The sequence below is a fragment of the Pseudophryne corroboree genome, chromosome 6, assembly GCF_028390025.1.
Source record: "Pseudophryne corroboree isolate aPseCor3 chromosome 6, aPseCor3.hap2, whole genome shotgun sequence".
NCBI lineage: Eukaryota > Metazoa > Chordata > Amphibia > Anura > Myobatrachidae > Pseudophryne > Pseudophryne corroboree.
The window spans coordinates 123,436,328-123,497,275 of record NC_086449.1 but is presented as its reverse complement, the minus strand read 5'-3'; the positions used below and the strand labels follow the sequence as shown (position 1 = coordinate 123,497,275).

The 60,948-nt window shown below is 48.3% G+C and overlaps 1 protein-coding gene across 5 annotated transcripts; it reads right to left on the bottom strand.

Annotated features, from left to right (window-relative positions):
• Positions 1 to 1,498: 1,498 nt before the first annotated feature.
• On the bottom strand, positions 1,499 to 34,954 carry PHYHIP (phytanoyl-CoA 2-hydroxylase interacting protein). Of its 5 annotated transcripts, none has more exons than XM_063931808.1 (5): positions 34,866 to 34,954; positions 20,575 to 20,848; positions 19,620 to 19,794; positions 12,206 to 12,323; positions 1,499 to 2,706 (listed from the first exon to the last, which is right to left on the bottom strand). In XM_063931808.1, exons 2-5 carry the CDS (start codon positions 20,740 to 20,742, stop codon positions 2,181 to 2,183), a joined length of 987 nt encoding a protein of 328 aa, XP_063787878.1. In that variant the 5' UTR covers positions 20,743 to 20,848; positions 34,866 to 34,954; the 3' UTR covers positions 1,499 to 2,180. The 5 variants fall into 5 exon arrangements, with proteins under 5 accessions (XP_063787878.1, XP_063787881.1, XP_063787879.1 ...); XM_063931811.1 differs by having other exon boundaries at positions 20,575 to 20,768; positions 34,866 to 34,941; XM_063931809.1 differs by lacking the exon at positions 34,866 to 34,954 and adding an exon at positions 33,826 to 33,904.
• Positions 34,955 to 60,948: the final 25,994 nt, after the last annotated feature.

The following is a 60,948-nucleotide window of genomic DNA, read 5'->3' as shown; positions in this document are numbered from 1 at the left end:
CCAACTTCAGAAGTGGCCCATTTATCAGCATTTACTATAGTTCCATATTAATAATACTGCATTACCAAGGGGTCTATTTACTAAGCCTTCGATGGAGATAAAGTGGACGGAGATAAAGTACCAGCCAACCAGCTCCTGTCATTTTCAAACCCAGCCTGTGACATGGCAGGTAAGCGCTGATTGTCTGGAACTTTATCTCCATCCAAGGCTTAGTAAATAGACCTCCAAGTATGTTGTGAGCAGCATAGACTGAAAACCGGAGGCCAGAGCCTGTATTCTGCCTTCTGACCTTCTGTTCCCAATTCCATCATATACCGTCTCATTATGAGCAGGCACACATTCCTCCAGATATACCTGATAACCAGTAAGGCCCAGAAATAGTGTATAAGGCTTGACAAGAGAAGTCGAACACAAAATGATCTCTATAGCATAAGTCTAGCAGTTTAGGGATCAGGTAGAGAGATCCTGAAATACGCTGAGTAAACAGATTTTTTCAGCATGTGCCACTGACGTTCTACAGCTCATACATTGCTGAGCATTGGATGGGTTGCCTACCGCTTTACACCAGTGCTCAGTGGCTTTGAATGTAAGCCAAGACAATCAGAAAGACCTGTGTACTGCTCACAATATGGCATTAGCAGTCACTGTCACAGGATTATATGTATATATATATATATATATATATATATGTAAAAAAAACTAACACTGTAACCTTTCCCATCTTACTGAATCTAGTTTTGTTTTCAGCCTGTCCATCCAAAAATAAAACTCTGTTTTCTTCACTATTTGGACAAGTGAGAGGTGAGCTCAGAGCCTCTAAGCTGAAAATATTACTGACACCTTCGGGAACCAAGACCCTTACGAGGCTGCCATTTAACATTACGCAACATCCAGCCGGAGTTCTATGGAATTAGCCTGGATTCATGTAGCATGTGGCCTGCAATCTGCATGTGTCCTGCTCCCATGCAGCCTGGTCAATATTTGTCAACATTTAAATGGTTGACTTGGTAACCGTATTCTACACGTAGTGCCTCATAGTAACACACAAGGAAGCTAGTTGTCACAACAGCTGTGTTTACTCAGGAAATCTATTCTGTGCCTGCTGGCCTTATATTGTGCCATATGTGTAGGTGCCCCCACTGAGGTCACGACGTGTTCCCCGCTTTGATAGAAATGCCATGGAAATGACTTTGTAACCATAGGCAGAGCATAATAGACAGTTCAGTGGTAAGCAGAGAATGTGTGACAGATGGAAGTGGGTAATTACTACTAGTTTAGTATGCATAGACTTTTAAATAATCTATTGTACATGTCCTTTAGTCAACTTGCAAAGGGAATAATGACGCTCTCCGTCTTTGCACTGAATGACCTATTTTCAGGTGTTGTCTGCAAGATGATAAATAACATGAAAATGCACCATAGACAGCAATAGGACGCACAGGATGTATGTGTAAACATTATACCGCGTCCATCATGAAAATAAGACCACCGCATCAGGTTTGGTTATATATTGTATTTATGAACAGGTTTTCAAAACTGTACCACTTTAACATGGTGATATAAACAACAACCTTAGTAGAACATATTGTTATAAACCAGTGTATACAACACAGCAGTACATGTCTGAGAATGGGAGTTTGTGTGCGGTAGGTGGGCTGTATCTGGGGACTATTAATAACCATGCTTTACCCAACGCGTCTACAGCGCGGAGTGGACCTGGATTCCCACTTCTATAAATACTTCTCAGATACACTGCCGGCATGTACAAATCGCTGCAATCACTGTCCTCTCCTAGCCACCCACCTTACCACAAGCCATAGCTTCTCTAGGAAACAAGGCCTTTTTCTGAGAGCCCTAATTATGGGTTTCCTGTACTGGAGAACATCTTGGCGCATCAGCCAGGCGTCATGGTCTCACCAGTTAATAGTTTGAGAACCGAGACCCTACAATGCCCACTGTAAACTGCTGGAAAATCTCTCAACACAACTAAACAATCGCTGTGCTGTCTGTCCATCCTCTTTCCATCACTCAGATGTCTGTTCTGCCTGTAAGTAGAGCCCGGTAGACTGGGTGTTCTGTGGGGACTGGTTTTGGAAATGCACTAATCACACTTTCAACACCATAAGCCACACAACAACATCCTTTTTATTTAACAAACATGACTGACAAACTATGCCTCCCTAGCGCCCCCCACTGATGTTGCACACCTTGCAGCTGGGATCCTTCTTGGCATTAGCTGTAGAGAGACTCATCAGCTGATGCCCTCTGATCTCTGACAGTTGCCCTAAGCCCAGGGGAACTGGTTCAGTGTAGAGTATCTCTAATATAAGATCTTGTGCATGCCAGTAACTGCCCTGCTCACCCCGGGTCAGAAAAGGGTTATTCTGAGGGTCCAGCAGTGGCAAACGAGCACTGCAGAAGGCATCTCCTTGTGAGCCTCGTGGGGCCAGCACCAGGACAATATAGTGGTAGGCACTGTACATGCAATAGAAGTCAGCAAAGTAAAGATGTGTGCCTTCATTAAACAGATTCCCAGCTGGCACAGTCAACCTCCATCTCCCATAGGGCGAGTCATTCGGGGGCAAGCCAGTGTTGAACTCTGTGTTGCAGCTAAAGAAGACGCCATGGAGTGTGCCACTGACTGGTGATCCGTGGCTCCCGCTCTGGTCTTTTAAGGATGGGAGCATGAGACTTCCCCATTTGTCCCTGTACAGATATAGAGGGGAAAGGAACGGTAAGGTGTTATGCTTCAATAAGGCTCCAAGTTACTAACTAATGAGTAATAAAACTTAACATTTACAATGGTATTTTTTTAAATGTCCTTTTATTTTCTTAAAATGCATGCATTGTTGTTATTCTGTCCCTTGCTTTGGCAGTATATATATATATATATATATATATATATATATATATATATATTATAAGGGTCGTTTAGGGCGGGCTTTAGAAGTGGAGATGTTGCCCATAGCAACCAATGAGAATCTACTTATTTATCTAGCACCTTCTACAAGATAACAGCTAGAATCTGGTTGCTATGGGCAATATTTCCACTTTAGTGAATATACCCCTATGACTTCAGATGAATGTGCTCTGTACTGTGTGGTGTGTTGCCTATGGACAACAGCTGAGGAGAATATATACACACAGATGAGGTGCCCATTTTATGGAAACAGTCAATGTTTATGTAACTGAAGCCAATTCATTAACCGGAGGGAGAACGGTAACATTGCTGAGGTGCTCCTACACAGTAGGTTGAACTAATATTCATGGGAAGGCAGTTTATCAATTTACTGAGGCATTGAAAACCGAAGGGTTGATTCAAATACAGGTGATGCCTGTGATCCGGTGCGTGTATGTGATGCACTTTTATGGTCACCCTGAGACTGTACATATATACACTATGGGCCTGGGCTATAAACAAAAATGTGCAATTTGTGGGTGGGGAATCAGAGGGATATTGTGGGATTCAAGAATTGTTGAATGGACCCAATTATTTGTAACTAGGTGCTTCATCGCGCCCTACGGGCGCTCTTCACACCGTCGGAAGGGGCTACGCCCCCTTAACCCCTGCACGCCTTTCTGGGGTTCAATATATGGAGTATTACCTGCATTCCTAGTTTTGTTAGTGTTTGAATATTGCACAATGATAGGGCGTCCGATGGTGAAGGGGGCGTTGTCCCTTGCAACAGGAAGGGGTTTGGGGAGTGGGGACCGCGGATGGGGGAGGGGGTATGAAGGCGCTGTGGGTGGGGTAGGAGCAGGGGTGTCGCAGGTGGGGGATGGCAGCTGCAGGGCTGTTGCGGATGGAGGAGGGGTTCCGAAGGCGCTGCAGATGGGGAAGGGGTGGGTGCGGGTGTGCAGTGGATGGGGGAGGTGTCCAGGGGGCGCGGTGGGTGGGGGAGGGGCGGATGCGGGGGTAACGTGGGTGGGGGAGTGGCGGGTGCGGTGCTGTTGCAAATGGTGTAGGCGATGCGGATTGGGAAGGGCCTGCTGCGTGGGTGGGGTAGGGGATCCAAAGGTGCAGCGGGCGGGGGAGAGCCAGATGTGGGGTGTGGCGGATGGGGGAGGGGCTGCTGCAGATGGGGGAGGGGTTTGGAAGACACTGCGGGTGGGGTAGGGGGTCCGAAGGCGCAGTGGGTGGGGGTGCAACGGGTGGTGGAGGGGCAGGTGCGGGGGATGGGGAGGGGTCCAGGGCCGCTGCAGGTGGTGGAGGGGCAGATATCAGTGCACATAGTCTCTGTGGTAGTTAGTGAGGGTTGGTGATGGTGTGAGAGGGGTGAAGGCCAGTACACAGACAGGCAGTAAGAGAGCAGGATGAGGGTGACAGGGCATAGTGACGGGGAGTACTTAGCAGATATAGGGGTGGGCTACAGGTGTGATGTCACAGTGTGTGTACCTTTGCTCTCATGTGTGAGGTATGTGTGAGGTATGTGTGAGGTAAGGATGTGCGGGTCGTGGTGGCCACTAACCTCCAGGCTGCTGCTGTGAGATGGTGACTGCAGAGGGAGGGAGCTCAGACCCAGCAGCAATGGGTCGTGGTCAGCATTCCTTCCTGGCCCCGTTCCGCCGCACACTGTCCGCCCCGTCTGACGGGCGTCATTCCTCCATCCTGCCTGGCAGCGTCAGCTGCTGTGATCGCGGAGCATAGGTAAGCGTCCGGAGCCCTGTGAGAAGGCAGGCATGGTGTTTCCCTGGAGAGGTGCGGCGCGCGTCCTTAGGCTGCAGACGGAGGGAGCTCCGGCCCAGCAGCAATGTTGATTAGTGCGTATCCCGTCCTGGCGCTGTCCCGCTGCACATGCTCTGCACCGCTTGCCGCTGAGCATGGCAGCCCATGTCTGTATACTGCAGATGCTGATCTAGCGGTGCCTGAGCTAGCGCCCTCTCCCTGGGGTGTGGGTGTCAGGCGGCAGGTATGGTGTGTAGGTGGGAGAGGAGCTGCGGGCGGCGACTCGCTGCCTGCAAGTACCCTCCATATCAGCGCTGTTCCCCTCCCTGCAGATAGTGTCAGTGGCCGTGGTGTACTTTTGCTACTGGTGGCCAGGGCCGGTGCTAGGGTGTTCGCCACCCCCCTGCAAACTATGAATTTTGCGCCCTCCCATATTCCTTTGTTGTGCATCGGGAAAAGTGGTGTGGTCTCACAACTAAGGGGCATGGCCACACAATAGTACCCCCATTTAAAATTACGCCACAATGTAGCACAATCTTATTCATCTTATACGTAATGCCCCACCCATAGTAGTAGCGTCCTTATACGTAATGCCTCACCCGTAGTAGTAGCGTCCATATACGTAATACCCCCCCAATAGTAGTAGTGTCATTATACATAATGCCCCCCCAGTAGTAGTAGCAGTTATATGTAATGCTCCCCAACAGTAATAGTAGCGTCCTTATACATAATGCCCCCTAGTAGTAGTATCATCCTTATACATAATGCCCCCCAGTAGTAGTAGCATCCTTATACATAATGCCCCCCCCAGTAGTAGTAGTAGTAGTAGCGTCTTAATAAATAATGCCCCCCCAATAGTAGTAGTGTCCTTATACATAATGCCCCCCCAGTAGTAGTAGCGTCCTTATACATAATGCCCCCCCAGTAGTAGTAGCATCCTTATACATAATGCCCCCCCAGTAGTAGTAGTAGCGTCCTTATACATAATGTCCCCCCAGTAGTAGTAGCATCCTTATACATAATGCCCCCCCCAGTAGTAGTAGCGTCCTTATACATAATGCCCCCCCAATAGTAGTAGCGTCCTAATACATAATGCCCCCCCAATAGTAGTAGTGTCCTTATACATAATGCCCCCCCAGTAGTAGTAGCGTCCTTATACATAATGCCCCCCCAGTAGTAGTAGTAGCATCCTTATACATAATGCCCCCCCAATAGTAGTAGTGTCCTTATACATAATGCCCCCCCAGTAGTAGTAGCAGTTATATGTAATGCCCCACAACAGTAATAATAAGAATTTACTTACCGATAATTCTATTTCTCATAGTCCGTAGTGGATGCTGGGGACTCCGAAAGGACCATGGGGAATAGCGGCTCCGCAGGAGACTGGGCACAAAGTAAAAGCTTTAGGACTAGCTGGTGTGCACTGGCTCCTCCCCCTATGACCCTCCTCCAAGCCTCAGTTAGGATACTGTGCCCGGACGAGCGTACACAATAAGGACTGGGGACTCCGAAAGGACCATGGGGATTATACCAAAGCTCCCAAACGGGCGGGAGAGTGCGGATGACTCTGCAGCACCGAATGAGAGAACTCCAGGTCCTCCTCAGCCAGGGTATCAAATTTGTAGAATTTAGCAAACGTGTTTGCCCCTGACCAAGTAGCTGCTCGGCAAAGTTGTAAAGCCGAGACCCCTCGGGCAGCCGCCCAAGATGAGCCCACTTTCCGTGTGGAATGGGCTTTTACAGATTTTGGCTGTGGCAGGCCTGCCACAGAATGTGCAAGCTGAATTGTACTACAAATCCAACGAGCAATCGTCTGCTTAGAAGCAGGAGCACCCAGCTTGCTGGGTGCATACAGGATAAACAGCGAATCAGATTTTCTGACTCCAGCCGTCCTGGAAACATATATTTTCAGGGCCCTGACTACGTCCAGCAACTTGGAATCCTCCAAGTCCCTAGTAGCCGCAGGCACCACAATAGGCTGGTTTAAGTGAAATGCTGAAACCACCTTAGGAAGAAATTGAGGACGAGTCCTCAATTCTGCCCTGTCCGTATGAAAAATTAGGTAAGGGCTTTTATAGGATAAAGCCGCCAATTCTGAGACACGCCTGGCTGAAGCCAGGGCTAACAGCATTACCACTTTCGATGTGAGATATTTTAAGTCCACAGTGGTGAGTGGTTCAAACCAATGTGACTTTAGGAATCCCAAAACTACATTGAGATCCCAAGGTGCCACTGGAGGCACAAAAGGAGGCTGTATATGCAGTACTCCCTTGACAAACGTCTGAACTTCAGGAACAGAAGCCAGTTCTTTTTTGGAAGAATATTGACAGGGCCGAAATTTGAACCTTAATGGACCCTAATTTGAGGCCCATAGACAGTCCTGTTTGCAGGAAATGTAGGAAACGACCCAGTTGAAATTCCTCTGTAGGGGCCTTCCTGGCCTCGCACCACGCAACATATTAACGCCAAATACGGTGATAATGTTGTATGGTTACATCCTTCCTGGCTTTGATCAGGGTAGGGATGACTTCATCCGGAATGCCTTTTTCCTTCAGGATCCGGCGTTCAACCGCCATGCCGTCAAACGCAGCCGCGGTAAGTCTTGGAACAGACATGGTCCCTGCTGGAGCAGGTCCTTTCTTAGAGGTAGAGGCCACGGGTCTTCCGTGAGCATCTCTTGAATTTCCGGGTACCAAGTCCTTCTTGGCCAATCCGGAGCCACGAGTATAGTCTTTACTCCTCTCCTTCTTATGATTCTCAGTACTTTTGGTATGAGAGGAAGAGGAGGGAACACATACACTGACTGGTACACCCACGGTGTTACCAGAGCGTCCACAGCTATTGCCTGAGGGTCCCTTGACCTGGCGCAATATCTGTCCAGTTTTTTGTTGAGGCGGGACGCCATCATGTCCACCTTTTGGTTTTTCCCAACGGTTCACAATCATGTGGAAGACTTCTGGGTGAAGTCCCCACTCCCCCGGGTGAAGATCGTGTCTGCTGAGGAAGTCTGCTTCCCAGTTGTCCACTCCCAGAATGAACACTGCTGACAGTGCTATCACATGATTCTCCGCCCAGCGAAGAATCCTTGCCACTTCCATCATTGCCCTCCTGCTTCTTGTGCCGCCCTGTCTGTTTACGTGGGCGACTGCCGTGATGTTGTCCGACTGGATCAACACCGGCTGACCCTGAAGCAGAGGTCTTGCCTGACTTAGGGCATTGTAAATGGCCCTTAGTTCCAGGATATTTATGTGAAGTGACGTTTCCATGCTTGACCACAAGCCCTGGAAATTTCTTCCCTGTGTGACTGCTCCCCAGCCTCTCAGGCTGGCATCCGTGGTCACCAGGACCCAATCCTGAATGCCGAATCTGCGGCCCTCTAGGAGATGAGCACTCTGTAACCACCACAGGAGAGACACCCTTGTCCTTGGAGACAGGGTTATCCGCTGATGCATTTGAAGATGCGATCCGGACCATTTGTCCAGCAGATCCCACTGAAAAGTTCTTGCGTGGAATCTGCCGAATGGAATCGCTTCGTAAGAAGCCACCATCTTTCCCAGGACCCTTGTGCATTGATGTACTGACACTTGGCCTGGTCTTAGGAGGTTCCTGACTAGGTCGGATAACTCCCTTGGCTTTCTCCTCCGGGAGAAACACCTTTTTCTGTACTGTGTCCAGAATCATCCCTAGGAACAGCAGACGTGTCGTCGGAATCAGCTGCGATTTTGGAATATTTAGAATCCATCCGTGCTGTCGTAGTACTACTTGAGATAGTGCTACTCCGACCTCTAACTGTTCTCTGGACCTTGCCCTTATCAGGAGATCGTCCAAGTAAGGGATAATTAAGACGCCTTTTCTTCGAAGAAGAATCATCATTTCGGCCATTACCTTGATAAAGACCCGGGGTGCCGTGGACAATCCAAACGGCAGCGTCTGAAACTGATAGTGACAGTTCTGTACCACAAACCTGAGGTACCCTTGGTGAGAAGGGCAAATTGGGACATGGAGGTAAGCATCCTTGATGTCCAGAGACACCATATAGTCCCCTTCTTCCAGGTTCGCTATCACTGCTCTGAGTGACTCCATCTTGAACTTGAACCTTTTTATGTAAGTGTTCAAGGATTTCAGATTTAAAATGGGTCTCACCGAGCCGTCCGGCTTCGGTACCACAAACAGCGTGGAATAATACCCCTTTCCCTGTTGTAGGAGGGGTACCTTGATTATCACCTGCTGGGAATACAGCTTGTGAATGGCTTCCAATACCGCCTCCCTGTCGGGGGGAGACGTTGGTAAAGCAGACTTCAGGAACCGGCGAGGGGGAGACGTCTCGAATTCCAGTTTGTACCCCTGAGATACTACCTGCAGGATCCAGGGGTCCACTTGCGAGTGTGCCCACTGCGCGCTGAAATTCTTGAGACGGGCCCCCACCGTGCCTGAGTCCGCTTGTAAGGCCCCAGCGTCATGCTGAGGACTTGGCAGAAGCGGGGGAGGGCTTCTGTTCGTGGGAAGAGGCTGTTTGCTGCAGTCTTTTTCCCCTTTCTCTGCCCCGGGGCAGATATGAGTGGCCTTTTGCCCGCTTTTACTCTATGCAGCTCAGGAGAGCCACCTAGATTGCACCCTTCTCGTTCGGGCACAAAATCTCAACTGAGGCTTGGAGGAGGGTCATAGGGGGAGGAGCCAGTGCACACCAGCTAGTCCTAAAGCTTTTACTTTGTGCCCAGTCTCCTGCGGAGCCGCTATTCCCCATGGTCCTTTCGGAGTCCCCAGCATCCACTAGGACGTTAGAGAAAGTAGCATCCTTATACGTAATGCCCCACCCGTAGTAGTAGCGTCCTTATACGTAATGCCCCCCAGTAGTAGTAGCAGTTATATGTAATGCCCCCCAGTAGTAGTAGCAGTTATATGTAATGCCCCCCAACAGTAATAGTAGCGTCCTTATACGTAATGCCACCCCTGTAGTAGTAGCATCCTTATACATAATGTGCCCCCAGTAGTAGTACCGTCCTTATACATAATGCCCCCCCAGTAGTAGTAGCATCCTTACATGTAATGCCCTCCCAGTAGTAGTAGCACCGTCCTTATACATAATGCCCCCCAGAAGTAATAGAGTCCTTATACATAATGCCCCCCCCCAGTAGTAGCGTCCTTATCTGTAATGCCCCCCAGTATTAGTAGCCTCCTTATACGTAATGCCCCCCCGTAGTAGTAGCGTCCTTATACGTAATGCCCCCTGTAGTAGTAGCGTCCTTATACGTAATGCCCCCCTATAGTAGTAGCGTCCTTATACGTAATGCCCCCCTATAGTAGTAGCGTCCTTATACGTAATGCCCCCCCTATATTAGTAGCGTCCTTGCATGTAATGGCCCCCCCAGCAGTGGCGTCCATAAAGTGCGCACACAGACATACCTCACACACACACAATTCACACATATATATATACAAACACACACACCCCACCATATATATATACACACACACACACACACACACACACACTATATACACACACACACACACTATATACACACACACACACCCCTCCCCCCTATACACACACACACATTTCTCTCTCACCCTCCACTTACCAAGTCTGGCTGGCCGTCACTGCAATGCTGATTCCACCACTGTTCAGCTGTCTGGTCCCGTGTAGCTCCGCCCCTCTATTCCGTGTAGCTCCGCCCCTCGTGACGCCGTAGCTCCGCCCCCTTTTCGGAACCCGCACTGCACAGCACACAGCCCGCTGTCACAGGTGATTGGGGGGGGGGGGGGGGGCTGGAGGACAGGCACAGCAGCTGGTGGCCATCCTCACCTCCTATACTGTAAGGTAGGGTCTTGCACCTGACTGCTGCTGGCGCTGGGTATGGAGTAGCTCCCTGCAGCAGATGCAGTTGACTCCGCCCAGCTCTGTGACTCCGCCCAGCGTTATGGGCACAGAGTCACAGATTAAGGCAAATATATAGGAGATAGAGGAAATGCTAACTGAACAGGAATAGACCATTCCTTGTAATATTTGAGTGTAACAAAATAAGGACCACTGTGTACAACCAATACTCCATTCTGCTAAAGCTACTGAAAAGACTCTATTAGGAGTTGTAGCCTAAATTCCATGAGTTCAGGAACATGGGGTGGTCAATGTGCAGTAATCCACAGTTTAATTTCATTTTATAAAGTGGAAAATGACAGATTCTGATTGGTTAGTATGGGTTACAGCATATTTGTGCACACACAGCCTGATTCTGAGTGGGACGGGACGTGCGATGTAATGGTGACTGCACCGGATCAGGCGTATGCACAGACCAATTTGTAAGTGCACACATTGATCTGTATGTAAAAAAAATGTGAGTGAAATGGACTTCCACATGCAGGTGTAGGGATATTATGCATACACGGGCAGATTTTTCACATTAGCATAAAGAAACGAGTAGGGCACACGGAAATGTGGCGGCGAATGCGTCTGACTCAGAAACAGGCCCATAGCGCCATTTCATTACACAAGCCTGTGTGTTTCTTCTCTAGTGTGTGAGAAATGGCTGCACAGTGTTACACAGGGGTCTATTCATGAAGCAGTGAAAAGTGTGGAGAAGTGAGCCAATGGAGAAGTTGCCCATGGCAACCAATCAGCAGTGTTGTAACGTTTATAATTTGCATACTATAAAATTATACAGAGCTGCTGATTGGTAGCCATGGGCAACTTCTCCACTGGCTCACTTCTCCACTCTTCACTGCTTCATGGATAGACCCAACAGTCACAACGTTTAGGTATGCAAAACTGGGCCAAAATAAGCCCTGCCCAATCTCCATTCCCATCCACCCAAGCCCGTTCTCTGTCTGCCCAGAAACGCCCACATTATGGGGGAACTCTGCCCCTATGAAGAACATGTGGGAGGTATATGTTCACCCATCTAACCAGGGTAGCCAGTACATCTGCTATAGGGTCCAGCTGTGAGGGGAAATCGGGCAATGCTGATCCGGCCAGCCTCCACAGAGTACAAAATTGTGCTATGCAGCCGGGTGATTGTATGTTAGTCACCAGGGGGAAAGAAGTGTCAAACCTTCAGGAAAGATACAGCTAATTAAATGAGTATGGCTGGGTACACACTAGAACGATAGTTTATTTGAGCGACGAACTATATATCGGTAGCGGCAAAGCAGGTGTGTACACCCAGTATGTCTGTGAACGACATCACAGACATAATGCGACAGCCCTGCAGCACAGCCAATGCCGATATATCTTGCAAATATATGAGCATGTCTGGCTGTGTGTACAGGTGAACTGCCGCTCGCCCGCACACTGGCTGCAGGGCCTGGCATCACGGCTGAGCGGGCAAATTCAAATGCCCGTCCAGTTGTTATATCTGCACAGACATATCGAGCAGCTTACCAAAACGGCCTCTATGTTGAAGGATCCGCCTATCAGCAGATCCAATGCCATAGTGTGTGCCCAGTCTTAGAAGCTGATCGGTGCTATGGGCAACTTCATCTCTCTCAAAGGTTTGACACTTCCTCCCTCCCCCAAAGTTACATAAGGCAGCTAACGGGCACCTGGCATGCTGGAAGTATTCCGCAGTCTGGTTCCTGTAGAAGACGTGGAATGATAACATACGTCCTGCGATTCCTTCTGCCTTCTCCTGCAGCTGCCTCACCTGCTCCACTGCGTAGTCTGTGAGGAGGACAGAGAAATATCGTGTCACATACACGTATGTCTGGCTCCTGCACTACCACCTGTCACTGCATTTAAGGGGGTGTAAGAAGGAGGACCAATCAGATTGGTTAGATTTCTTGTCCTCTACCCCAGTGCATTTATCTGCTTTTTGGGGACCACTTGTGTTTGGTAACACATTAGGATAGATTATCTGTTTATGTGTTTGCTTATTTTTCCCTGTAATATCCAAACAAAAAATGGAAACAAATGCGATGAGCTTCCACCCATTCCATCACTAGGGACCCGAGATATCACTTAGGCGCATAGGGTGTTTCTCAATAAAAGACGCATAACATGAACATGTAATGATGAAATATGGTCAGATATAAAGTATTGTGTCATTAGCTCCATGGGCCTAATTCAGACCTGATCGCAGCAGCAAATTTGTTGGCTAATGGGCAAAACCATGTGCACTGCAGGTGACACAGATGTAATGTGTAGAGAGAGTTAGATTTGAGTGGATTATATTGTTTCTGTGCAGGGTAAATACTGGCTGCTTTATTTTTACACTGCAATTTATGATCCAGTTTGAACACACCCCACCCAAATCTAACTCTCTCTGCACATGTTATATCTGACCCCCTGCAGTGCACCTGATTTTGCCCATTAGCTAACAAATTTGCTGCTGCGATCAGGTCTGAATTAGGCCCTATTTCTCTTACGTCCTAGAGGATGCTGGGGTATTAGTACCATGGGGTATAGACTGGTCCACCAGGAGCCATTGGCACTTTAAGAGTTTGAGAGTGTGGGCTGGCTCCTCCCTCTATGCCCCTTCTACCAGACTCAGTTTAGAAAATGTGCCCGGAGGAGCCGGTCACAGCTAGGGGAGCTCTCCTGAGTTTTCCTGGTAAAAAAAGTTTTTTTTTTAGAGTTTATTATTTTACAGGGAGGCTGCTGGCAACAGCCTCCCTGCAGCGAGGGACTGAGGGGGGAGCAGTGTCCGCTCTGTGGGGTCTGAGCCACTGTCTCCGCTGACTGGACACTGAGCTCCAGAGGGGTCTGATTGTTCTCCGCCACAGGGGACCGCTTTCCCCAGCAGCATGCCGCCACCCTCTTGCAGAGCTGAAGAATCAGTGACGAGTGAGACACCGATCCCACTAGCAAGCGGGGGGACGGTGTGAAGATGGCGGCATCAGGATAGGAGCGCAGTATTAACTGCTCCAGAGATGGCTCAGCGGTACATGGTGCGGCACTATGAGGGGCGCCCTGAGCCAGCGCGACACCCTACACTGGTCCAGAAGCCTGTCTGGGTCCTCGGGTCTCAGCCAGCACTAAATGTTCAAGCTAGTATAATCTGAAGAGCGGGAAGACAGCGCCATTTTGGGGGCGGAGCTTCTCAGAGCGGACCCAGCAGCGTTCAGCGCCATTTTCCTGCCTGCAAAGCGCTGACGAGGAGAATCCGGTCCCTCCACAGCAACTCCAGCTATCTGTAAACGGTACCAGGGGGTTGTAGAGTGTGGGGAGGGGGGGAGGCTGCATTACGACTGTGTATCCTATTAAGGTACACAGTCAGCGCCGAAAAGGGGTCTCCCTTTGGTAAAAAAGCGCTGTGTGTGGGTTGGCTCCAATCTCTGTGTCTCTCGTGCCATTCTTGGGGGGGGGGGGGGGGGGGAACTGCCCTCCCGTGTGTGTGTGTGTGTGTAGTGTTTGGTGGTCTCCTTTAGCTATGTCCAAGGACACTGTGTCTTATGCTGCAGATGATTTGTCCTCCCAGGATGATCCCATTCCATGTAATCAGGATAGCACTGGTTTAGCACAGATACCAGCAAGGGAACCTGAGTGGTTTTCCTCTATCAAATCTTGGATTTCTCAGATTTCTGGCAGGGTTGCAAGTAATGAATCTGCAACCCAGATATTACAGAACTCTATGGCAGTATGGCCTGTTTCTGGTACCTCGGGACGCTCCGCTATATACTTCCACAAACGTGCGCTTCTGACACCACAGACGGTGATGGGGATGTGTTGCGGGGGTCTGCATCTCTTGCAAAGGGGGTGCAATTGTTGATAGAGGCTATCAGGGATGTGTTGAATATTAATGATACCACACCTGAGCAGGTTTAGGAGGTTTTTTTCACTGAAAATAAAAAAGCCTCACTAGCCTTCTCTGTGTCAAAGGAATTGAATGCTATATTTGAGAAAGCATGGGAAAACCCGGAGAAAAAATTCCAGATCCCTAAAAGGGTACAGGTGGCGTTTCCTTTCCCTGAGCAGGATAGAAAAAAAATGTGAAAACCCGCCGATTGTTGACGCTTCTGTGTCCAGACTCTCAAAGAAGGTGGTTTTACCTGTTCCGGGATCTACCTCCTTAAAGGAGCCGGCTGATCGAAAGATTGATAACACACTTAAATCAATGTACACTGCTTCAGGGGCCATATTACGTCCCATTATTGCTAGTGCATGGATTGCAAAGGCTATAGTAAAGTGGTCGGCTACCTTACTAGAGGATTTGGATACGATGGATAAGGATGATGTTGAATTATATTTACGCAACATTCACGATTCAGCAGGTTTTATGGTACAATCCATGAAAGACCTGGGTTCTATGGCTGCGGGAATCTCTTCCATGTCTGTTTCAGCTCGTCGGGGACTGTGGCTGCGCCAGTGGTTGGCCGACGCGGAATCCAGAAAGAGTGTGGAGTCCCTACCCTATACAGGTCAGGCTCTCTTTGGGGAAGCTTTAGATGCGTGGATATCCACGGCTACAGCGGGTAAATCTCAGTTTCTTCCCTCAGCTGCACCTGCTCCGAAGAAATCCATCTCTTCATCTGCAACACAGTCCTTTCGGCCTAACAAGCCTAGAAAGGCCAGACCGTCCAATACCTTCTTTAGGAGAGTTCGAGTTAAGTCCAAGAAACCTGCCGCTGCAGGTTCCCAGGAACAAAAGCCTCCGTCAGGTACGCCAAAGTCCTCCGCATGATGGTGGACCGCGCGGCATGGAGGTGGGGCCAGTGGGAGCGAGACTCAGACAATTCAGTCACGTCTGGGTATCGTCCGGCCTGGATCCCTGGGTGATAGATATTGTATCCCGGGGATACAGGCTGGAATTTCGAAGTCGCCCTCCCCCTACAAAAAGTTGTCCAGAAGTTGGTGGAGGCACAGGTCATTGTGCCAGTTCCTCCTCATTCGCACACCACAGGTTACTGTTCGAACCTTTTCGTGGTACCGAAACCGGATGGTTCGGTCAGGCCCATTCTGAACCTAAAATCATTGAACCACTTTCTAAAGGAGTTCAAGATGGAGTCTCTCAGGGCGGTGATATCAGGTCTTGAAGAGGGGGAATTCCTGGTATCCCTGGATATCAAGGATGCGTACCTCCACATTCCGATCTGGCTGCCGCATCAGACTTATCTCCGTTTCGCATTACTGGACTGTCCTTTCCAGTTCCAGGTTCTGCCATTCTGCCTCTCCACAGCACTGAGGGTGTTTACCAAGGTGATGGCAGAGATGATGGTTCTCCGCAAACAAGGGGTGAACATTATTCCATATCTGGACGATCTGCTGACAAAGGCATCGTCCAAGGAGAAGCTGCTGCAGTCCATATTTCTCACAACCCGCCTCCTCAAAATCCACGGTTGGATTCTGATCCTTCCAAAGTGACATTTGGAACCAACCCAGAGGTTGTCCTTTCTGGGAATGATCCTAGACACAGAAGTGCAGAGGGTGTTTCTTCCGCAGGAAAAGGCATTGGTGATACAAGCTATGGTCCGGGATGTACTGAAGCCAGCCCGGGTGTCGCATCAGTACGGGAGGTTCCACGCTCAGGCTTTCCAACTGGATCTCCTGGACAAGTGGTCAGGATCTCATCTCCACATGCACCAGAGAATACGTCTGTCACCAAAGGCCAGGATTTCGCTCCTCTGGTGGCTGCAATTGGCTCACCTTCTGGAGGGCCGCAGGTTTGGGATTCAGGAATGGGTCCTTCTAACCACGGATGCAAGCCTTCGGGGCTGGGGAGCAGTCACTCAAGGAGTAACATTCCAAGGAAGGTGGTCAAGTCTGGAAGTCGGGCTGCCCATCAACATCCTGGAACTAAGAGCCGTCTACAACGGTCTTCTTCAGGCGGACCATCTTCTAAGAAATCGGGCCATTCAAGTGCAGTCGGACAATGTAACAACAGTAGCCTACATAAACCGACAAGGCGGAACGAAGAGCAGAGCTGCAATGTCGAAGGTGACAAGAATCATCCTCTGGGCAGAAAGACACACGTTGGCGCTCTCAGCAATCTTCATTCCGGGAGTGGACAACTAGGAAGCAGACTTCCTCAGCAGACACAATCTCCATGCAGGGGAGTGGGGTCTCCATCCGGAGTTGTTCAAGGAAATAACAGACCTTTGGGGTTTACCCCAAATAGACATGATGGCCTCTCATCTCAACAAGAAGCTCCAACGCTATTGTTCCAGGTCGAGGGACCCACAAGCTGTGGCTGTGGATGCCCTGGTGTCCACGTGGGTGTTCCAGTCGGTGTACGTGTTCCCACCACTTCCACTCATTTAAGAGTTCTTAAGCTCGTAAGGAGGACAAGAGTTCAAGCGATTCTCATTGCTCCAGACTGGCCAAGGCGGGCTTGGTACGCGGACCTTCTGAATCTCTTGCAGGAAGAACTGAGGCCTCTTCCTCTTTGGTCCCTGCTGCAGCAGGTCCTCCCATTCGCCTACCTAGACTTACCGCGGCTACGTTTGACGGCATGGAAGTTGAGCGCCTGATACTTGCTCGGAAGGGCATTCCGAAGAAGGTCATTCCTACCCTGATACAGGCTAGGAAAGGGGTAACGTCTAACATTACCATCGTATTTGGAAGAAATATGTTTCTTGGTGTGAATCCAAGAAGTTTCCTACGGTGGAGTTTCAACTCGGATGTTTTCTCCTCTTCCTGCAAGCAAGTGTGGATATGGGCCTGAGGTTGGGATCTGTGAAGGTCCAGATTTCGGTCCTATCCATTTTCTTCCAGAAACAATTGGCTGCCCTCCCTGAGGTTCAGACTTTTTTGAAGGGAGTTCTGCACAACCAACCTCCCTTTATACCGCCTACGGCGCCTTGGGACCTTAACGTGGTGTTGCAGTTCCTCCAGTTGGATTAGTTTGTTGGCCTTAGCTTCTGATAGACGTGTGTCCGAATTGGGGGCTTTGTCCTGTAAAAGCCCTTACTTGATCTTCCGCGAAGATAGAGCTGAGCTCTGGACACGTCAGCAGTTTCTTCTGAAGGTTGTGTCGGCATTTCATATCAACCAACCTATTGTGGTGCTACTGACTCCTCAATTACATCAAAGTCCTTGGATATTGTGAGAGCTCTGAAGTTATATGTGAAGAGAACTTCTCGTCACAGAAAATCGGACTCTCTGTTTGTCCTATATGATCCCAAGAAAATTGGGTGTCCTGCTTCTAAGCAGACGATCTCTCACTGGATTAGGTTCACTATCCAGCACACTTATTCTACAGCAGGATTGCCGTGTCCAAAATCTGTTAAGGCCCACTCTACTCGTAAGGTGGGGTCTTCCTGGGCGGTTGCCCGGGGTGTCTCGGCATTGCAACTTTGCCGATCTGCAACTTGGTCTGGGTCGAACACGTTTGCAAAGTTTTACAAGTTTGATACTTTGGCCTCTGATGATCTGAAGTTCAGTAAATCAGTTTTGCAGGAGCTTCCGCACTCTCCCTCCCATTCTGGGAGCTTTGGTACATCCCCATGGTACTAATGTGGACCCCAGCATCCTCTAGGACGTAAGAGAAAATAGGATTTTGGTTACCTACCGGTAAATCCTTTTCTCGTAGTCCGTAGAGGATGCTGGGCGCCTGCCCAGCGCTTCGTTTCCTGCACCTGTTTTATGGTTCAGTACAGCTTAGTTTAGTTATGTACTGTATTGTTACTTGGTAAGTAATGTTTCAGCAGTTGCTGAGGTTTCAAGCTCGTTAGCTTGATGTGCCTTGTACGTGTAAGCTGGTGTGAATCTCGCCACTATCTGTGTGAAATCCTTCTCACGAAGATGTCCGTCTCCTCGGGCACAGTTTGTAGACTGAGTCTGGGAGGAGGGGCATAAAGGGAGGAGCCAGCCCACACTCTCAAACTCTTAAAGTGCCAGTGGTTCCTGGTGGACCTGTTTTTACCCCATGGTACTAATGTGGACCCCAGCATCCTCTACAGACTACGAGAAAAGGATTTACCGGTAGGTAACCAAAATCCTATTATCTCACACAAGACACAGATATATGTCATCTAAGGAAATTCCATTTTTTAGCCTATCTTCGAGGGGGTATGCAATGTCTGAAAGTGGAGACAAATATGGGCCCGAATATAACCGGTAACCATGTTATTTTTACTTTGAAATATATCAGTTATCTCTATGGAATTGCGCCTGTACCAGCAGATCTGATCCTATTACGTTTAGGCCACGGTCAGTTATCACAGTTCCCTAAAATTAGCACCAGATTTTACAAAACAATGTTAATAGGTGAACAATGAATTTTAAAAACACAGGGGCCTATGTGCAAGACACGCCCCCTAGTGATGTGGCCCCTCCCTCCATGTTAGTATGCAATATGTACTCTTTTCAATACATATTAACTATGAAAGCCCAGGGAATAATAATAGATGGTAGGAACTGCAGCTAATAAGCCCAAAATAGCAGGTTCATCATGCAGTTATTCAGTATTGAAAAATAAGGACACAATTTCACGGACAAATCTTTAAATACCGGGACTGCCCTTGGATTTATTGGACTATTGCAAGTACAGATCTGCTCCTAATCCTAGTTATGTCACTGAGGGGTACGTATCAAACCTTGGAGGGAGATAAAGGGGTCTGTTCAGGAAGCAGTGAAAAAAGTGGTGAAGTGAGCCAGTGGAGAAGTTGTCCATGGTAACCAATTAGTGTTGAAGTAACATTTATAAAGTGTGTTCTATAAAATTATATGTAGCAGCTGATTGGTTGCCATGGGCAACTTCTCCACCGGCTCACTTCTCCACACTTGTAACTGAATAGGCCCCAAAGTACCAACCAATAAGCTCCTAACTAATTTTTATAAACACAGTCTGTAAAATGGGAGCTAATTGGTTGGTACTTTATCTTTTTCCACTTTCCAAGGTTTGATAAATCACCCTCTGTGCCAAAACCGCTGTGTGCCATGTACCAGATTGGACAGCTGGCTACTGTAGTTAGGATATAGGATGCAGGTGGTAGCACGATATGTAAATGTATATTGGTATGTAACCAATCTGTAACAGCACCCATACTCCCATCATATCCTGCCCCGGTCAGCTCTCACCCCCTGTACAGAAGTGGAGAGTTTCGCTCCAGCCGGAAACGCTGTACTCCCCGTCACTGCGCTTCACTGCAGTCTGCACAGCCAACGTGTACTCGGTCCGGGGACTCAGGAACCAGTGACCACGCACCGTCATAGGCAGGACCACCGCCTTCGCCACCAGTTTGGTCGGCACATCCTTTGTGAAAAGCGACACCACCGTCATACAGAATAAAACAGTAGTATCTAATAAATGCCTAGACACAGACCATGTACTATAGCAGTGGTTCCCAAACTTGGTCCTTAAGACCATAGACAGTTCACGTTTCCCAGGTTACCTAGCTGGGCACAAGTGTATCATCTACTGTCACATTTCCCAGGTTACCTAGCTGGGCACAAGTGTATCATCTACTGTCACGTTTCCCAGGTTACGTAGCTGGGCACAAGTGTATCATCTACTGTCACGTTTCCCAGGTTACCTAGCTGGGCACAGATGTATGATCTGTCACGTTTCCCAGGTTACCTAGCTGGGCACAAGTGTATCATCTACTGTCACATTTCCCAGGTTACCTAGCTGGGCACAAGTGTATCATCTACTGTCACGTTTCCCAGGTTACCTAGCTGGGCACAGATGTATCATCTGTCACGTTTCCCAGGTTACCTAGCTGGGCACAGATGTATCATCTGTCACGTTTCCCAGGTTACCTAGCTGGGCACAGATGTATCATCTGTCACGTTTCCCAGGTTACCTAGCTGGGCACAAGTGTATCATCTACTGTCACGTTTCCCAAGTTACCTAGCTGGGCACAGGTGTATCATCAACTCACATTTCCCAGGTCACCTACCTGGGCACAGGTGTATCATCAACGGTCACGTTTCCCAGGTCACCCAGGTGACCTGGAAAACGTGATCTCTTTGGGGTCCTAAGGCTCAAGTTTGAGAACCACTGCAGTAGAGCGTTATAAACCCCAACACTCACTCGGTGCTTGAACTTGTTCTCCTTCTGACAGCCTTTCTTGTTCAGGTCTATGAAGTAGTGGGTCACCCGCCTGGTGTCATAGGGTGGCATCTCCCAGGATACACGAAATGAGTCGCATGTTATATCACTGATATGAATATCATGTGGAGCAGTAAGAGGGGGATCCATGGTCTGTACCCGTGGGAGCAAAGTCTCTGGGGGAGATTGGTGATGCCTTCGTTTACCAGGGTTACCAATTGTTCCAGATATATTTATACTGACAAATTTCTAGCAGCTGTATAGATACAAGCACATCATTATTTCTGTCATAAACTGAGCACGAAGCAGAGGGGGAAAAATGCGCGCAACTACTAACCCAAAAACACTGGCGTAGCGCATACTGGGTCTTATTTATAGGTATCAGTACATCCAGCTAGATGGTGCAATATTGTCATGTTAGGCTGCAGTGGGTGGTGGGGTTATTTTTTATTTTATTTTTTTTATTTTGGTGGGGGGGGGCAGAGGTGGTTAAATGTGATGGCAGACCAGTTAGTCTTACATCTGAAGTGGGGAAAGTACTGAAAGGTATTGTAAGGGACAGTATGCAGGAGTTCATTTAAGCCAATAAGGTTATAAATAGGAATCAACATGGATTTGTGAAGGATAGATCATGTCAAACAAACTTACTAGGCTTTTATGTAGCAGGGCCGGATTAAGGTCCACATGGGCCTGGGGCTGAAAATGATCAAGGGCCTTTTGTGAGAAATAGGTTAAATAATAGGGAGCAACGCGTTATAGTAAATGGAACTTTTTCAAATTGGACTGAAGTACTAAGTGCTGTGCCACAAGGGTCTGTTCTCGGACCACTTTTATTCTACATTTCTCTAACGTCCTAAGTGGATGCTGGGGACTCCGTCAGGACCATGGGGAATAGCGGCTCCGCAGGAGACAGGGCACAAAAAAGTAAGCTTTTAGGATCACATGGTGTGTATTGGCTCCTCCCCCTATGACCCTCCTCCAAGCCTCTGTTAGGTTTTTGTGCCCGTCCGAGCAGGGTGCAATCTAGGTGGCTCTCCTAAAGAGCTGCTTAGAAAAAGTTTTTTAGGTTTTTTATTTTCAGTGAGTCCTGCTGGCAACAGGCTCACTGCATCGAGGGACTTAGGGGAGAGAATTTCAACTCACCTGCGTGCAGGATGGATTGGATTCTTAGGCTACTGGACACCATTAGCTCCAGAGGGAGTCGGAACACAGGTCTCACCCTGGGGTTCGTCCCGGAGCCGCGCCGCCGACCCCCCTTACAGATGCTGAAGATTGAAGGTCCGGAAACAGGCGGCAGAAGGCTCTTCAGTCTTCATGAAGGTAGCGCACAGCACTGCAGCTGTGCGCCATTGTTGTCACACACTTCACACCAGACGGTCACGGAGGGTGCAGGGCGCTGCTGGGGGCGCCCTGGGCAGCAATATATAATACCTTTTATGGCAAAAGAATACATCACATATAGCCATTAAGGCTATATGTATGTATTTAACCCATGCCAAATGTCTAAAACTCCGGGAGAAAAGCCCGCCAGAATAGGGGGCGGGGCTTATTCTCCTCAGCACACAGCGCCATTTTCCTGCTCAGCTCCGCTGTGAGGAAGGCTCCCAGGACTCTCCCCTGCACTGCACTACAGAAACAGGGTAAAACAGAGAGGGGGGGGGCATATTTTGGCGATATTTTTATATATTTAAGCGGCTATAAGGAACAACACTTATATAGGGTTGTTCCCATATATATTATAGCGCTTGGGTGTGTGCTGGCAAACTCTCCCTCTGTCTCCCCAAAGGGCTAGTGGGGTCCTGTCTTCGATAAGAGCATTCCCTGTGTGTCTGCACGTGTGTGTCGACATGTATGAGGACGATGTTGGCGTGGAGGCAGAGCAATTGCCGATAATGGTGATGTCACCCCCCAGGGAGTCGACACCGGAATGGATGGCTTTGTTTATGGAATTACGTGATAATGTCAGCACATTACAAAAATCAGTCGACGACATGAGACGGCCGGCAAACCAGTTAGTACCTGCCCAGGCGTCTCAGACACCGTCAGGGGCTGTAAAGCGCCCTTTACCTCAGTCGGTCGACACAGACCCAGACACAGACACTGAATCTAGTGTCGACGGTGATGAAACAAACGTATTTTCAAGTAGGGCCACACGTTATATGATCACGGCAATGAAGGAGGCTTTGCATATCTCTGATACTACAAGTACCACAAAAAGGGGTATTATGTGGGGGGTGAAAAAACTACCTGTAGTTTTTCCTGAATCAGAGGAATTAAATGATGTATGTGATGAAGCGTGGGTTAACCCAGATAGAAAAATGCTAATTTCAAAAAAGTTATTAGCATTATACCCTTTCCCGCCAGAGGTTAGGGCGCGCTGGGAAACACCCCCTAGGGTGGATAAGGCGCTCACACGCTTATCGAAACAAGTGGCGTTACCGTCTCCTGATACGGCCGCTTTCAAGGATCCAGCGGATAGGAGGCTGGAAACTACCCTGAAAAGTATATACACTCATACTGGTGTTATACTGCGACCAGCCATCGCCTCAGCCTGGATGTGCAGTGCTGGGGTCGTCTGGTTGGATTCCCTGACTGAAAATATTGATACCCTGGATAGGGACAGTATTTTATTGACTATAGAGCAATTAAAGGATGCTTTCCTTTATATGCGAGATGCGCAGAGAGATATTTGCACTCTGGCATCGAGAGTAAATGCGATGTCCATATCTGCCAGAAGGAGTTTATGGACGCGACAGTGGTCAGGTGATGCGGATTCCAAACGACATATGGAAGTATTGCCGTATAAAGGGGAGGAATTATTTGGCGTCGGTCTATCGGATCTGGTGGCTACGGCAACTGCCGGAAAATCCACTTTTTTACCTCAGACCCCCTCCCAACAGAAAAAGACACCGTCTTTTCAGCCGCAGTCCTTTCGTTCCTATAAGAACAAGCGGACAAAAGGACAGTCATATCTGCCTCGGGGCAGAGGAAGGGGTAAGAGAGGGCAGCAAGCAGCCCCTGCCCAGGAACAGAAGCCCTCCCAGGGTTCTGCAAAGCCCTCAGCATGACGCTGGGGCCTTACAAGCGGACTCAGGAACGGTGGGGGGTCGACTCAAGAATTTCAGCGCACAGTGGGCTTGCTCACAGGTGGACCCCTGGATTCTACAGGTAGTATCTCAGGGTTACAGGTTGGAATTCGAGAAGTCTCCCCCTCGCCGGTTCCTAAAGTCTGCTTTGCCAACGTCTCCCTCGGACAGGGCGACGGTATTGGAAGCCATTCACAAGCTGTTTGCTCAGCAGGTGATAGTCAAGGTACCCCTCCTACAACAGGGAAAGGGGTATTACTCCACGCTATTTGTGGTACCGAAGCCGGACGGCTCGGTAAGACCTATTCTAAATCTCAAATCTTTGAACCTGTACATACAAAAATTCAAGTTCAAGATGGAGTCACTCAGAGCAGTGATAGCGAATCTGGAAGAAGGGGACTTTATGGTGTCCCTGGACATAAAGGACGCTTACCTGCATGTCCCAATTTGCCCTTCACATCAAGGGTACCTCAGGTTCGTGGTGCAAAACTGTCATTATCAGTTTCAGACGCTGCCGTTTGGATTGTCCACGGCACCTCGGGTCTTTACCAAGGTAATGGCCGAAATGATGATCCTTCTACGAAGAAGAGGCGTATTAATTATCCCTTACTTGGACGATCTCCTGATAAGGGCAAGATCCAGAGAACAGCTGGAAGACGGAGTAGCACTAACCCAACTAGTGCTGCAACAACACGGGTGGATTCTGAATTTTCCAAAATCTCAGTTGACCCCGACGACACGTCTGCTGTTCCTGGGAATGATTCTGGACACGGTTCAGAAAAAGGTGTTTCTTCCGGAGGAGAAAGCCAGGGAGTTATCCGAACTTGTCAGGAACCTCCTAAAACCAGGGACAGTGTCTGTGCATCAATGCACAAGAGTCCTGGGAAAGATGGTGGCTTCTTACGAAGCGATTCCATTCGGCAGATTCCACGCACGAACTTTTCAGTGGGATCTGCTGGACAAATGGTCCGGATCGCATCTGCAGATGCATCAGCGGATAACCTTATCGCCACGGACAAGGGTGTCTCTTCTGTGGTGGTTGCAGAGTGCTCATCTGTTAGAGGGCCGCAGATTCGGCATACAGGACTGGGTCCTGGTGACCACGGATGCCAGTCTGAGAGGCTGGGGAGCGGTCACACAAGGAAGAAACTTCCAGGGAGTATGGTCAAGCCTGGAGATGTCTCTTCACATAAATATACTGGAGCTAAGAGCGATTTACAATGCTCTAAGTCTGGCAAAACCCCTGCTTCAGGGTCAGCCGGTGTTGATCCAGTCGGACGGCAGTCGCCCACGTAAACAGACAGGGCGGCACAAGAAGCAGGACAGCAATGGCAGAAGCTGCAAGGATTCTTCGCTGGGCGGAAGATCATGTGATAGCACTGTCAGCAGTATTCATTCCGGGAGTGGACAACTGGGAAGCAGACTTCCTCAGCAGACACGATCTACACCCGGGGAGTGGGGACTTCATCCAGAAGTCTTCCACATGATTGTGAACCGTTGGGAAAAACCAATGGTGGATATGATGGCGTCCCGCCTCAACAAAAAACTGGACAGGTATTGCGCCAGGTCAAGAGATCCTCAGGCAATAGCTGTGGACGCTCTGGTAACACCGTGGGTGTTCCAGTCAGTGTATGTGTTCCCTCCTCTGCCTCTCATACCAAAAGTACTGAGAATTATACGGCAAAAGGGAGTAAGAACGATACTAGTGGCTCCGGATTGGCCAAGAAGAACTTGGTATCCGGAACTTCAAGAGATGCTCACGGAGGATCCGTGGCCTCTACCTCTAAGACGGGACCTGCTTCAGCAGGGACCGTGTCTATTCCAAGACTTACCGCGGCTGCGTTTGACGGCATGGCGGTTGAACGCCGAATTCTAAAGGAAAAAGGCATTCCGGAAGAGGTCATTCCTACACTGGTAAAGGCCAGGAAGGAGGTGACTGCACAACATTATCACCGCATTTGGAGGAAATATGTTGCGTGGTGTGAGGCCAGGAAGGCCCCCACGGAGGAATTTCAACTGGGTCGATTCCTACATTTCCTGCAAACAGGATTGTCTATGGGCCTCAAATTGGGGTCCATTAAGGTTAAAATTTCGTCCCTGTCGATTTTCTTCCAGAAAGAATTGGCTTCAGTTCCTGAAGTCCAGACTTTTGTAAAAGGAGTACTACATATACAGCCCCCGGTTGTGCCCCCAGTGGCACCGTGGGATCTTAATGTAGTCTTGGATTTTCTAAAATCCCATTGGTTTGAGCCGCTCAAATCGGTGGAGATGAAGTATCTTACATGGAAAGTAACCATGCTACTGGCCCTGGCTTCAGCCAGGAGAGTATCAGAATTGGCGGCTTTATCATATAAGAGCCCATATCTGATTTTCCATACGGACAGGGCAGAACTGCGGACGCGTCCTCATTTTCTGCCTAAGGTGGTGTCAGCGTTTCACCTGAACCAGCCTATTGTGGTGCCTGCGGCTACTAACGAGTTGGAGGATTCCAAGTTGTTGGACGTGGTCCGGGCATTGAAAATATATATTTCAAGAACGGCTGGAGTCAGAAAGTCTGACTCACTGCTTATATTGTATGCACCCAACAAGATGGGTGCTCCTGCTTCTAAGCAGACGATTGCTCGTTGGATTTGTAGCACAATTCAACTTGCACATTCTGTGGCAGGCTTGCCACAACCTAAATCTGTCAAGGCCCATTCCACAAGGAAAGTGGGCTCATCCTGGGCGGCTGCCCGGGGAGTCTCGGCATTACAACTCTGCCGAGCTGCTACTTGGTCAGGGGCAAACACGTTTGCAAAATTCTACAAATTTGATACCCTGGCTGAGGAGGACCTTGAGTTCTCTCATTCGGTGCTGCAGAGTCATCCGCACTCTCCCGTCCGTTTGGGAGCTTTGGTATAATCCCCATGGTCCTGACGGAGTCCCCAGCATCCACTTAGGACGTTAGAGAAAATAAGAATTTACTTACCGATAATTCTATTTCTCGTAGTCCGTAGTGGATGCTGGGCGCCCATCCCAAGTGCGGATTGTCTGCAATACTTGTACATAGTTATTGTTACAAAAAAATCGGGTTGTTATTTGTTGTGAGCCGTCTGTTCAGAGGCTCCTACGTTTGTCATACTGTTAACTGGGTTCAGATCACAAGTTATACGGTGTGATTGGTGTGGCTGGTATGAGTCTTACCCGGGGTTCAATATCCTTCCTTATTGTGTACGCTCGTCCGGGCACAGTACCTAACTGAGGCTTGGAGGAGGGTCATAGGGGGAGGAGCCAGTACACACCATGTGATCCTAAAAGCTTACTTTTTTGTGCCCTGTCTCCTGCGGAGCCGCTATTCCCCATGGTCCTGACGGAGTCCCCAGCATCCACTACGGACTACGAGAAATAGAATTATCGGTAAGTAAATTCTTATTTTTTATTACCGATCTAGCAGTAGGTCTAGAGAGCATAGTGTACATTTTTGCAGACGATACCACATTGTACAAGGTTATAAATATGGAGGGAGATGCTGAGTCTCTTCAAAACGACATAAGAGCCCTACACACTGGCCGATACCAGTGAAAGATATGAACTTTTTCATTCATTAATGAACAAGATACCGTTCATATCTTTCAGTGTGTAGGCACCAGCGATGAACGATGCGCGGCCCCACACTCGTTCATGGCTGGTGCCGGCTCGTTTAAACATGCAGGCCAATATGGACAATCTCGTCCATATTAGCATGCAGTGCTATGGAGCCGGGTGACGGGGGGAGTGAAGAAACTTCACTCCCCCCGTAACCTCCCCCCCCCCCCCCCCCCCCCCCGCCGTCGGGTTGCCCGTCTGCCGTATCGGCCGTCGGGCAGCTCGGCGGCGGGTCGCTATGTGTGTAGGGCCCTTAAGTCAAACTGGAAGCATGGGCAGCAAGATGGAGAATGAGGTTCAATGCAGACAAGTGTAAGGTAATACACTTTGGTAGCAAGAACAAAAAATAACACCTACATACTAGCTGGGGTAATATTAGGGGATTCTACTGGAAAAGGATTTAGGTGTTCACATAGATAGCAAACTAAGCAGCAGTACCCAAAGTAGGATTGCAGCAAAGAAGGCTAACAAGGTATTAGCATGCATAAAGTGGGGAATTGACGCAAGGGATGAGAGAGTGTTATACTCACATTATATAAATCCCTAGTGAGGCCACATCTTGAATACTGTGCACAATTTTGGGCACCATACTACAAAAAGGATATCCTGGAACTAGAAAAGGTTCAGAGGCAGGAGACCAAACTAAGGGGATGGAGACGCTGGAATACGAGGAAAAGCTTGCAAGGCTCGGCATGTTTACAATGGAAAAGACGACACTAAGAGGGGACATGATCAACATTTACAAATATATAAGGGGACAATAAACAGAGCTTGCGAGGGATCTCTTTTTGGTAAAATCAATACAGACACGTGGACACCCGCTTAGGTTAGAGGAGTGGAGATTTTGCACACAAAGATGGGATCCGGGGGGTAATTCCAAGCTGATCGCAGCAGGAAATTTTTTAGCAGTTGGGCAAAACCATGGGGGTAATTCCAAGTTGATCGCAGCAGGAAATTTTTAAGCAGTTGGGCAAAACCATGTGCACTGCAGAGGAGGCACATATAACATGTGCAGAAAGAGTTAGATTTGGGTGGGTTATTTTATTTCTGTGCAGGGTAAATACTGGCTGCTTTATTTTTACACTGCAAATTAGATTGCAGATTGAACACACCACACCCAAATCTAACTCTCTCTGCACATGTTATATCTGCCTCCCCTGCAGTGCACATGGTTTTGCCCAACTGCTAAAAAAAATCCTGCTGCGATCAACTTGGAATTACCCCCTATGTGCAGTGCAGGGGAGGGGCAGATATAACATGTGCAGAGAGAGTTAGATTTGGCTGGGTTATTTCGTTTCTGTGCAGGGTAAATACTGGCTGCTTTATTTTTACACTGCAATTTAGATTGCAGATTGAACACACCCCACCCAAATCTAACGCTCTCTGCACATGTTATATCTGCTCCCCTGCAGTGCACATGGTTTTGCTCAATTGCTAACAAACTTGCTGCTGCGATCAACTCAGAATTACCCCTCCCCCCCCCCCCCCCGGTCTCTAGATTGACAGTGTCTAGGTCGACATGAGTTTTCCATGATTTTTTTCTTTTTTCAACCTTTTCATACTTAACGATCCACGTAGACTACGATTGGAAAGGTAATCTGTGCCGAGCGAAGCGAGGCGCCTTGCCCGAAGCATGGCGAGTGAAGCGAGCCATGTGAGGGGACACGGTGCACTAATTGGGGTTCCCGGTCACTCTACGAAGAAAACTACACAAAAAACCCATAAAAAACTCATGTCAACCTTTTGACCTGTCGACCTAAAAACCTTGTCGACCTAGTTACTGTTGACCGATAGTAGTCGACCTAGTTACTATCTACCTTCCATACCACACTTCACAGAGATGTAAAAGTTTCTTCACAGTAAGGACAATATGTGTTTGGAATTCCCTGCCTGAGAGAGTAGTAATGGCGGACTCGGTCAACACCTTTAAGAATGGGCTAGATAAGTACCTAATGGATAAGGATATACAGGCTTATGGTGTGTAGTCATGCACCATGCACTATAGTTATTAAAAAAAATTTAAAATAAAAGAGGAATAAACACAACGGCCGACATCAGCAACAGACTAAATTAGTCCTAAAAATAATACAGCGTAGGATACCACAAATAGGTTGAACTCGATAGACAAATTGTCTTTTTTTCAACCTCAAAAACTGAGAGCCTAAGAGGGTCATTCCGAGTTGATCGCTCGCTAGCTATTTTTTGCAGCGCTGCGAACAGATAGTTGCCGCCTAAAGGGGAGTGTATGTTTGCTTTGCAAGTGTGCGATCGCATGTGCAGCCGAGCACTACAAAAAAGTTTTGTGCTGTTTCTGAGTACCGCTTTGTACCCGTATGACGCACCTGCGCATTGCGGTGCATACGCATGCGCAGTTCTCACCTAATCACAGCACAGCGAAAAATCCTAGTGTTCGATCAGGTCGGAATGACCCCCTAATTCAGAGTTGATCGCAGCAGCAAATTTGTTAGCAGTTGGGCAAAACCATGGGGGTCATTCCAACCCATTCTCACGTGTGGAATGCGCATGCATGGTGGGCGCAGTGCGCGACGTTGCCCGGCGACAGGAGTCGCCGGGTTACATCGCGGCTACCGACGGAAGCAGTCGCAGCGGCGACCGCTAAGAAGATTGACAGGAAGGAGGCGTGGATGGGTGGATCCAGACGGTTGGAGAGCGTTTTCGGGGAGTGGTGAGTAAAACGCAGGCGTGTCCAGGACGGCGGAGGTTTGACGTTGCTGGATCCATCGCACAGGGTAAGTATGTCCAGGGCTGCTCTACTTCTCCTTGAAATTTTTTTAGCTTAGCAGGGCTGCACAAGCGATTGCAGCCCTGCTGAGCTAAAATACACTCCCCCATATGCAGTGGCGGATCCAGGGCGGGGACACTCAGGACCGTGCCCCCCCCCCCCCCCCTCCCTGTCATTTGATGCAGTTTTTTTTTTTTTTATTGGAGAGCAGCAGCCACAATCTCCACCTGACCAGAGCCGGTGGGCACTAGGGAAGTTGTCCCCAGAGGCCCGACGGCTGCCTGCTACTATACTGTTAATGTAGCAGACTGGGTGCAGCGAAGTGCACCTAGCCTGCTGTGTGCGCAAACTCACTCCTGGAGCCGCGGTAGTCCCAGGAGGCCCGGCGGCTGCCTGCTGCCACAATACAGCGGGGTGCTGTTGTGTGCCCGAAGCCGCAGACTGCCATGCTGGGGACTGCTGGGGAGCATTACTGGAGTCTGCGGGAGTGGGCTCTGTGCTGTGGGAGACCTATCCTCTGTTCACCCCAACCTTCCATCATTATGCATAATAGAACTCCGGCCAGAGGGATCCGCCTGTAATATCCCAGGGAAGGTGAGTGAGTCAGTGTGGTGTGTGTGTTTTTTATGTGAATGTGTTATATCATGCATGATGATGACAGAATTTTTTTGTATAAAAAAATGTAAACTTTTTTTTTAAAGTGTGCTCCTTTCCCTCCCCACTTATACTGTATGTGTGTCATAGGGGCCCACATTACACTGACTCATATGTCACCCTCTCCCTGTCACCCATTGCCAGTCAGTCACCCTCTCCCTGTCACCCACTGCCAGTCAACCTCTCGCTGTCACCCACTGCCACTCTCCCTGTCAACCACTGCCAATCACGCTCTCCCTGTCACCCTCTCTCCCACTGCATGTCACCCTCCCTGTCACCAACTGCCAGTCACTCTCTATCACCCACTGTCAGTCCATCTCCCTGTAAACCCACTGCCAATCACTTTCTCCACCACCCACTCTCTATCACCCATTGTCAGTCACTCTCCCAGTCACCCTCTCTCCCACTGCATGTCACCCACTGCCAGTCACCCTCCCTGTCACCCACTGCCTGTCACTCTCCATCAACCACTAGCTGTCACGCACTGACAGTCACTCTACCTGTCACCTACTGCAAGTCACTCTCTCTCTGTCCTGTGAAGCCACGCCCCTTGTAGTGGAAACATACCCCATGTAGTGGAGACATAAGCCGCACGCAAATGTACTTGCCCCTTCCATGGTGCCCCCCCTGTAATTTTCTTCTGGATCTGCCCCTGCCCATAGGCGTGGACTATTGATCGCAACAGCAGCTAAAAGTTGCTGGCTGCGATCAACTCGGAATGATCACCTATGTGCACTGCAGGGGGGGGGGGGGGCAGATATAACGTGCAGAAAGAGTTAGATTTGGGTGGGGAGAGCTGAAATCTAAATTGCAGCGTACAAATAAAGCAGCCAGTATTTACCCTGCACAGAAACAATATAACCCACCCAAATATATACGGCGGTATGGATAGTGTAATGGTTAGCATTACTGCCTCACAGCACTGAGGTCATGGGTCCAATTCCCACCATGGCCCTAAATGTGTGGAGTTTGTAAATTTTACCCGTACTTGTGTGGGTTTCCTCCGGGTACTCCGGTTTCCTCCCACAATCCAAAAATATACTGGTAGGTTAATTGGCTCCCAACAAAATTAACCCTAGTGTGAATGTGTCTGTGTGTACATGTGATAGGGAATATGGATTGTAAGCTCCACGGGGCAGAGACTGATGTGAATGGGCAAATATTCTCTGTAAAGTGCTGCGGAATATGTGTGCGCTATATAAATAACTGGTAATAAATAAAATAATAATAAATTTTATATATATATATATATATATATATATATATATATATATATATATATATATATATATATATCTCTACCTACCGATATAATAAGGTAGTAGGATAAATCACTTGAATAGCATTACGATTGTTTGATGTGTCCTCCATTGTTGTCAGTAATAGCTTCCATTCATGAAAAAGCGGAATGTGACATGTCGGGGTCTTTTAAATCTGAAAAGTGGGTTTGTCCTGTGATCAGCATAACCAAATTCTGTTCTTCCAATGGAAGTTATTATTGACCAAAATGCTATTCAAGTTATCTGTAATGCAACAGTGCCACCTTGTGTCACAATTTTTAATGCACCATTTATTTTAATTATGGCCCGAGTGTTGTTCTTTCTGGAGTTTATGTGCAAGCATCTACAGGCAGTATGAATCCCGTGCAGAACTGACAGTAGGTGGAATACTGTAAAGGTAAGTGCTCTTCTTGCCCCTGTAGTAGCTCCCACCCCTCAGGAATGGGGAGAGTGACAGGGGCCCTGATTCAGATGCTGTCGCAATGCCGACACCGCAGCAATATCTATGAGTGACGAAAGTGAACAGAGATGCCAGAGCCATGGAATCTTGCTAAGTAACTGCATACTCCATCGCAACCAGGACGCAGATTTCGTATCATCAACTCCCTGAGTGCACCGCCACCCAGAATGGCCATAGGAGCTGCAACGCTGGTGCCATGTTTTATGCGCATGAGGTCACAGTCGCACGCTGAAACACGACCCCAAAAATGGTCACAAAACTCCTGCATCCTTACTGACACTCCCCGTTACCTCCCCTAAACGGCCTCTTCCTGTCAATCATTCTGTGACTGCTCACATACGTAGTCTGTCGATAATTACTTGGTTGCGACACCATCGAATTTGCGACCGCATCTGAATCAGGCCCATACTGTGGACCTGCAGACAGGCATGGTTTATGCTATGTCTGAGCTTCATTGTCCGGGCTGTGGATGGGTTACACTCAGGAGGTGAAGGTGCAGGTAACAGGGAGGAATTCAGATCTGATTCAGCAGCAAATTTGTTAGCTAATGGGCAAAACCATGTGCACTGCAGGTGGGGCAGATATAACATGTGCAGAGAGAGTTAGATTTTGGGTGGGTTATATTGTTTCTGTGCATGGTAAATACTGGCTGCTTTATTTTTACACTGCAATGTAGATTTCAGTTTGAATACACCCCAACCAAATCTAACTCTCTCTGTACATGTTATATCTGCAACCTCCCCCCCCCCCCCCCCCCCCTGCAGTGCACATGGTTTTGCCCATTAGCTAACAAATTTGCCGCTGCGATCAGATCTGAATTAGTCCCAAAGAGCAATAACGGGTGGGCTGCTAGAAAGTGCTATTTAGTGACTCACAAGGTGACTGGAAAAATGTGGTGTTACACAAATACACACATAGGGGGTTATTTAGAGTTTGTCGCAGATTTTACTATTTTAGCAACATCTGCGACAACTAAAATCGCATGCTGTATACCGCCCAGCACAGGGAAGTCCGCCCAGCATGTGGGTCACTGCCCACGATGAGATTGCAATTACCTCAAATAGAGGATGACCCCTGCCTACGCAGCATGATAGGTGCACCACCGCCATGTTTCTGATCTCAGGAATTTCAGGAAACATCAGCCAGCCCCAAAAATGGCTATGACACGCCTGCGTTTTCTAGTGCACTCCCCTTCTTTGCCGCGTCGCTGCCCCGGACACTACCTGCTGCCTGTCAATCATGATGCAAACGCATCCTTCCGGAATGGGAGCGCATAGCGATTGATTGCGTACCCATACTGCAGTCGCTGAGCGTGCGCAGTGTTCCTGATAATCGCCTGTTTGCGTCCACCTCTGAATAGCCTCCACGGGTCATTAATAGTATTACCTGACTCTGAGATTCTCCTGCCACTTGGAAATGCTTCTGTGCTGATATCTGAGGACCTCACTATACGACTAACTACTGCTCTTCGCCTTATTTCTACCTTATCCTCCAATAGAAGCACAGTCTGTGGGAGGATGTTATGTACTAATCTCTCAATATCTCCTTTTACTCCCACACGTGTAAACTACTCACAGCTGGCCTAGATCCCATCATTCAGCCCTTAATGCCCGCAGAACACCTGCATCCCACTACTCCATATAGAAAATAGATATGTGCCCAATTCCACACAGAAAACCTCTCAATATATTACCCAAAGCACTGCAAATCCTTACAGCGTAATCCCAAATTGTTAAGATTAAATCAGAACAAAGTGTCTCAAGAGAGCGGATAAACGTAACACTGACTAAAACCAGTCTAAGCATGAACTCAGGTGCTGGCAGAGAATCAACTCACTGGACAATGCGTCATTAGTTACAGTATGCAGAATGTTACATTCTTTGCAGAGCATTGCACCTATAGCAAATCATCACCTTACATAACAGTATAACACACTCTGCAGAGCTTAACTAACACAAATAAATATATATATATATATGTGTGTGTGTGTGCATGCAGCTTAGAGCGTTGCAGGAACATCTGCAACCTGCAGAGCATTACGGTTCCAAAGGATAAGATGAGAGAGCGTCACAATTTGTGTGCAGAAAATCACACGTGCCAAATCTGTTCCATTGCTGCATCTGTTACCATGTTCTGCCGAGCAATGTTATGCAGAGCATTCTGTATAGTTGTGTAGAACGCCACATTTCATGTTTAGTATTGCTGAACATCTTTCAGAGCAATGTATAACAAACAGTTCAGATCTTAGGTGAAGCCACCAGGCAACATAACTCGCAGGTGTCACCTGCCTGCCGGAGCATTGCACAACCTGCAGAGCATCCTATGAGTGTCCTATACAGGTGAGCGCTCACACTGTGCCAGGGAGAGGAGAGAGGAAAAGGGACATGGGGGTGCACAAAGATAAAACAGGCAGAAATGTGACATACCTTGAAAATATGCAGTTACCTCACTGAGGAATGAGAGGGCGAAGGAATGAGAGGCGAGGAAGAGAGAGAGGAAAATATAGTGAGTAGGAGGGTAACAGCAAGGCAGAGAGAGGGGAAGAGAGAGGGAGGTGAGGAAAAGAGAGAGGAGGCAGCACTGAGAGGACTGAATTAGAAATGCAAAATAAAGATTAAAAGTAGGAAAAGAGATCGAGAAAAGGCACAGAGACAGTCAATGACCAGTGAGTGTGGTCACCAAAGGCACAATAACCTTGTGATGTGGCAATGAAAGGGTTGCATGATCTTCTGACGCAAGTTCCACATCAAACCAGGCTGTTTTTAAGAGGGGGTGCCTGTTACAGCAGGTTTGGGGTTAAGATAAATATGTGTGAGATACACCATCAGATGCTGACGACTGTATTTCAAAGGCAATAATTAATCTCATTAATGTTGCCAATAATAGGACCAATTCTAATCCACTCTATGGCTGAGCAGAGAAAGCCATTATCAGAAAGACAGCATAGAGCTGAGCTGGTGGCACCCCACCCCCCAGCTGTTGTTGACACAAAACTTCCATCCTTCTAACCAAGGCACCACGTTAGCAGCTTCTGTTTCATAACTGTTAGGAAGCTGTGTCTTGTCCCGCCGAGGCCTTGGAAATGCAATAACCTTTTTAACGAGCAGCCGACTGTTCTCTAATTGCAGTGACAATGCCTTCCATTTACTGATGGAGATTGTGCTGCTGCCCACCAGACTGCATGCGTCTGCCATCTGATGAGTTACCTTGGTGTAAATGGCTCACCACTGAAATGGAACCAAGCAGTGACGTGCGGTGGGGTGAGGCAGAGCCCTTCCTGTTATACTATCGTTCGAGCCAGAGTTTTGACTGTATAAAGAATATGAAAAATAAAAAGAATATTAGTGAAATATCTTCTTTGTATTATTCTAATATTTTTTATAGCCAAAACTGTGGAGTAAAAAGTCTATGGCAGTGCCTCACCTGTCTTTCTTTTCCGCACATCTCTGATCAAAACTCAGCAAATTTCTAGGAGTTTATACTGCTGCACCTGTGTATAATGCCCAGATGCTCCCTTTGGCTCATACATTGGCTGTAAATCTGGATCTGGTGCTAGCCAGTGCCTCCTGAGCCATTTAACTCACCGCACGTCTCTGGAACCAAGTACCATCGAAGCAGCTTCTGGTTCAAGAATCTCCCCCTGTGGATTTCCTGTGATTCCTTGCTAGGATAAATATATTCAAGTAAAATAGAGATCAGTCAGCTAGAGGAAGACCTGTGTAGACAAAGAGGAGGTGGATAGTTGTCACAGGGATCACGGCTTGATTTTACTGCTATAAAGATGACATTTCTGTAGGTCATGATATAAAGAACTGGGAGGGAGGCTAAAGAGACCATGGAAAGCAGCATAGGAGTGCATGAGGGATCAGTGAAATATCGTGTTTTGTCCATTCTCTGAAAGCCATGAGATCCAAACCAGGGGGGAAAGAGAGGTTATTCCACAAGAGAGCCATTCTTCTGGGATTGTCTAAAGGATTCTGTGGAAGCATAAAACCGTTCCAGTTTGAAAGTGTGTGTAGGGTAGGAGGCGGCTGCGTCAACAGAGGTCTATCTATCTGGGTTCAGCCAGAGTAGTGTGTATGAAGATAATGTGTCCAGAAGGTCTGCTTAAATGTCTGCTCATAATCTAGTGAAGACACTGAGCTACAGTAGAGCTGGTCACCTTGAATGAGGTACCAAATGTAGGCAAGTATGGCAAAGTGCTACATCTATAGAATGCCATCAAAGTACTTTCTGCCAATCCCTGACCCCCTGCTAAACCATAAACAAAGGGAAATGGTTTTCTGTAATCTCTACAAACATCTGAAATAGACGTAACCTTGGAAAAGTATTACTCTCCACTAGAGATGAGCGGGTTCGGTTCCCCGAGAACTGAACCCCCCCCCCCCGAATTCCACGTGGTTTACACGGGTCCGAGGCAGCCTCGGTTCTTCTGCATGACTCGGAAAACCCAAACGAGGCAAAATGTCATCATCCCGCTGACGGATTCTCGTGAGATTCGGATTCCATATTAAGAGCCGCGCATCGCAGCCATTTTCATTCGTGCATTGTAGAGAGAGCGAGAGGACGTGGCTACGTTCTCTGAGTGGAAAGCTCAATATCAGCTCAATATCAGTGCTCAGTATCTGTGCTGCATTGTGGTGACCAGTATACTACAGTACAATAGTCCAGTTGTTAGGTGCCGCGGTCCGCGGCGCCGCTCGGTCTGCTTCCGGGCGACGCTCACGGCCGCCGCACCTCCCTCGCTGCCCGCCCGGCGCCTAGCAACGCCAGGACGCCGTGCGTACTGTAGCCACCGGGTCCCTGGCAACGCTAGGATGCCGGGCGTCCTAAGCCGCCGGGTCCATGGCAACGGGGACGCCATTGGCGGACCGCGTTCCCCATTGCCAGATAAGACAGATTAGTTGTTCGTGCAGCAGGGCAGCTGCACGACAACTATTAATTAGTGTCTGGGGACTGGTCTTGCTGGCCCTCCTGTCATTGGCCAGCAGGGCCTTTTTATGGGAGCCAGCCACTGCAGCCTCGCCGGTGATAGCTTCCTGTACGCTGTTCCTGCCTTGCTGAGTTTGCTCCTGGTCTGCTGTATCTGGTTGATCCTGTTCCTCATGCTCCTGAGTCCTGGAGTTCTGAAGCCGGTCCTGGGAATCCTTCCAGTCCAAGTGAACCTGTTGCAGTCATCTGGGGGTTCTGGTTGATTGGGGTTCTGTCCCGGTTCCGTGAGTGACGGCTTCTGCCGTGTGTTGCAGCCTAGGCTGTTTAATCCTAGCGTTTGTTTTGTACTGGTGTTTTTGCGGAGGTTTCCGCTTTTCACTGTCCTCCCCGGTACACGGCGGTGCCGTGTGGGGTGTGGACAGTGGTATCTTCTGTTGTTCTTTTCCTTTGGCGGTGTGCTGCACATATATTTAGTTCTAGGGTAGTTAGTAGCCCCTAGCCTTCTGTTGCTTTAGTTAGAGGTCCCCTTGTTATTATCCTGTCTCGGTTCACGCCTTGTCTCACTCTAAAACCTGGGGGCATCGGAGTTGGGCAGACCTAATCCGCCCTTCAAACGCGGCTGCCGTGGACCCAAGAAACCATAGTCACGCAGGCGTGAACTGACCACACGGGTAAAACAATGGAGGTAGGGTGCTAGGGGCTATTTCCACACCACACCTTATTTCAGCGTCACGTCCTGGTGCTCTGGACTCACTACGCAACATCTCTCCTGTTCTGAGCACCAGGAACATAACATTATCACCGGCCCAAAAAAGAATAAAGAGTTATTTGTATTTGGTGGGCCTTGAGATTCGGCCTCATGAATCCGGCAGTATTAGGACCGAATCCCAGCCAGCTTTTGGCCAACCAGATTCAGGAACTAACTCAGATGGTTCAGGATCTTACTCTTCGGGTGAGATCGCAGGAAGATCTTTTGCGAGCCTCCCCGAGTATGATTCCAGAACGAAAGATGCATCTACCTGACCGTTTTTCGGGTAACCGAAAGGATTTTTTTAATTTTAAGGAAGCTTGTAAACTTTATTTTCAGTTAAGGCCCCGATCCTCTCAACGGGTCGGGATTGTAATGTATTTGCTTCAAGGCGACCCGCAAACCTGGGCTTTTGGGTTAAAAGCCGATGACGCAGCCTTGCTATCGGTAGATGCCTTTTTTAAGTCCTTAGGCCTTTTGTATGATGACCCTGATAGAGAAGCTTCGGCTGAAAGCCACCTGCATGCACTAAAGCAAGGGAAAAATCCAGCAGAAGCGTATTGTACCGAGTTTCGCCGTTGGTCGAACGACTGTGGCTGGAATGACCCGGCCCTGCGCAGTCAGTTTCGTCTCGGTTTGTCTGAAGTTATTAAAGACAGTCTCCTTCAGTACCCCGCTCCAGAGACTTTAGACAAACTCATGGAGCTTGCTATTAAAATTGATCGTCGTCTCCGGGAGCGGAGGGCTGAAAGAGGAGCTAGTTTCAGGCCTAGTCCATGTGTGTATACTTTCCCTGAGGACGTCGAGGAGCCCATGCAAATGGGTCTCTCCCGGCTGTCCCCAGAGGAAAGAACCAGAAGGCTAAATTCTGGTCTCTGCTTGTATTGTGGTGGCAAGGGACATGTCGCACGCAATTGCCCGAATAAGCAGGGAAACGCTCTGACCAAGTGAATTGTGAGGGGGTTCACTTGGGTCTACAATTGATCTCTTCTAATGATTCCTTATTAATTCCTGTAAAAATTTCCTTTGGTAGTTTCAGTTCGTTGGTGTCGGCCTTTGTCGACAGTGGAGCTGCGGGAAATTTTATGGATCTTGGTTGGGCTCAGGCATTGGGCGTTCCACAGATACCTTTGGATAAACGTATCACCATGCACGGCTTGGATGGTGGTCCGCTTTCTAATGGGGTAATCACTCACCGCACACCTCCAGTACAACTGACAGTGGGGGCCCTACATTCGGAGAAAATCGAGTTTTACCTTACCCATTGTCCGGCAGTCCCCGTAGTTTTAGGTCACCCCTGGCTTGCCTTTCATAATCCCACCATAGATTGGCGGTCTGGGGAGATTTCCCGATGGGGTCCCTTTTGTGTTAAGGAATGTATTTCCCGTCCAGTCCGGGTTGCGGCAGTCACCCCAGATCTTATTCCTTTGGAATATCAGGACTTTGCCGATGTTTCTCCAAGGGTAATGCGGATATTCTGCCCCCTCATCGGTCCTATGACTGCGCCATTGATTTAGTTCCCGGTGCCTCTTTGCCTAAAGGGAGACTCTATGCCCTGTCTGGGCCGGAAACTACGGCAATGGATGAGTATGTACAGGAGAGTCTGAAGAAGGGCTTTATTAGGCCCTCAAGATCTCCATTGAGTGCAGGATTCTTTTTTGTTGAGAAGAAAGACGGGTCGCTCAGACCATGTATTGATTATCGGGCTCTGAATAAGATCTCTGTTAAAAACACCTACCCCTTGCCACTGATTTCGGTACTATTTGATCAGCTCCGTACTGCCGTTATCTTCTCCAAAATAGATCTTAGATGGGCTTACAACCTCATCCGAATAAAATGTGGGGATGAGTGGAAGACGGCTTTCAGCACACAGTCGGGACATTATGAGTACGTGGTGATGCCGTTTGGGCTTTCTAATGCTCCTGTTGTATTTCAAGATCTTATTAACGACATCCTTCGCGACTTTCTAGGAAAGTTCGTAGTCGTTTATTTAGACGACATTTTGATTTACTCTGAGTCCTTTGAACAACATATTACCCATGTGCGACTGGTCCTTCAGAGGTTACGGGAAAATCATTTGTACGCCAAACTGGAAAAGTGTGATTTCCACATCACAGAAGTGTCCTTCCTGGGGTATATTATTTCTCCAAAGGGGTTTTTCATGGAACCAAAAAAACTCCAGGCAATCCTAAATTGGGCACAACCCACGAACTTAAAAGCAATCCAGCGCTTTTTAGGGTTTGCAAATTATTATAGGCGTTTTATTCATACCTTCTCAGATTTGGTTGCTCCTATTGTGGCATTGACTAAAAAAGGAGCGGACCCTTCCAATTGGTCGCCTAAAGCCAAGTCTGCCTTTCTGGCCTTGAAACAGGCCTTTGTCTCAGCTCCAGTACTCAGACACCCTAACCCGGATCTCCCCTTTATTGTCGAGGTAGATGCCTCAGAGGTTGGAGTGGGTGCTATCCTTTCTCAGGAAGACCCGGAGTCTCGGGAATTACACCCATGTGCCTTCATGTCCAGAAAATTCTCCTCCGCAGAATCCAACTATGATGTTGGTAATCAAGAATTGTTGGCAGTTAAATGGGCTTTCGAGGAGTGGAGGCACTGGTTGGAAGGAGCAAGGCATACCATTACTGTGTTCACTGACCACAAGAACCTGCAGTATATTGAGTCAGCTAAACGGCTTAATGCTCGACAGGCACGTTGGGCGCTGTTTTTTACTTGTTTCAGGTTTATCATTACCTTCAGGCCCGGTTCCAAGAATACGAAAGCTGATGCCCTGTCACGTTGTTTTCTTCCGGTTCACAATAACCATTCGGCTACTACCCCCATAGTCCCATCGTCTGTCATCCGGGCTGACCTCACACAGGATTTATTTACACAGCTAGTCCAGCTTCAGCAGCAGGCTCCCAGTGTCACTCCTGCAGATCATCTCTTCGTCCCTGAATTTCTGAGAGGCACTGTTCTAGCTGAGTTTCATGATAATAAGGTTTCTGGTCATCCGGGTATCTCTAAGACCTTGGAATTAATCTCTCGCTCAGTGTGGTGGCCTAATCTTTCTAAAGATGTGAGGGAATTTGTCCGTTCCTGTCAGGTTTGTGCTCAGTACAAGGTATCTCAATCGTTGCCGGTCGGGCAACTCATGCCTCTAGCCATTCCTCTCAGGCCATGGTCACATATATCCATGGATTTCGTGGTGGACCTTCCGCTTTCAGCTGGGTTCCGAGTCATTTGGGTGGTAGTAGACCGTTTTAGTAAGATGGCCCACTTCATTGCTCTTCCCCGATTACCCTCCGCTCAAGAGTTGGCAGTTTTGTTTCTCCGCCATGTCTTCAGGCTCCATGGTTTACCTATGGATATTGTCTCTGATCGGGGACCACAATTCATTGCCCGTTTCTGGAAACGTTTTTGTGCCTCTTTAAATATGAAACTCTCTTTAACATCTGGGTACCATCCACAGTCTAACGGACAAACTGAACGTGTTAATCAGTCATTAAAACAGTATTTACGACTATACTCGGCAAAACTTCAGAATGATTGGTCTGAATTTCTTCCTTTGGCCGAGTTTGCCTATAATAACTCTTGTCATTCTTCCACCAAGGAGTCGGCATTCTTTTCGGTCCTGGGCTTTCATCCTAGAGCCAATTCTTTTTACCCTCATTTTCCAGTCTCTTCGTTGACCTTAACTTCCTGTCTCAGAATGATTTGGAAAAAGGTGCTCCTTGCCCTTAAGAAGGCTGCCTTCCGAGGAAAGATTTTTTTCAGATAGGTTCCGACGCCCATGCACTTTTAAGGTGGGAGATAAAGTGTGGTTGTCAACCCGCAACATCAAGCTCCGACAACCCTCGGCTAGATTGGGACCCAAATTTATTGGACCGTTCCTTATCGTAAAGAAGGTCAATCCAGTTGCTTTTCGGCTACGCTTGCCTAAATCACTCAAAATTGGCAATACTTTTCATTGTTCCCTTCTGAAGCAATATATTTCTTCCAGGAGATTCCCTCGGAAAACTTCTCAGGGTAGACCTCCGGTGGATGTTCTGGGGCAACAAGAGTTTTTGGTGGAGAAGGTTTTAGATTCCAAAGTTTCTCGAGGCCGGCTGTATTTTTTAGTTCACTGGAAAGACTATGGACCAGAGGAAAGGTCTTGGGTCCTGGATAAGGATCTACATGCCCCTAAACTTAAGAAATTATTCTTTCTGGAATTTCCTCAGAAACCCGGCTTTAGGGGTTCTTTAACCCCTCCTCAAGGGGGGGGGGGGGGTACTGTTAGGTGCCGCTGTCCGCGGCGCCGCTCGGTCTGCTTTTGGGCGATGTTCACGGCCGCCGCACCTCCCTCGCTGCCCGCCCGGTGCCTAGCAACGCCAGGACGCCATGCGTACTGTAGCCGCCGGGTCCCTGGCAACGCTAGGACGCCAGGCGTCCTCAGCCGCCGAGTCCATGGCAACGGGGACGCCATTGGCGTACCGCGTTCTCCGTTGCCAGATAAGACGGATTAGTTGTTCGTGCAGCAGGGCAGCTGCACGACAACTATTAATTAGTGTCTGGGGGCTGGTCTTGCTGGCCCTCCTGTCATTGGCCAGCAGGGCCTTTTTATGGGAGCCAGCACACTGCAGCCTCGCTGGTGATAGCTTCCTGTACGCTGTTCCTGCCTTGCTGAGTTTGCTCCTGGTCTGCTGTATCTGGTCGATCCTGTTCCTCATGCTCCTGAGTCCTGGAGTTCTGAAGCCAGTCCTGGGAATCCTTCCAGTCCAAGTGAACCTGTTGCAGTCATCTGGGGGTTCTGGTTGATTGGGGTTCTCTCCCGGTTCCGTGAGTGGCGGCTTCTGCCGTGTGTTGCGGCCTAGGCCGTTTAATCCTAGTGTTTTGTTTTGTACTGGTGTTTTTGCGGAGGTTTCCGCTTTTCACTGTCCTCCCCGGTACACGGCGGTGCCGTGTGGGGTGTGGACAGTGGTATCTTCTGTTGTTCTTTTCCTTTGGCGGCGTGCCGCACATATATTTAGTTTTAGGGTAGTTAGTAGCCCCTAGCCTTCTGTTGCTTTAGTTAGAGGTCTCCTTGTTATTATCCTGTCTCGGTTCACGCCTTGTCTCACTCTAAGACCTGGGGGCATCGGAGTTGGGCAGACCTAATCTGCCCTTCAAACACGGCTGCCGTGGGCCCAAGAAACCATAGTCACGCAGGCGTGAACTGACCACACGGGTAAAACAATGGAGGTAGGGTGCTAGGGGCTATTTCCACACCACACCTTATTGCAGCGTCACGTCCTGGTGCTCTGGACTCACTACGCAACATCTCTCCTGTTCTGAGCACCAGGAATGTAACACCAGTGCTGCATCTCGCTGCCCAGTGTCAGTTCTAGTATCCTCATCAGTGCTCAGTATCACTGCTCATTGTCTTGTGCTGCATTGTGTGGTGCCCAGTATACTACAGTACATTACTAATAGTCCAGTGTCTTGTGCTGCATCTACTGCTGTAGGGTGCTGTGGTAGTGTCCTGTCACTGTGCATAGGTCATCATCATTCCAGCCACAGTGGTATCTGGGGGGTGACAATTCCAGAGGGCTTTTGTGCTGCTCACTAATACTAGTACAGTGTCTTGTGCTGCATTGTGCTGCTCAGTGTCAGTTCTCCTTAGTATTATCAGTGCTCAGTATAATCAGTGATCAGTATAATCAGTGCGCTGTTAGACGTGCGCCCGTTATCCGCCATTAGTGCATTGGGATTTAGACAATTGATGAAGTTATTGTGTCCCTGGTACCAAATCCCATCTAGATTCAACTTCACTAGGCAGGCGATAGTGAGATTTTGCCAATTAATTCCAGTAATTTGGACGGAGCATTACAGTGATTTTACCAATTAATATCGGTGATTTATAATTATTAATTACAGTGATCTTGCCAAATAATTCCAGTGATTTGGACGTAGCATTACCGTGATTTTACCAATTAATATCAGTGATTTATAATTATTAATTACAGTGATCTTGCCAAATAATTCCAGTGATTTGGACATATAATTCCAGTTGGAATTGTTTTTGTCGCTTGGCTTAGTCATACAGCTACCTCATTGCACCTCTTCGACATCTTTGCATGATGTGCTGTTTGGGGCCTAGTTTTTGAAAAGTGCCATCCTGTGTGTGACACTGCCATATGAGTCCAGGGGTACTGCTGTATTAGTCCTGGGGTACTGCCGTATAAGTCCACCAATTGCATATTTTTTTTACAGTGACTGGAGCGTGCTGGAGATGCTGTCAGTAGACCGAACAATTGCGGCCCACTCTTGACATTCAGCCACTGTGTGAGACCACTAGATGGGCCAGGTGGTTGTGTCACTTAGCTTAGGCCTACAGAAACCTCGGTGCACCTTTTTTTCGTCTTTGCATCATGTTAGGGGCCTTTTTTTTTATATCTGCCCTCCTGTCTGACACTGCAGTGCCACTCCTAGATGGGCCAGGTATTTGTGCTGACCACTTGGGTCGCTTAGCTTAGTCATCCAGTGACCTCGGTGCAACCTTTTGGCCTAAAAACAATATTGTGAGTTGTGAGGTGTTCAGAATAGACTGGAAATGAGTAGAAATTTTGGTTATTGAGGTTAATAATACTATAGGATCAAAATTACCCCCAAATTCTATGATTTAAGCTGTTTTTTAGTTTTTTTTTTTTTTTTTTTTAAACACCCGAATCCGACAAAAATTCTTAAGGGAGGTTTTGCCAAAACGCGTCCGAATCCAAAACACGACGCGGAACCGAATCCAAAACCAAAGCACAAAACCCGAAAAATGCCCGCTGCACATCTCTACTCTCCACCATGCCAGCGCTACCTATCCAGAGATGATGAACTGGTCTAGCCCTGGTAAGTAGATTGCTTTTGGGTGTAGCAATTAGCAGGGGGAAATTAGCAGAGAACAACTGGGCATAATGCTTGGCTAGATAAATGCCCACATTGTTTATCTTCTAATACTGCTCTTTGAAACTGTCATTATCTTTTAGGCATTGTTGCCTATCGGGGATCAATTAAGAATTAGAGTCTCTGTCATGTCGGCATTAATTTTAAAACAGCAGTGTGTATGCCCTAATCTATTTCTAGAGCAACGAAGACATGTGCGGCTTTGCGGGTGGATTCAGCATTAATCGCAATGGTGCTGAAATCGCTATTGAGTGCATGTGCAACATCTTAAACTGCGTTCATTTTAGAACGCAGTCCAAGACCTAGCGGGTGGTGGTGGACGAATTGTCGACACCGCGTCTTGTGGGCGTCAACGCACCATTTGGGTGGCTTGGTCCAGACGTCACGTGCAGCCGATGCGACCCAAAAGATGGCGGGTAGCCATCTACCTTTGCAGCTAGGCTATGCAGGCAGAGGGCTAACCTTATCATGCGAGCTGTTAGCGCGGGGGGGGGGGGGGGGGGGGGGGGGGCGGCTGGCATGCGGAGCGGACTTGCCCTGTGTCACAACTACAACCATTTACACTGACCCTTCATGTCAATGTAAATGGTTGTATTTGTGCTATTTTTCGCACAGCTACAACCCATTCTGAATTAGGCCCTTAGAACGCAACTCCTGTATAGAGAGCAAGCCACAGTCAATCTGCTACTGGTTCTATGGTAAGCGCAAAGAGCAGGAGTGACAAGATGAAGCTGTAGCACCTTGCATTTTTAATCTAAAAGAGGATGCCCAAAAATGTACTACAGCTGCCACAGTGAGGTGGTAAGATAATGCATAGTGTTTCTGCATTGAGGGCCAACAACATGGGACAAAACCTACGTGGTCAGGATGGATACATTGACTGTCGCCAATTTGTTTGCTAACTGTTTAGCAAGTAATCCGCGGTCTATGCTAGTAATAAATGTTGATATGTATGTACTAATTTGTGATGTACACAGGTGATAAATAGTAGATACCAGCGGAAAGAAGTATTTGAGGTACACCAGGCAGATAGACTTAAACATGAGGATGGCTTTATTGCTTTCACACATTGTACAGCCATACGCACAAAAACACCACAACTTGCCTCCTTGTGGTTTTATTCACCAGTGGGCCTATTTTATGAAACCTATTAATATGCCATATAGTAAATGGTTAATAACTCGCCTGTCTTTAAATTCAGGATTGGAAATAAAGGGGGAGATATAATAATTTGACGGCATTCAACCCATTTTGTTCTATTTTTATGACGATATGGGGAAGTACTGACAGGCAACAGAGAAAGAAAAAGTAAAGAAGGGGATAAAGCGGGGAATAAAGCAAGTCTGGGTGACTAGCACAAATAGTAGGAAACTTAAATGGCCGAACAAGTGGATGATGTCACAACTGCACCAGGTGCAAGACCTCAAGGAACCATTCACATATTAACTAATTCTAAACTGAATTAAATAAATATATTCTAGCTGATGTGCCCGATTTCACCCGTTTGCTGGGCGGAACATTTACCCCTTTTCTATACCTCCAAATTGTCCCAATGTTTGCGGGACAGTTCAGTTTTTGGGGGACCCTACTTTCCCATATTGCTGCACCATTTTTAAAACGGACAAACTGGTTCTATGTACCAAATTTTAATAGACCAATAGGCGCTATGAGACGTTATTTTACTTTTTTACAATATTTTATTGAAGAACTGCATTCTGAGTACAAATATACTGCAATACATTAGAAAAAATAAACAGTCGGTAAAAAAGACATTGTAATAAACCGCAATTCAAACATCAGAGATAATAATGGGGAACATAAATCCAGATGTCCAATAAGGGAAGGCATACATGAGACACATGTAAGAGGTGCGGCGGTGCGTGTGGTGGTGCCTGCTGCCATGCAGGTGTAGTTTCGGTACTCACCAGGCGCCGCTCCCTCTCACCTTCAGGTACCGGAACCCAGTGCCGTAACTAGACATTGTAGCGCTGTGTGCAAGAAACAGCATTGGCGACCCCCCCCCCCCCCCCCCCCCCCCCCACATAAAAAAATAGGGCCAGTGTGTGCCTTCCTTGAATGCTCTTGTCAGATCCTTTCTGGTCAGGAGGTGGGTGGGGGAATCAGCAGACTCGTGGATAGGGTTTGCTTCTGGTGTCAAAGTTTATGGTCCAGTCCTCTCGTCCAGGACCCACCCTGACGTATAGGGACTCACACTTCTGCAATCCGGATTCAGGATGGTGCAATTTAATTTGGGGAATTTGATTTTAAAATCTGGGGCAGTGGGAGACTCCACCATGAACTAAGAGTCTGCCCCAGAAGATGGGAGGTAGGCAACTATGGCCCAGCTGTTCATACATATATACACACTGTACACAAATACATATACACTATACACTGTATATACACTATACACTGTACATGCATATACACTGTACATATATATACACTGCACATACATACTGTACACGCATACATATAAACTGTACACACATATTCACTGTACATACATAGACAATGTACTTATACATAAACCCTGTACACGCATACATATAGTATATACTGTATATACACTATGCACACATACAGACTGTACACATACATACATATACACTGTACACAGATACACTGTACTTACATACTTACACACTGTACACACATACACACACACACTGTACACACACACACACACACACACACACTGTACACACATACATACGTATACACTGTACTTGCATACATACACCGTACACACATACATATACACTGCTCTTACACACACAAATACATATACACTGTACTTACATACATACTGTACATACATACGCACACTGTACTTACATACATATTACACTGTACTTACATACATACTGTACATACATACATATGCACACTGTACTTACATACATATTACACTGTACTTACATACATACATACATATGCACACTGTACTTACATACATATTACACTGTACACACATACATACATATACACTGTACTTACACACATACATACACACACTGTACACACATATTTACACACACGGTACACACATACATAAATACACACTGACTGTACACATACATATACACTGTACATACATAGACAATGTACAGTACTTACATACACACATATACAGTACTCTGTACATACATAAATAGCACCATAGAACTGCAGCACCATAGACACATTGCCACTCTCTCCTCCCTGCCTCTTCCCCCGGAGCCCCGAGCAGCCGTGCACCTCAGCCGACAATGAGCCCTGCTGGACATAAATTACCTTACCCTGGGGACCAATCAGAGGATACTCCGGGACCTGCAGCCAGCTAAGGGACAAACATAACTATCCCTTGTAACAAACACTCGCACAGCCCCGTCCCCGGCCTCCTGATGCTGCCTTGCAGGCAAGTTACTGAAGCCGGGAGCAGTGAGCTGAGCACCGCTGGTAACACTCATCTAAGCGGGTGCCGGCAAAGAGACATGGCAGCGGCTGCGCCCTCAGCGCATTTGCGCTGTGTGCAAAGCACCGTTTGCCCATAGGTAGTTACGGCTCTGCCGGAACCTTCAACGGACCTGGCAATCTTCAATCGGATCCGGACACGATGACCTAGGAGGAAGGAGATTGCTAAGTGCCGTCCTCCTGACTGTGGACCGAACCGCCCTCCGGAGCCGAGGAAAATAGTGCTTTCGGGCTAGGTGAGGGTCATCCCAGGCGTCCGCCTCAGAGCCCGAATTTCACCTATTGGCACTCTCGCACCAGGTGGAAATTCTACCTTGCACCGGCGTGCAAGGTTCACCGTTCGCCCTGAAGGAAGGGAGACAGATAGGGACACACAGACAGATGTTACTCACCGTCCTACGTCTTGTACTCCGATCTTCTCCACTTACAGGTCCCTGTAAGGAGGCAAAGAGAGAAACAGCCGTGCAGGGCCTAACTCTAATCTAGTGTGCGTCCGCTACACTAGCTGCATAACAAAGCCCTCAAACTGGCTCAAGTGTAAGTGGTGCAACACAAACTATGCACAAACTCTAAAACAACATTTTGCCCTGCACGGTAACAACACACACATCAGAGTACATCATCAAACGGTGCTGTCCCTTTAAATCCCTACCTACCGCTGGAAGGGGGTGGGCGCCACACAGCCTGCCCACCTCCTGTACACTTCCGGGGGCTCAGGTCAAGCGGACCTGCCTACCTAACACCTCAGGGTGGCCTGGGCCCAGTGCCACCTTTATTCACCTCGGGGCACTTATTCGCTGGGCCTAGCGCCCCCTGACTGCACACAGGCCGGAGGCCTGACTTCACCCACGGGCTTAGTGCCCGCCTAACTCGTCACTCGTGGGTGACCTGGGCCTGGTGCCCAGGGTCATAATTGGCCAAAGTACGCTAGGGCCTAATGCCCTCTAATGTCCCCACAGGCCTATTGCCTGGATTACCCCCGGGCCTAGTGCCCACCTACTAACGCCCAAACCACCGACTCAGATGGTGACCCCCAAACTCCTATGTGCGCAACAGGCCTAGTGCCTGAATTGTGCCCCCGGGCCTAATGCCCGTCCCTGGTGGTCTAGGGAGAAAAAAGGAGGGAGTGAAAGTTGCCTCACCTGATCCAGGGATCTCCGGCGCCCTCTTCTGCCGCTGACCCGTCCTGGCCAGCGGCGCCGCCTCCGCTCCTCAGCGTCCAGCCGCCGCTGGACATCTTCCTCCTGCAGGCCGACGTCTTCTGGCCTCTTCAGCGGCCACCGGAGCTCCTCTTCACACGGACGTCTTCTCCTCCTCGCGGCGTCTTCTCCCGTGCTCTTCCGCGCGCGCGGTCTCTTCGGCTCCCGCCCGGCGTCAGACGCCGGGGGCGGGGCCTATGACGCGGCGAGCGGCGATTGGCTCGCCGCGCCCCTCTCTGATTGGCCGCCGCTCCGGGAGCCGCGATTGGCTCCCGGAGGGCGCCAACATTTAAACTCCTCCGCAGCCTCCGGTCCGGTGCAGGGAAAAGGGTAATCCCTGCACCGGACACCCGCCGCCGCCACCGCCACACACTGACAGGCGCTGGGGACAGACAAGCTGCCCCAGCGCTGCCCACAGCCAGGAACTGCAGGGGATGCAGATCCCCTGCACCCTGCCGGTCCGATGTGCCCTGGGACACGGGGCACATCTCCACACACAGCACCATTAGAATGGGGGATGACCTGTCGTAAGTGCTTCAAGATTGTACCATGAGGTTAGAGACACAGCTGCACTAAGTGAATCCTTAAGGGAGGGGACAAAGATTCTACGTGGAGTAACCAAATATCGAAAAAACTTTTCTGCCTGTTTTTCTTTATTAATGGACATTTATATCCAGTCCATGTGAAACAGGTATGAAATTTGAGGCAACAGTAGAGACAACGTCAAAGTATCTGATGAGATCCATTGGGACAATATGGTCTTCCTCACTGCTGCTGTGATCTTAGCTAATAATAGTCTATGTCCAGCCCAGGGCCTGGTCTGTGTGGGTGACACATATATATCCCAGAGGGCCCACTCCGGAGAAGGGGTGATGGCGATATGGTAGGTGTCTTTTATGTACTTACAGTTAGTCTAAATGTATTGACCTTGGGGCAGCTCAATATACAATGGTAGAAATCCGCATCAGGGACTGCACACTTAAAACACTGTGAGTCTAATGAAGTGCCCATCAGCTGACACAATTTTGGGGTATAATATGCTCTATGCAGCAGTTTGTACTGCTTCCACATAGGAAGCAGACACTAATGTTTTATTGAGGCAAACAAAAGCTGCAAGGAGTGAGGTAAATGAAACACCAGGTAGATCCGTGGTCCACTTAGCCAGACCCGATCGCAAATTGTTTAATCTAATTTGTTTTTTAATATGCGTATATAACAAGGAAATGGAGCAAACCCTATCACCCAAGCTTCTTATCATGGAGTCTAGACCATTGGGAGTGTGAAATTACACTAGAAACATAACTCCGTAGTTGGTAGGAAGCAAACAATGGAATAGTCAACCCAGGATATTTATCTCTTAATTGGGGAAGAGGCAATATTTTCGAGGAGTCAGAATTCAGAGTGTGATGAATCAATCGAAGGCTACACCTGTTCCAAGTGGCATAGATGAAGGAGCTTAGGGTCGGAGGAGTATGAGTGTCAATAGTATGGCGAAGTGGGAGAAACACGCAGTGTTATGTGAGGAAATACCCATTTGTGAACGAGAGAGCGCCAAGCCGTGCAAGTAGTAGTGATTAATAAATTATTAGATATGACTGAGGGGAAATCAGAGGGTCTCATGTGCAATAGACTAGTTAAGGCCCTGTCAGGACAGAAACCCTGTTCCAATTCACTGAGTGCATAATTATTTGTGGCACCAATCCAGTCAACAGCATATCTGTAGTTTGCTGCTAAAGAGTAGTTCTTTATACTAGGTAAATTAATACCACCGGAGTAAGTGGGTTGATGTAATTTGAACATAGAAATCCTATGTTTATCCCCACCTAAATTAATTTGCTAGTGGCCCCATTTAGCAGCTTCAAATCTGATTCCTTCAATAACAATGGTAGCATTTGAATAATATATAACAAACGGGGGAATTAAATCATCTTAATTAGGTGGCACTGCCCAATATAGCACTATGGCAAGTGGCACCAAGATTGGAAATCTGATAAAGTCCAAGCTATCACCCCTATATAGATCGGCCAGGTGTGCCGGAATATTGAGGCCCAAATATTAATATCAAATGAAAGGAAAGGTGTCAGACCAACCCTCCGAAGCTCCTGTATGCAGGGCCAATGCTTTAGGTTTTTATTTGTTTATTAGAAACCCTGAAACACTCTCAAAGTCTTGCAAAAGTCGTGAGAAGCCTGGAAACTCCTCTTGGGGGTTGCCAAAGTAGAGTAATAGATCATCCGCATAAGCAGAGACTTTTCAGAGTGTGAGGGCCCACCATAATACATTACCAGGTAGTGTGCATATCGAATCTTCTAATCCAGGTTCTAGGGCTTTGTTAAAAAGCAAGGGGGATAAAGTGCCTAGTGCCACGATATAATGTAAAACTAGGTGTGTTTAAACCATTAATAGTAAGAAACGCCCGGGGAGAGTTATAAAGTTTACGAAACAGGGTAATGAAACCCGTGCCAAAGTTTTGAATGTGAAATACTCTAAGTAAGTGTGCCCATGACACCCTGTCAAACGCTTTGTCAGCATCACAGCTGAGTAAGAGAAATTTGCCCGAAGGGGTAGTTAAAGATTGTGTCAGAGCGGCCACTTCCTGTCTAATATTGTGCACAAATGATCAGCCTTTCACAAAGCCGGTCTGAGATGGATGTAGCAATTTTGGCAACAACACTTGTAACCTCTCTGCAACAATAGTCGTAAGTATTTTAAGGTCTTGGTTCAATAAGGAGATTGGTCTGTAGGAGTGGACTGAAGTAGGGTCTTTGCCCGGCTTAGGTATTACTATGATCCTAGACTGGTTAAAGTCAGTGGGTGGCTTTCGCCTGACAAAATAGAGTTAAACAGATATTAAAGATGCGGTACTAGATGTGGGCACAGTAATTTATAATACTCCGCTCCCAAACCATCAGGACCTGGAGTTTTACCCTTAGCTAGACGGCCTATGACAGAGCACAACTCCTGCTCTGTGACTGGGTCTACCAGTGTCTCTTTTTCGTCATCTGTTAACCGTGGGTCATCTGATTGTCATATGAAGGCCATGCCTAAAGATGGGTAATTGGGAGAGGCAGCATATAAACCTTTGTAGTAGTCCAAGAAATAAGAAGCTATGTCGGGGTGGAGGTCAGTTGGTTAGTGTCAGAGGTGAGTTTGAGAATAGTCATCGGGGATCGTTGACTACGAACCACGGAGGCTAATTACCAGCTCTGTTGCCCCACTGGAAATATCAATTATTTTGGAAGTCTAGCGAGCACTGAGCTCTTTTCGTGCATACGGAATCAGAGACAGCTATGCTAAGGTCATGTAGTCTCTGATTCAGCTTTTTACGTGTAGCTGCAACATATGCAATGACAAGACCACGAAGCATCGGCTTTGATGCCGCCCAAAATAAATTTATATTGTCTATATGTTGCATATTATCATCTACATAATTTAAAAAAATGTTGTTTCAGTGACAGCTTAAAATCAGGCGATTCAGTGAGATAAGAAGGAAACCGCCAATTAGAGGAGAATTGCCTATGGCTATATTTTCTACCTTCGAACTATGGGGGTCATTCCGAGTTGATCGCTTGCTAGCAGTTTTTAGCAGCCGTGCAAAACGCATTGTCGCTGCCCACAGGGGAGTGTATTTTCGCTTTGCAGAAGTGCGAACGCCTGTGCAGCAGAACGCCTGCAAAAAGATTCTGTGCAAAACAAGACCAGCCCTGGACTTACTCTTAGTGTGCGCTGATTCTAACGTTGGAGGGTTGGCTTTTGACGTCACACACCCGCCCAGCATTCGCCCAGTCACGCCTGCATTTTCTCCGGCACGCCTGTGTTTTTCCAAACACTCCCTGAAAACAGTCAGTTGACACCCAGAAACACCCTCTTTCTGTCAATCACCTTGCGGCCATCTGTGCGATTGGAATCGTCGCTAGAACCAGTGCAAAACCACAATGGACTTTGTACCCGTACGACGCGCGTGCGCATTGCGGTGCTTATGCATGCGCAGATTAGGCATTTTTTCAACTGATCGCTGCGCAGCGAACAACGGCAGCTAGCGATCAACTCGGAATGACTCCCTATCAGTAGCGTAACTAGCAATTTTTCTCCCCCAAGCCAAAAAATTCTTCGGCGCCCCCCCCCCCCCCCCCCCCCCATAATTGGCAGTAGTAAAGGGGAGAAATATGTGTGCGCCGAAGGCGCGCGCCGCCAAAAAGGGTGTGTGGCTTAGTTGAAATGGGCGTGGCTTCGCATAAAGGGGCGTGGCATTGCAGGAAAAGACTACCTTATACCCCAGTTTTGCAACCTGCACGCCCAGACGTTAGCCACCACAGGAAAGAAAAATAATCCTGATTCATGCCCCTTACATTATTTGTCATTTTTCCTCCTTATAGTAATGCCCAGTATACATTATGCCACATACTGCAATGGGCCTTAGACATTATGCCACACACAATAATGCACATGACACAATATGCACACACTGTAATGCCCCCGACACATTATGCCACACACCGTAATGCCTGTGACACATTATGACAGGAATCGCAATGCCCGTTATACATTATGCTACAGACTGCAATGCCCCTGATACATTATAGCACATACAATGTCTGTGACACATTATGACACACCGCAATGACCCTGAGACATTATACCACAATGATCGTGATATAGTATACAACACACCGTAATGCCTGACACATTATGACACACACCGCAATGTCCGTGATACATTATGCCACACACTGTAATGCCCATTACACATTAAGTTCTACAGTAAGGCTTCTAATTACTTTTAAATTACCTGCTCGTTGCCAGGGGTTTCATGCTCTTGGTTCCATGCACGGTGCCAAGGATTTCCATGCTCAGGGTGTCATGCTCGTTGCCAGGGGTTTCATGCACTGGGTGTCATGCTCGTTGCTAGGGGGTAGTGCTTGTTGGTAGGGCCGTGCTCCCAGTGCCACATATGCCCCCAGTGCCAGATATTCCCCCACAGTGCCAGGTACATGCCCCCAGTGCCAAATATACCCCCCCCCCCCAGTGCCACATATGTCAGTGCCAGATATTCCCCCACAGTGCCAGGTATATGCCCCCAGTGCCAGATATTCCCCCACAGTGCCACATATGCCCCCTCAGTGCCTGCTCCCCCCAGTGCCAGATATTCCCCCACAGTGCCAGGTATTTGCCCCCAGTGCCAGATATTCCCCCACAGTGCCACATATGCCCCCTCAGTGCCTGCTCCCCCCAGTGCCAGATATTCCCCCACAGTGCCAGGTATATGCCCCCAGTGCCAGGTATTCCCCCACAGTGCCAGGTATATGCCCCCAGTGCCAGATATTCCCCCACAGTGCCACATAAGCCCCCTCAGTGCCTGCTCCCCCCAGTGCCAGGTATATGCCCCCAGTGCCAGATATTCCCCCACAGTGTCACATAAGCCCCCTCAGTGCCTGCTCCCCCCAGTGCCAGATATTGCCCCACAGTGCCAGGTATATGCCCCCAGTGCAAGATATTCCTCCACACAGTGCCAGGTATATGCCCCCAGTGCCAGATATTCCCCCACAGTGCCGCCAGGTACATGCCCTCAGTGCCAGATATTCCCCCACAGTTCCTGCTCCCCTATTCCCCCACCCCCGCTGCTCCTTTGTGTTGGAGGGACACCGACACTGCGGGTCTAATAAAGGAAGTGCCGGTTCGTGAGCCAATCAGAGCTCACGAACGGCACTTCCTTTATTAGACCGGCCGGAGAGCCAGGAGGGACACTGGAGAGGCGCGCGCGGTGCCCTCCGTGTCCCTCCAACACAGCAGCGGAGGGAAGGAGACCGCAGATTGACATGCGGACGCTCGTCCGCATGTCAATCTGTTCTAAGTCAGTGGCACCCCCGCAGCCCCTTGCCCCTAAGCCACCGCGAGGACTGCGGGGGCAGTAGTTACGCCACTGCCCCCTATATACTCTAGAAAGGAGAGAGACGGGATGAGTCAACAGTCTATTCTAGAGAACGTGTGATGGGGGTGGGAATGGAAGGTGTAATCCCTATCAACTGGATGCTGATACCTCCAGGGATCAGAGAGATTCAATGACGATAGCAATAAGGCAAGGGCAGGTGATGGGGTGGAGCGAGTGGACATACCTGATTTATCCAATAAGGGGTTAAGGGTAGTATTAAAATCGCCTCCCAAAAGTAAATGCCCAGCAGACCAATCTTGTAATCTAACACATAAGTCAGTAAAGAACTCATTGTTGGGCCCCGTAACAGCATATATTGTGGCAATCGTATACATTTCCCCCTCCAAATGTAGCTTTATGAACAAAAATCTACCCTCTGGGTCACATAGCTTATCAATGACTGTGTAGCGAAGAGATTTATGTATAAGTATGAGCACACCCTGTCGTTTAGCATGATATGAGGCTGAAATGTGTTCAGTGAACCACGTGTCCCTCAGAATGTTAGGATCCCCATTCCTCCAGTGCATCTCCTGTAATACAGCTACATCTGGCTTGACTCTTTTCAAATGCTGTAGTACCTTTCTACGTTTTAATGGTGTGTTAAGTCCCTCAACGTTCCAGGTTAAAAACTTAAGACATTCCCTAACCTTAGAAACATACCATCTAGGCCCTCATTCCGAGTTGATCGGTCGCAAGGCGAATTTAGCAGAGTTACACACGCTAAGCCGCCGCCTACTGGGAGTGTATCTTAGCATCTTAAAATTGCGACCGATGTATTCGCAATATTGCGAACAAACTACTTAGCAGTTTTAGAGTAGCTCCACACTTACTCTGCCTGTGCGATCAGTTCAGTGCTTGTCGTTCCTGGTTTGACGTCACAAACACACCCAGCGTTCGCCCAACCACTCCCCCGTTTCTCCGGCCACTCCTGCGTTTTTTCCGGAAACGGTAGCGTTTTCAGCCACACGCCCATAAAACGCCGTGTTTCCGCCCAGTAACACCCATTTCCTGTCAATCACATTACGATCGCCGGAGCGATGAAAAAGCCGTGAGTAAAAATACTATCTTCATTGTTAAATTACTTGGCGCAGTCGCAGTGCGAATATTGCGCATGCGTACTAAGCGGATTTTCATTGCGATGCGATGAAAAATACAGAGCGAACGACTCGGAATGAGGGCCCTAGTGCAGATACATAAACAATGGGCCCCCTTGTCCCAGCCAGCAGGGGTACCTTTGAGGAGTACAACGTGTAGACTCCAGACAATACCAATGCTAATATAAACAATATCAAACAACAGATATAGGAAGCAGTTCTATCAGTTTTTTTGATTTTTCGAACCCAAGTATAAGGCCAAAATAGCCCACTATAAGCGTTAGAAACGTTAGTGGTATGCAAAGGGGGAAGGGGAAACAAACAATGGAACTCAGCATTGCCATTAATAACCTGGAAAAATTAAAGACAGAATAAACAATACTGATCAACCAGTTTCCAGCACATCAAGTAAGGATAAACAGGGAGATTGTTATATTGTGTGTGATGTATACTGCAATTATGCTTGTTTATTGTGTGTTATGTTTTGACCTTGCTCTAGAGTGTAAGAGACGGTTCCTTGCTAGACTTCTTGCAAGCTTATAGGTATATTGCGTGGGGACACACAAGATTTTGGCAGGGGTGAATGTGGCATACTGGAATGTTTACAGATATTAGAAAGTTCCAAAAGCCATTTTATTCTTATCAGTGAGTGGGGGAATTTATGGCCCCAAAACCAGTTCTGGCAGAGCTATGGAACAAGCATGGTACTCCACAGCCCCTGGCATTATGGAGCAGCATGTAGGTGCTGCTAGGAAGAGCAAGAGATATGCAGATTCGCAGTGTGAGAGCAGAAACAGTAGGAGCAATCAGTGGAAGAAGCAAAGGGGCTCCCCACCTTCAGGGGTACCCAAGAAGCAGGACGGGGGGTGTGAATCTTCGGGAGAGAACTACCTGGGTGAGTGGTAGGAAACCACGTGTGGCAGAAGACCCCCAGTGATGAGTCCATGAGAAATCCCATTTATATAGACTGCAGATATCCCCAAGCGAATTGGGGAAAAACGCACCGAAATGAATCTCAGTTTGCGGTTGCTGCACTACTGATTCCCAGAGACTGCGCTGGTATGTACTGTAATGCTGTCCCATCATTGTTTATGCTGTTATTGCCATTGAAGCAAATTAATAGAAATGTAACCTGATGCAACCCATATGAATATTATGCTGGAGAGAGGGAAATAAGAAATCAAATGTTATTGTCGTGATAACCCTGTCTGAACTTTGAATAAACTGCTTGCTTATGTGCTGAGACGGCCTGGCGTGCAATGCTTTAAAATGACTGACGGACCTGGCACTGCCCGGCTAACACACATATGTCAGGACATCACATCCCACCAGACCAGCAACCATCCCTCCCTTGCCACCCCTCCCCTTCCCTCTCACCAACTGTATCACCTTTCTTCCATGTATCTGGTGAGGAAGTCATGGCCCTCATCTGTTCCTCCCGCCCCCCCCCCCCCCTTCCCCACTTGACCCTATCCCCTTCCACCTCCTCCGCTACCTCTTTCCTTCTGCCTGTTCCCATCTTGCCCCCCTTCTCAATCTCTCCCTCTCATCGGGCACTCTCCCCTCTGCCTACAAGCATGCTCTTGTTTCCCCTATTCTTTTTTTTTTTTTTTAAACAGTTTATTGAAGAACTGCACAACATACAAAAAAAAAAAGAATTTACTCACCGTTAATTCTATTTCTCGTAGTCCGTAGTGGATGCTGGGAACTCCGTAAGGACCATGGGGAATAGACGGGCTCCGCAGGAGACTGGGCACTCTAAGAAAGAATTAGGACTACTGGTGTGCACTGGCTCCTCCCTCTATGCCCCTCCTCCAGACCTCAGTTAGAGAAACTGTGCCTGGAAGAGCTGACACAATAAGGAAAGGATTTGAATCCCGGGTAAGACTCATACCAGCCACACCAATCACACCGTACAACTCGTGATACTATACCCAGTTAACAGTATGAATAATAACTGAGCCTCACGAACAGATGGCTCATAACAATAACCCTTTAGTTAGGCAATAACTATATACAAGTATTGCAGACAATCCGCACTTGGGATGGGCGCCCAGCATCCACTACGGACTACGAGAAATAGAATTACCGGTGAGTAAATTCTTATTTTCTCTGACGTCCTAGTGGATGCTGGGAACTCCATAAGGACCATGGGGATTATACCAAAGCTCCCAAACGGGCGGGAGAGTGCGGATGACTCTGCAGCACCGAATGAGCAAACTCAAGGTCCTCCTCAGCCAGGGTATCAAACTTGTAGAATTTTGCAAACGTGTTTGATCCCGACCAGGTAGCAGCTCGGCAAAGTTGTAAAGCCGAAACCCCTCGGGCAGCCGCCCAAGAAGAGCCCACCTTCCTCGTGGAATGGGCCTTTACTGATTTAGGATGCGGCAGTCCAGCCGCAGAATGTGCAAGTTAAATTGTGGAGCAGATCCAGGGAGCAATAGTCTGCTTAGAAGCAGGAGCACCCAGCTTGTTGGGTGCATGCAGGATAAACAGCGAGTCAGTTTTTCTGACTCTAGCCGTCCTGGAAACATAGATTTTCAGGGCCCGGACTACGTCCAGCAACTTGGAGGCCTCCAAATCCCGAGTAGCCGCAGGCACCACAATAGGTTGGTTCAAATGAAACGCTGATACCACCTTAGGGAGGAATTGGGGACGCGTCCTCAATTCTGCTTTGTCCATATGGAAGATCAGATAGGGGCTTTTACAGGACAAAGCCGCCAATTCTGACACCCGCCTAGCCGAAGCCAAGGCCAAAAGCATGACCACTTTCCACGTGATATATTTTAATTCCACGGTCTGAAGTGGCCAAACCAATGTTTTAGGAAATCCAACACAACGTTGAGATCCCAAGGTGCCACTGGGGGCACAAAAGGGGGCTGAATATGCAGCACTCCCTTAACAAACGTCTGAACTTCAGGCAGTGAAGCCAGTTCTTTTTGAAAGAAAATAGACAGGGCCGAAATCTGGACTTTAATGGAACCCAATTTTAGGCCCATAGTCACTCCTGACTGTAGGAAGTGCAGAAATCGACCCAGCTGAAATTCTTCTGTGGGGGCCTTCATAGCCTTACACCAAGCAACATATTTTCGCCATATGCGGTGATAATGCTTTGCTGTCACATCTTTCCTAGCTTTTATCAGCGTAGGAATGACTTCAACCGGAATGCCCTTTTCCATCAGGATCCGGCGTTCAACCGCCATGCCGTCAAACGCAGCCGCGGTAAGTCTTGGAACAGACAGGGCCCCTGCTGTAGCAGGTCCTGTCTGAGAGGCAGAGGCCAAGGGTCCTCTGAGATCATTTCTTGCAGTTCCGGGTACCAAGTCCTTCTTGGCCAATCCGGAACGATGAGTATAGTTCTTACTCCTCTCTTTCTTATTATCCTCAGCACCTTTGGTATGAGAGGAAGAGGAGGGAACACATAAACAGACTGGTACACCCACGGTGTCACTAGAGCGTCCACAGCTATCGCCTGAGGGTCCCTTGACCTGGCGCAATATCTTTTTAGCTTTTTGTTGAGGCGGGACGCCATCATGTCCACCTGTGGCCTTTTCCAACGATTTACAATCAGCTGGAAGACTTCTGGATGAAGTCCCCACTCTCCCGGGTGGAGGTCGTGCCTGCTGAGGAAGTCTGCTTCCTAGTTTTCCACACCCGGAATGAACACTGCTGACAGTGTTAGCACGTGATACTCCGCCCATCGGAGAATCCTTGTGGCTTCTGCCAACGCCATCCTGCTTCTTGTGCCGCCCTGTCGGTTTACATGGGCGACAGCCGTGATGTTGTCTGACTGAATCAACACCGGCTGGTTTTGAAGCAGGGGTTTTGCTTGACTTAGGGCATTGTAAATGGCCCTTAGTTCCAGAATATTTATGTGTAGGGAAGTCTCCTGACTCGACCATTGTCCTTGGAAGTTTCTTCCCTGAGTGACTGCCCCCCAACCTCGTAGGCTTGCATCCGTGGTCACCAGGACCCAGTCCTGAATGCCGAATCTGCGGCCCTCGAGAAGATGAGCACTCTGCAGCCACCACAGCAGAGACACCATGGCCCTCGGGGACAGGGTGATCAACCGATGCATCTGAAGATGCGATCCGGACCACTTGTCTAACAGATCCCACTGAAAGATCCTTGCATGTAACCTGCCGAAGGGAATTGCTTTGTAAGAAGCTACCATCTTTCCCAGGACTCGCGTGCAGTGATGCACCGACACCTGTTTTGGTTTCAGGAGGTCTCTGACCAGAGATG

Excerpts from the sequence above, each read along its gene's own strand:
- PHYHIP (XM_063931808.1), bottom strand. The coding sequence starts at position 20,742 with ATGGATCCCCCTCTTACTGCTCCACATGATATTCATATCAGTGATATA. Across the intron at positions 19,795-20,574 it reads AGAACAAGTTCAAGCACCGA|GATGTGCCGACCAAACTGGT; the intron begins GTGAGTGTTGGG and ends CTTTTCACAAAG. Across the intron at positions 12,324-19,619 it reads TCTCCACTTCTGTACAGGGG|ACTACGCAGTGGAGCAGGTG; the intron begins GTGAGAGCTGAC and ends TCCTCCTCACAG.